Here is a 72,089-nt window from a genome sequence, read left to right on the forward strand (position 1 = left end):
ATCAGGCCAAAGAGCAGGCATATCCTACTAACTTTCGACCAGGAAGATTTGCTCCTAGCTGAAAACATTTTAGCCTCTCTCAAATGAAAAGATAGTTATTTCTTCTCCTGTCTATACAAAAAAATTACACATCCCTTTCAATAACACTATTTGTCAAACTTCAGTGCAACAAAACAAAAACAAAAACAAGTCCTATTCTTTATACTGCCTAACCTGATGTTTATGTAAGGAAAAAAATATGGAAAGCATGCATTCTTCTATAAAGTACTAATGTTTGACAGGGTTTGCTACATCTTTAACATTTAGTGTTTCCAACTTATCTTCCCTGAACTCTGCATCCAAATATAATATTCCTACCTGCCAAGATATAAAAAAGGCACAGATCATACAACTTTTTTTTTTTTTTTGCTAATGAAAATGACAAATGTCACATCACACATATTTCACAGTCCACTAAAATACTGGAAAAGTGGACCAGAACATAAACTGACACAGGACATGAAATGATATAGCATTTCATAGAGACTCCTAAATGAGATTGAAAACAGAAGTCCAGTATGATTACCATAAATGCTATTTATTTAGAAAGACTGAAATGTACTGGTGAGTTACCACCCAATGCAGGAAAATGGTCCAAATAAATAAAGATTATCATTGCTTAGTACTTTAAAAAATAAAACTAAAATCCTGCCCTGAAGTGCTAAGTTTACTTAATAACAAGGTTTCAAATTTTAAGATCTTTTTGTGCAAATCTGAAAAATTGTTGCTTATGGCCAATACCAAAAAAATAAAATTCTTAGCAGAATTTGTGTTCATTTCATGCCCTGTGCCATCTTGCCTACTATTTGTCTTTGGCCTAACAAAGTTTTCTAATATGGAATAAGAATTACGGAAATGGTATAGGAAATATAACTTCGGAATTATGCAGTTTAGGGTACTCCATTCACGAGTGGTTGTTGACCATCCACGCTGTCTGGCTTTTCCTTCTTCTGGTTACGATCTTTACCCGTGCGCAGCCGATTACCTTCACTGGAGGTATTCTGTAATGTTTTAGTGTGGACACTCCTTTCATTATTGCAGTCAACTCTGATCTAAAACAAGTTATAGTTGTTATATATAGACCATATCCTATTGTAGTCTGTAAATGGCCTGACAAGAAAAATAAGTCTGAAGTGTAATTCCACATGTTCAAAAGGGAAATGCAGATGAGAACAGAAGAACTGCAAAAAATTAAGGTAAGGCAGGCTCTTTATTTAGTTTATGATTTTAAAACACTCTTCTTTAACTGGAGCATTTTGGTTATCTCATTGCATCCAAAGTTAGAGAAAAACTAGAAACATATAATTAAAATGAATTACTATTACTGAACACCAGAAGATACAATGCTATATTTATATTTAGAGTATATAGCACAACATGAGTATGTGTGTATGCATGTGTAAAACATACTTCATGCTATGCTAATGTTAGAGTTAAAAAAGAATAAGTTATTCTCCAAAGATTGTGGAACCCAGGAGACAGACAAAACAATATCTCCTTATTCTGTCTTTACCGGGATAAAAACTCAGCTAATACATTTATCAAATAGCCTTTAGTTCATACCTTTATATCTACCATAGGTATGATTAAGTTTCTCTACACTGAAAGCTCCTGTTGACTTACGGTAGAAAACTATGACTATTGCTTTCTAGTAGCAAGTACTTCAGTAAGGCAATTCAGATGATCCTACAACTTGAACTGTGAAGAACTGAAGGGTAGAGGGAAATCTGAAGATGATAATTTGTGGGAGGACTAGCATCCTAGAACAGTATAAGGATTAACATAATTTTAGAATAACATTCTAAGAGTTACAAAATATTTTAAGTGCTAATTCTGAACACTGCTAACAGAAGTCCAGATGCTATACAGAAGATAGACCAATAGACCTAAAACAACTACAAATAGTTATGTGCTTCAAGTATATAAGCTAAAAACTTGTCCCAAATAGATTATTTCAAAGTGTGTTAAAATTTTAGGCCTGTGTTTTAAATGTTTGGTTGTCATGGGTGCTTTGTATTAATTTGCATACTTACACATAAAACAACCTTTTTATTTGGTATTCCATTAAAATTATAAATACACATACTTTTAACCAATATTTTTATATTGCCAAGTTCATAAAACTTGTCAGTTTAAGTGAGGAAGTACAAAACTAGTAGAGAAATAACCTGATGTCTTTGAAAAGTACATTATAATAATATTTTGCCAAACTTTTATCTAGATCCAAGGCCTTTTCTATGCTATTCCTTAGGAAAATGCCAAATTTACTTAGAGCTGCTATGAACTCTAAGGAATATTTTACCATAAAGTTCTTGTCTAAACATTTATCTCTCACTAATAATGGGTGTTGATTCTAAATGAATCAATAGTCAGAGGGAACTCTGATTATTGATATTAATAGTCAGAGGGAACTATTTTAGAAAATCTGCCACCAGGGTTGGAATATCACTCCACAACATGCTAGCTATGTGAATATGAGCAAAGGACTGTGGCTTCAGTTTCCTCATGTATAAAACAGAATAATAAAATGAATTATCTCTCTGGGCTGTAAGACTGGATGAGACAAAACACAAAGGAGACATTTAGCAAAAATGCCCGATGTGCTTGGGGGTAATTTAAAAATTATTTAACAACTGGGTTTACCACTGACAATGACCCTTTAAGAAGAGATCCTTAGAATAGACCGTCTTTGAATAAATGATTAATTCTGCATGAAGGCAAACTGAACATTATAAGCCTTATCTATCATAACTATTAGTTGTGAGTAGAGTCAGCTTCCCCAAAACTTTCCACTTGAGGAGAATACCTTAGTCTTGAAATTCAGGGGAGAAGGAGCCTACAGTACTCACTTATTGTCTCTTAGTATATTTCAGAATGTTCCTTTTCTTGGGGGTTTCGGGGTGCTCCTCAATGTGATATTAAAATCATAACGTGGCTGCTCAAGTCTTTCTAAATGCTGAGACTCCATCTTCTCTAGAGAAATCCTCTTACTTGTATACTTGTCACAAAGGATTAAGACTGCCCACAATTCTAATATTGAACGGAAAATACTTCACATGCCCCCAAATTTGAAATCTTTGAACACATTTAAAAAGAAAGTAAAATTCAAAACTCAAAACTGAAACTACTATATTCAAATAATTTATGGAAAGAGCCACGTAAGTTTTACCTGAAGGGATCCATCAGCTGTTCTTCCTTTTGCCTCTCTTGGATTACGTGGGCGATTATCTGTTCGGGAGTGATCGTCGTTTCCTATAGGAGGTTTTTCAAATGGTTCAATAGTTACTGATTCTAAAGTGCTTACTGGAAGTTCTAATACCACATCCTCTATATAGACCAATCATAGAAACTAAAATGTAATTGATAGCCTAGTGATTCCAGTTACATAATGGTTAATTATCTAGTCTGTTACCAAGAAACAGAAGGTATTATACACAACATAAACAGGTCAGTCTCAGTTAACAATCAGATGCTTTTTCTTCAGAGTACTTAATGAAGGTAAGTAGTTAACTAGTTATCAGTGTTTGTTCATATGTCCTACATAAACTAGGACTAATATTCTGTTAATATACAAAGGAAAGGCTAATCGTTTCCTATGATCAACACAAAAAACGAGACAGGATTTTGACAATATTTCATTGCATAATCAAGGTGTTTCATGAAACTTCAGATGGTTGTTACAGTTCACCATTATTTCTCAATATTGAAAACCTCTTTACCTTTGAAGCCTCCGCCTCGTCCTCTTCCTCCCTGTCCTCTTCCTCCCCCTCCACGCCGCCGTCCATCTCCTCTGCGCAGAAAGCTCTCCCTCTCTTCCTCTGTTGGAGCTAATGACCAATCACTGAGTTCGTCTCTGTGGTCAGATTCTGTTTCAGAAGCATTTGATGCTTCAGAATTAGTTCCTATCGAGAGTTAAAAGTTATATACCATTGTCCGACTTAAAAAAAAAAAGGTTAACAGAAGCTTCCAGAGACGTTTCAGGGGTAATCCAATACTCTTCCCAATTTAGAAGCCCACCAGAGTATCATCACCTTCCATTTTGTAAAACAAAGAATTGAAAATTTGAAATGTTTGGGCTTTGAAACATTTGAGGTAATTTTGGTTATAAACAGTTTGGGTTCTCAATTTTTAAGAAAGGCATTTTATTAGCTATCTAAGTTCAAACCTGAGTATGCCATATCTGTAAACAGCTGTTCTCCTTTAAACATCTGCTCTCTGGAGAAAAAGTTGTCTACAACAGTTCAGTGCAATACCTTAATGAACAAAAAATCTATAAAGAGAGCTTGTTATAAGATTTGGCCTGGGGACAGAGGAGAATGTACACATTTTGGTCATTTCTGAAAGGGCAGCAATGAAGGCCACCATGGCATCTGTCTCAGGGAAGGGTCTCTTGGGGGGGGGGGGTCAGGGATTATCCCCAATAAAGGGGGATATGTTTGTCTGATGCTTGGCCCACAACCTTCCCTCCCACTTAAATGACTGATCATTAATAAAGTAATACTTTGAAAACCTCGATATGCTTGAGGGGTTAATAATGGAGAGGATGGGAGTGTGGGAAAAGAGCTCCATGGTGAAGTGAAATTCATTGGTAAAAAGAATGGAGTGTTGGGAGAGGGGTTAGGGGTTAGGTTCAAGGTGGGCCTTAGGAGTAGGTATCTCTCCCCGACTCCAGAATATCAACTCTACTACCTCTCTCTCTCTCTCTCTTCCTCTGTTGGAGCTAATGACCAATTATAGCTTCACCATTATAGCTTCATTCCTGTGGATCTTGAAGGCTTTTTCCATCTTAAAGAGTTCCTTTTTGAAATGCAAATATTTGTGAGATGGATTATACCTTACACCATCATTAGCAAGTAACATAGTAGATACACAGTTGAGCAAGAAAGACAGTAGGCACTGGTAGGTAGGGACTGGGTTCACTGAAAGGTACTGGGAGAGAAGATAGAAGCACGGACAGAAGAGCTGGGAAGGCAAAGAGAAACTTCGCCTACTTCTTGACTGTGCCTAGGGCTGACATTGGCCATGCCACTCAAAATCACCTTATGAGTCACAGGATGCAGACCCCTGATTTACACAGTCCATCCAGCAAGTATGACCAGCACATGCCTGACAAAAAATGAGCCACAGTACACAAATGAAAAAAGTTTTGGCTATACAGTAATAAAATCAGGAGAGGTCTTAAGTCATCAACACACAAGGGCTTAAGTGGATTTATCCCCAATCAGAACATGGACAGAACTCACAACTGCCCTGTTGAACTGTGTGTGTCATTATTAGGTTTTATTCTATGTCTCCTGAAACACAATTTGACCCACTGTGAATTGGAAACCACGTAGTGAGAAGTTGTTATAATGGGGTTCTAATGAATATTAGAGATTAGCAGCTATTAGGTCTAGGAACAGATAAAGTTACTGAGTAAAATGCTTAGTTTGTACCTGAAGTATATCCAGGACCGCGTCTGCCGTGCCCCCTATTTCTGTAAGGTCTACTACCTCGACCCATTCCTTGACCATCCTCAGTCACATAGCCTTTTTCCTTATCTGTACGATTTGGTGGTGGTCTAGAACTAGCTCCAATCTGTCGCAACTGCTCATCAATTTGTAATCTCTCCAAACGCAACTGGTCTACTTCCTATTTAAAATATACAAGATAACAGTAAAAATAATTTGACATTTTTCTTAATAATATCTTTCTCCTTTTTATCAGATAAAAAGTATACTGGAAATATTTCAGTTCTAAATTTACAGAAAACACTGTTACACAAAATTAGCAGGAAATTGGTCTCCTTAAAAAAGTAAATTACTATAGATAACAGGTTATTGGTGTCCAGAATTAGAAATATAATAAAAATACTCAGCATTAAAACTAATACTGAATAAACTTGTTTGTTTGATTTGGCACGAGTATCCAATTATTGCTAAGGCACAGATATGCTATTTTTGGGACTTCTTGATGATAGGATATTGAATAAAACAATATTAAAATATATGAATACAGATAAATGACATTTTTAAGTATAGCCAGCTAATCTCAAAATTCACACACTGTAAATTATCTTAATTAAAATAGATCTGCCAGTTAAGACCTCAATTTACAAAGCACTAAGTTTGGGACATCTTTTGCTTTAAAAGAACATATACTATTTTTGGATGTGATAATATTGTTAGGAACGATTATTTTCCATGAAATGCTGATATTCCTTATATGAAAGGGGAAGAATAATTTAGTAGCTGAACAAAACAGTTCAGTCCTGCATTATGCCTTGAAAACCCCTTAAAGACTACAACCCTATTACAATAAATACAACAAACAGTAAAATTCAGTGATCAAAACATATAGCCAGGGTCTACTGATAGACCCTTAAAAACAGTGCTTCCAATAAGCTATGGTCTGTCAAATCCAGATAAAACCTAGTTTAAAACCCTTGCCCTTCTGATATACCCATGAATTATCTCATTTACTGGTCACAGGGAATCAGAACCGTAACTAAAGTAAGTACTGGGTGTCTCAGTCAAGTAGAAGTCATTGTTAGAGACTGTCTATATAAAAAGTCATTGGAGAAGCCCCTGAAAAGCTAAGTTCCTAGGATATGGAGTAGTATCTGGAAAAGAAAGGTCAGTTAAGGATCTAAGGTGAGTTTCACTTGTGCTCTAAACCACACAAGAGTAAAGGAGAGAATGCAGCTGAGTGAGTGGCTGCCTCCAAAGGTGCAATAATAGCTCATGGAATGGATATATAGATCTTGCAAAACAGAATGGTATTCCAGGGTTATACCACTGGGGCAAAACAATCACCTTTTGGTGAGAGATGCCAGGCCCAATCAAGGGAAGATCTGGTGATAGAATGGCAACAGGACAGCTGCTGGATAACCAACAAAATATGCAATTGTGAAGAATAAATCAAAAGATTTGAGAGAGAACATTAGTCAAAAGGACAAGGGATTTGATACAATCCAACCCTAACTGTCCAGGTCTTCATAATTATTTAAGCTATGGAAAAAAAAAAAAACACATACAACAGATCACACACAAAACACAGTTAATAACAAGAACAAGAACAACAACATAAAGCAAATCAAAAAAGATATCCTACCCATGCAAACCTTGCTGGATGAAACCTTCCCATTTTAAATTATTAACTGGTCATCATTAAGAATGAACAAAATGCCCAGCTCCTGCACTTTTTCTTCCTTTTACTCTTATTTACATATAATTGTTCACTTTTTATTTAAGTCAGCAAAATAAATCTTACTAGGACCGTGCCAAAAAAAGAAAAGTTGGATTACTTTTTAAAGACTAGTTAGTATTAGCTGTGTTATGATTTTGACAAAGATACAAAGAAGAAATTATAAAAATGAGACAGGTAAGAACCCATTTCATTAAATTGTAGGATATTTTGACCAAATGGAATTTCAAAAAGCATTTAGTTTAGGGAAGTAACTTGCCTAAAGTCATATAGCTACTTCTTAGCTAAAGAGAAACTAGAAGCCAATAGCTACATTGTCAATTCAGTGATTTTCCACTATACCTTGTAGCTTCTTGGTTCCTACCTCCCAACTTGTAATCTAGAGGCAGAACTATACAAACACTAACTAAAATGAGCAATTACAAGAAACACAAATAGTTCATATTTTTAAAAACAGAATATAGAGAAAATATGAAGAGCAAACATGTAAACACAGTAGTTCATGAAATGCTGGAATTTCCTTGATAAATGACATAAAAGGGACAACAAAGGAGAGTGTTATAGACACAAAATTTAGCCTGGGAAAAAGTCCACAAAAGCTAGAAAGGATCAATTGGATTAAATTGCTAGGTATAAGATTACCTAAATTTAGTGTAAGGGCTTAAGAGAAGAATAAACAGAATACAGGAATTTATTGAGAATGGGATATTAGTTCTTAAATTTACAATTTAAAAAGTAAGTTGTATTTTTAGAAGGAATATATTCAAGTTAAACAAATTAAGTATTTTCTCTATTATCTCTTACAAGGCCATACATTGTTATGCTCAGGCTAGAATGAATGCAAACTGCTGAAAGATTTACTATAAGTTTTTATATTTTAGTGCAAAAGGATTGAAAGTTAATTTTTTCTTGTTCTCACAGCATATTAACAATGTATATAGAGTTGAGGTTTAATACAAATTAACAGTACTTTCCAGAAAAATACAATTTTTTCCTGTCCTCACCTTTAAGTAGTTCAAGTGATAATCCAAAAGAACAGTTGCATTAGCTATGCTATCCTTTGTTCCCACAAAAACAAATGGTACCATGCCCTGAAAAAGAAATTGCAGCAATGAATGTATAAAATTCGTGATGAATGCTCCGAAAAAATATAAGGAATACTAAATTACTAGCAGAGTCTGGTGAACAACAAGTACAGAAATATTTGTTGAAAATACAAATCAATATATGAAACCAAAAGTAGTTGATATATTTTACACATCTACTTTGAGTAAGAACAGATCAATATAGCAACTATTAAATGTTGGCAAAATCATATATATAATTCAAACTTATGCAAACTTTAACATGAACAGCATAAACAAAATGAATTCTTTGAAATGTTCTAATTCATTTACTACAAATTTTATTAAATCAGGTTCTTTAAGAAAACAATACAAAACTAGATACCAGGGATTCAACTAAAAAATAAAACTAAATTTTGCTAAGGAATAAACAGTACAAGCAAAAAAGGAAGAAAAAGAATTAGGATATTGAAAAATGCACTGACAAATTAAGCTGTGAGACCAAAAAATATCTAGGTACACACATGACCATAACAGTAAGATCGTAGTACATTTTGATAACATGTTCTGAAAATTTTAGAAGGCTGAATTATAGAGAAAATTTGATTTTCTCTCTATAGATACCACTTTGATATTTATTAAATAAAATCATTAGCAGTTCCTTAGTTGTAGCATAGTTGAAAGAATGTTCCACTTTATTCTCCCTTTGCTTTCCTTTCTAGGTTGACTGGATGGGTGAAAATTCACAATTCCTTTTAATGCCTTCCTTAAATTATTAGTGAAAGTTATAATTTTTGCATACTTTATTCATCTGACTCATCACTATGAATGACAAAATAAACTCTCATCACAAGCAATAGGAAAGCCTAGGGAAGATTTGCAAAGAGCAGGCAATTATAACATACATTCAAAATTGAGAATATTTCAATATTTTGCTATTGAATATATATGGTTACTGATCTCTAGAAATGATTAAAGGGAAAGTATTATGGTAGTTTTGATGTGGATAGAACTCCTAGGCAAAGTTAAAAGGTGTGAGAAGTCAAGAGGTTGTCCCTTGTGCAAAGTATTGGTCTTTCATAAAGAACATTCATTTGATAGGTGTGACTAATGTTGGGATGATTTTACCTGCATGTATTCAGTAGACAGCATCTTAAAGGTATGAATAGGCTGGCACAGGTTTTTTTTTTCCCTGTACATGAGCGTGGCTCTTGATGGAGAACAAAACTGAACAATTACAAAACACTGCTTTCAGACTGACGTTCATCTAGTAGGCAGTGCTGCCTCCTGGGTAGCACTGACCACCTAAAAAGGTGCCAATGAAAACCCCTGTATTTCATATTGATTTGTTTTTGCATCATGTAATATGTGAAGTATGCAATGATCAGGTCCTATAAATCAGAACTCTTTTCTCAAAAACATCATTTTGATTACTGTGTTTTTTTGCTAGCTAACTTTGTCAGACAGCTGTTAACTGTGTTTTCTAAAATCCCATGCAAGAGAGTACTATACCCTTCCCAATCAACAAAACAAGCTTTAAAATTCTGTTACAGATTTGGTCAGATTGACCTTGATGAAAATCACTTGAAAATATTTTTCTCTTACACCATGTTCAAATTGTTCAACTAACCAAAGGCCACTCTAATTTAAGCACCTTTCCAGAGGACCTAAGTAAATTAAAAGAAAAAGTAAAGTAGAATGGGGGCCTTCAATAGAGATACCAGGAAAATGTGATCCCCTTTTCTAGTATGAGAACTAGGCTGCCCAACAGAGAATATCCAACCCACTTGCAGTTACAGTTCTATGTAAAAATGACACTTGGAATTTTAATCTCTTCTCAGTTGTAACATCTTTTCCAAAAACAGCTCTCCTAGGCCAGGTAGGGGACGCTCTCCTCAGGATCTTACAGTGGGTTGAGGAGATCAACAAGTAAACATATAAGTGATATGCTCTGGATGAACAGAATGAAGCACAAAGGGAAAGGTTCTTGATGCAGTGAGGGATGAGGAACCTGAAGCATGAACACAAGGAAAGCAATGAGTAAGGTCAAAATGAGGTGGCAAATGGAGAACGAGTGTTCCAGGCAGCATAAGCCCATAAAAAGTTTTCTACTGCATACACCTAGAAGCAAAAGAGTATGATAATGTTCAGAGAATTCCAAGTATTTCAGTGTGACTCAAGCTTCCCTAGAGTGCAAGGGAAAAGAATGGTGACAGATAACACTGGATAAGTAACTGGGAAAGGCCTTATAACTGGCATGAAGGCCCTGAGCTCTGTCTGCAGGAAAATGAATCCACATTCCCATGAACAATCCTCCACCAGCCCCCAACCAAGATGATTATTTGTAGTCTTTTTTAGCAAGGGGAATAAATATTACACTATAAACCTAAAATGTATTTTTCAAGGAATGTCTTCCTATTTGCCAAACCTTGAGTTCAGGTTTCCCTGCTACAACTGATCAAACCACTAACAACTAAAGTATAAGGACTACAAGTGATATTATAAACTATAGCACATTTTGAGCTTCAACATCTGCGCACTTTAAGGAGATATAGCATGGAAAAAATGAAGTCCAGCCTCAAAAGAAAAATGCAACCCTGCTACATTTATGGTGTTAAGATTTGTTGCTCTGAATAAACAGAAAAGTATGTATTACTTTGCTTTGTAGTATCTCATCAGCTTACTAGCAGATCTAAAAAAATAGAAAATGAGTAGTCCACAAGCCTAAGCAGAGAAAAAACACAAAACACCAATAATGACATTTAAATCAAAGAAATTACTTGCAGTGTTTTTTGAATTGAAAAAATAATTCTTACCCTCTGGACTTTTGTACTGTTTGGTTGAGTAAAATGGGTGCTGTTTTCCTTTATATCTAAATGTTTTTTTTCTTCAGAGGGATTAGGTCCAACCCTTGAATTATTGGAAGGTAGGGAATTTGGTGGCATAATTTCCTTGAAAACAAACACAAAACACAAAAGATATAAAGAACCATTTTGTAGACTTTGTTAACTCCATGATTGTATAAATGATAATTTTTTAAGAATGTGACTTATAAATGATTTTGGTATATCATAGTACAAAATACAAAGTTCATGCAGTAAAAAAACCCCAAAAGATTTAACTAAAAGAACCTTTTACAAAAAGTGGGTAGAAGATAAGGGAAAAATGACATTTTGAAGTGACAGTTTCTTAAAGAGTACTATTGCACAGAAGGGCACAAACTCATTTCCCTCATCCCATACAAACACTTCAAAGGTTGCTACCGAAAAGCATATATGCAGAAATATAAAAGTGAAGGTTATAAAATTTAAAGATGAGAATACTGAAGAATTGATACTATGTCCAGAAAAACCATAAAGTGCACAGAATAAACACAGCTATCACATAATCCTGAAAAACTAAAAAAGTCAAAGGTGGAAAGCCTGAAAATCCAACCAGCATCCCACTTTTGTTTTGGTCAACAACATTAACATTTGAAAGTGCTTTACAAAGCATTTTCACACGTTATCTTATTAAGCTGTCATTAATGCCAAACACACTGATGTATGTTTCATATTAGAAAATTTGTGACCAACCATTTCAAAGATCAGGACATGAGATTTACATAGGTTAAAGTGACAAATCTGAAGTCACAGCATTAGAGAACGATAGAAGTCATCATTTATAACTATACTATTAGCTATATCAGGCATGCTGGATCACTAAAATATCTATCGTCGCATTATACATATGTTACAGAGGGGTCTAAGTTACTATGTTAAATAAAAAATACAAGTCTCTTACTTTTATTAGACAAACCAGAAACATGAAGTATTACATACCTCTTCCGGTGGGACATTTTTCTCATTTTCAGCCTCAATTCTCACCCTCACAACTCCTGACTTGTCCACAATCTCCTGAATCAGTTTTCCATTTTTTCCTATTACTTTACCTAAAAATGAAATGAATAATTCATGTTTGGTTTTAAAAACACATACCTTAGTCCCTGTGAACACACACTCCTGTAAATCATCTTACACATTTATGTACACACACACACACACACAAATTATAAGATTCAAAACAGAGACCCCTGCCATGACAGTTAAATTAGTTTTCTCCTCAATTGTATCATCATACTTAAACTCCTTTGGTCAGGTACTACAGTTGATTAAGACTTGTGAATTGATTGGGTCATTTCGAATTTCTAAGAAAGTTCAAATATAGTCTATTACTTTGCATAAGAGGGTAGGTACAATTTAAACTTGCTGGTAGTGTGGTGCCAAAGTTCTACAAAGGAATTAAGGAAGAGGATAATAGTCAATATATATGCTCAATTCACAATTTCAATTCTTATTTATATGTGATTTAAATCTTCTTTCTGCATGATATTTTTAGAGTCGTGTATGGCACATTTGTACAACATCCTCTAAGTTTAAAAATGGCTTATGCAGGTATACGTAGATCTAAAAGGAATACAACCTCTCACACCAAACTGCTGACAAAATATTATTCCTATGTAGTAGTCAAAAATCATAGAATAAAAGATTAAGAAAACACAATGAAAATCACAATGAAAAGGCAAAGTTTAAAACCAGTGTAAATACTCTTTGCTAAAAACCAAAGAGTCCAAGTAATAGTAATAAGTAGGCACTTGATTTTTTCCCTTACTTTATAAACTTCAGCCATATACATCACTGGGACATGACTGCTTTCAGAGCCATCATCACACATTAGTATAAAGCAAGACATTACAAATATAATAATGACTACTTCTAGAAATCTATATGTGAGCTGTATCTTATTTCAAGGGCTCAGCCAGGATATCCATCATGTGCTTACCCCACTGCCTCCTCTGAGGCAGAATTGAGGGGAAAAGAAGTAAGCCAAAATTTGTTTTGAGCCAATTCTAGGTAAGAACCCAGTAAAGACCTCCTCACAGAAGAATCCTGTGGCTCTTGTATTAGAGCACAGCTTTGACACTCTTGTGTGTAGCTATCTCACACCCCCATGATTTCTTATGTCTAGTCAGTGGTCAGGAAACAGAACAGATGCCATTAAATTAGGACACCTGATCTAGGATCTTTTGACAATTACTTCTGTTCTTATTCATATGAAAAGGAGAAGAGTGGGGACTGTGAAGCTACCTAGACGGATTTTCCCATAGTTAATTTTGTTTAGGTACTAGGATTTGAATCCAGGAATGCTCTACCACTATATCCCCAGTCCTTTTTATATTTTTAAATTTTCAGACAGGGTCTTGTTAACTTGTCGAAGCTGGCCTTGAATTTGCAATCCTCCTGCCTTAGCCTTTGGAATCACTGGTATAACAGGTTGTGCCATTACACTCAGCCCACAGCTCTTTTTATTTATAATACTTTTATTTTCATGAATGCTGGTTTTAATAAAAGTCTAAATGAGTTAGCAAAAAAATGATATTTTAGCATGTTTCTATTAAGATACTATCTTGACTATCCTAAGTGTTGTAGGAGTTAAATATAGTTAGCTGAATAATTAAACAAATTCATCGTCAAAGCAAGTGAAGAACAAGCAAATTTTAAGAAAAGGAAATCATTATACACACCAAAGAGTTTCGGAAAAACATCATAAATCATACTGTGATACTCTAACAAAACTCTGTAATACTGATTATGACATCTCCCTAGAGATTTGCCTTGCCAAATCTTATATAAAAATGCTTTCTGAAAGTCCCCAACATTCCCAATTTTGTAGTAGACCTCTCAAAAACAGAATACTCTCACTTTACTAAATAGAAACACAACACAACAAAAACACAATGATTTACTTCAGAAGGCTTTCTGGTAAAATGTCCTTTCAGAGATCCTCTTCTTTCCAGTTATGACTATAGGTAAGAGCTACTTTTATTATCTAATAATAAATTATTTAATTCAATATTACACAATTATTTTTAAATCCAACAGACAATTGACTACAATTCTGCTCTACTGAAATGGGACTGTTTTGAATAAGGTAAAGGAAAATGAACTGAGTTCACAACTATGCCCAGAATTGTACTAGGTACTTTATATTTACACATATAAACAATTCTGTAAGGTGGATACTTCTATCACATTTGTTTGATAGGTGAGAAGACTCAAGGAGGCTAATGACTAAAATCTAGATCCAATCCCCATGCCCAAGCACCTTCCCCTACCATCATGCCATCTCTAAAACGATGTTTCATGAGACACATATGCATCCACCAATTTGATAATTTTTAAAAAACCCTCCTGGCTATATTTTCAAATGAATTCCTAAATTTACAATAATATTTCTTATTTAAAATTGTATGTACTTGTTTGACAAGCTATAAAGAAGAAAATAAATATCATTTATAATCCCACCATCCTGAAATAATCACTTCAACCTGTACTATACATACATTTTCTACACAACTGGTATTTGAGTTACCTCAATAATATTACACAGTCATGTTCTTTAGTTGTCTGTAGTATACAACTGAGCTATTAATTCTGCATTATTTCACTAGTATTTGTACTTTATCTTCAAGCTGATTTTCTGTGGGAGAAAAATACCATTACTAGTGTTTTTTAATGACACTATAAGATGTTAATGATTCTATGCTGACAAAAAGCAGCTATATGGTTCTGAAACTATATACACAGAATGCATAAATTCTTCTTTTCTTCTTTTAACTTTCCCAAAAATTTGCATCACTTTTTAACATCAGTCATGATTTCAAGTTTAAAAGAGTAAACGCACAGGCAATAGGTTGCAATCTTACTTACAAATTAAAAGCACATTTAATTTTCTTGATAGAATTACACCTAGTTTTGATATGTTGTACTAAAGGTACCTGCATCACTTGGGAGGGTTTGGTGAAATGTTCTTAGATATCTGCTGACACTAATTATGGTGATGGTCATGGAACAGTATTCAAGTCAAAATAAGAAGTTACCACTGACTGCAGAAAGTCCCAGAGACATACAGTTACTTCTAGCTTAAAATGTACTAGATTTAAGTAACCTGCATTCAATTATCAACTTGAGATAATTAAAATTAATGCTATCATTTTATAGCCCCCTTAGGGAAATCAAATACCAATCTACTCCAAATTATAAAGATCCCAACTATCATTCCTTTTGAAGAAGCCAGTCAATTTTAAGATAGAGAAACTATACAGTGAGGAACCTGGGTTTTAACTACCTAAGTGATCTCCTTTGCAAATATTCTAAAATGTAATCTGAGTATCATACCCAGTCAACACTTTCTCAACACGGTAGCAACAGACTGTATTTCAAAGATTACAACTCAATTAAATGATACCCTTGAGTGAGGAAAAACTGGATTCTATTGGTATAAAAATTGTTTACCTGAATTTAGGTTTTGTGGTGTTGTAAATGGTTATTTCTGACTCACCTACTAAGTTTCTTGGAACTTGTATGACATCTTCAGCAAATTCAAGAAAGCTTCTAGCCTTTTTCACTGCATCCTGATCCTAATAAAAAGGGGGACAGTTTCAAGACAAAAAGATCAGTCAGCAGCAATACTGATTTTGGGCAGGGGGATATTTAGTAAATTATTTACCTCTCCATAAATATGAAATGTGCAGGTATCTTCATCTAGATCAATAGCAGTGACCCCAGGTACTTTTCTAGCTTGCTGAATATTAGCACCATGAGTACCAATAGCTAGACCCATCAGATCTTCTCGTACAATAAACTGTTCATGAAACCTTGAGGCAAGCTGCCTTGAACTCTGAAGAGAAATACACATCTGATGAATATGCTTTATCAACTATTAAGACAACTGTATTTAGGTCAGCCATGTAAATTATCTTGACCCTGTATACCAGGGGCCTATAAATTAGTTTCAGTTGAAAACTAATTTTAGAAAAGATGTCCCACAGCATAAGTACTTTTTAGGTTATTACTGAAGGTCTATGCTATTTGGTCTTTTGTTAATAGGAAAGAGCTTGTTGACAATTTTCCAAGGTAACTTTTGAAAACCTATTTGTAAGGCTCCCTTAGTTAACCAATACCAACAAATTCAGTAATTAAGAAGCAGATCAAACGTTCCCAAATAAACACCAGCTCACTGGATCTGACAGACTCAATATTGTTTAACCAAAACCACTAAAAATGCTATCTCTGTAGAAAATTTTATTTCATATTTATTAAAGGATATTTTTTTCTGGAAATAGTGCCTTTTTATAACTTATCACTATGTACTGTAGTCTAAATATCCTTCTGTTTAAATGATGACATCAAAAGAACACACTCCCTCTTCCCCAAACCTAAGAAAAGGAACTTTAAGACTTGCTGATACAGAAGTTAAATTGAATGATTACAGCATGCCAAAGACTTAAAACTTATGTACGCATCTGAAACCTAAAATGAGAGCAGAGTCTGTAAGACCTTGTGATCTGGATCCACAAGTATAATGAGCTCTTTCAAATATTCAGTAATGACAAAACTAAATTACACTGATACCCCAAACTTGTGGATAATCACTGTGTTTTAAATAGCATATAAAATTTTAATGTTTAGTTCTAGCATGCCATTAATGCAAACCAAACGTATTAGTGGCTCATGTTGAAAATGGGAATTTCTTATAGGGATATGTGAATCTCTTTAATATTAGTAGTGAAGAAAGACAGGCATGCACACTAGTTTCTCATTATTCAACACACCTGATAATTTGAATGAATATACCTAATGTAAATAATTTTGCAAGTGCAATTTCCATTTTTTAGATTAGAGTAGTAATAAAATTCATTAAGTATTCCTAGGACTTTCCAAGAAGTCATGCTTTTTGAGTCCTGGTTCATTAACTTGGTTCATTGATGATTTACTGACAAATGGTAAGCCAAAGACATGGTAATAGAGCATTTAAGAAGAATTAGATGTTTAAGAAGAGGCATATGAGTGTATTTTATAATACTCACAATGAAAGTAAGGAAGCTGCTCTGGCCTATAAGTTATAAGACAATCACTAAAGAAACCACAAAATTGTGAACACAGGCACATCAAGAAAGAATGAGAGAAAAAAACAGAACAAAAAACAACCAATCAAACAGACCTCCATGGCCATAAGGAAAACAGTCAAATTTTCCTCTTTTAAAAGTTCACTAATCACACATCAAGTTGGAATGTGGCAAATTTCATAGCATTTTAAAGAATATAGCCTTGACTACCTTCTCTCTAAAAATGCAGTTTGGAACTTCTTTTTTTTAACTATTTCAACTGATGCTTTCCCCCTGATGAAATGAATAATGATAAGGAACTCTGGATTTTGACAGTAATCTACTTGAGTTGGCGTATTGAACCATAATCCATTTAGTTTCTATGGTAATGGATGGAAATACTAGATAGTTATCAATGAAAACAAATGTATGATGATGGAAATTATAGGAGGATTAATAAAAGTAGATAAAATGCACCTTAAGAGACGAAAGAGTAAGTTAGGGAAATAGCCTCTGGCAGGAATCTGAAGACAGGAGTTTTAAAGAGTGACAACCAATTAGAATGAAGAAGTTCTATACCCTTTTAAACAGAGATAAACATACATAATGAAAGGAATATGATTAGATATTTTAATACTCTCTAGTACTTTAATGATAATATGTTATATGGAAGAAGCATTACCTCATTTTATTAGCAGCTTTGACAAACTTTATAGTAAAAAATGAATTGACCAGAAGTCCCATCAAATACATGAACTGCTTAATTTTGAACCCTCAGGCAACAAAACTTTACTATGATTATGAATTTGTACAATTTAATTTTCTAAGCTACATGGAATTATTAAGAAAAAGTAAATGAATGATAAGCTGCCCATATTCAAGTTTTAGAACTGTATAGTTAATTCTAGGTAGCCTTAACAAGCAGTGCTAGGGAAAGTGACATACCTCCAGCTGCTTACTAGCTTCTTCATTTCTCAGTATCAGAGACAACTTAGTGCGCAGACTTCGAAAGTGCATGTCAATCAACATATGTGCTCGCTTTGAAGTGACTTCATTGATGGACTAAATAATTTAAGTTAACAACGTTATTATCAAAGCAAATTGCCCAAATGAAACAAACCAAAAATAGACAACTTGAAAACACTCACCAAAATAACAAGCTGATAATTTTCTGGATCGTAAGTTACAGAGAAGGCACCAACTGCCTTTTTAAAGTCCTTATGTGCCGATTCTTTGGCACACCTAGAAATAAAAAGAAAACCATTGTTGAGTAATTACCAACTACTGGCAAAAATATATTCAGACACAGATTTACACTTAGAAGAATCATGGATTCATATTAAATTTCATTTATGCAAAATACATTATGCCCATTTAAAAAGGTTAGGTCTGGGCTGGGGAGATAGCTCAGTTGGTAGAGTGCTTGCCTTGCAAGCACAAGGCCCTGGGTTCAATCCCCAGCACCACACAAAAAAAAAAAGGTTAGGTACTTTGTTGTATATTTTTGAAATAGTCAAATCAAGCACTTGATTTTTATAAAGAAAGGGAAAAAGAAATAGTTGTGCTCTACAGGGATTACTTGTGGGTTTAGATTACCAAAGGAAACATATTTAGGGGAACCACTCTCCTCTGCAGGCTTCCCAAATTTGGTTACATTATAAGTTAGTAGACTCTTTGAGTCAATATTTGAAAACTTATAGGAATAGCTACTGGGTATCTAATTTTGCTTTGTTTTTCCCTTCAAAACAGCTGACCAACTTGAAGGAAAGAATAAGTATGAATGAGAACACAGAAAAATTTACATATATACACAACCTATAGGATAAAAAAGGATTTCTATGTATTCTGACCTGCAATTTATCTGAGTTGTAGTACATCCAAATCAGATTTACTATATCCCCTTGATGAAATTTTTAAAAAGGAATCCCTTATCTAAAGTCTTTTGTCATCACTCTACATCAAAGATTATAAAGATCATTTCAATCTTCTTTAACCCTGATTAATGCACATTTCAAAATATTTTAGCTAAAAGGGAAAAATCTGGAGAAACTTTTGTAGTCTAGAATTTGACTTGACAAAATTATCTGTTTTTATCAGTTCTGAAATCTTAAAATCCACAAAATGTTAAGTTTATTTTACAAAACATGTACATTATGTACATTAATAATGTATCTAGTCAACTAAGTTTACACAGGCACCAAATCTGGCTGTGATTATATAATAACTAGGAAAAGCTAAATAAGTTTTTTCCCATTACTTTTTAAACCAAACCATTTTTTGCCAAAGCTCACTGAATATAAAACTGACTTGTACTATTTTAAAGTTTATATTCTTTTAAATTCACTGTGCATCATCTGTATGTTTTCAGCATTTCTTGTGTACAAACTTACATTTGTCTTAAGTCTTCTGGCACCTCAAGTTTGATCTTATGAAAAGTATCTTTTGTAGCAGGTTTGTTTGGATTAACCGATCGTAGACGCTCAATCGTGACAATTTCATTGTATGTAGCATCACATGCTGCATATTCTATCACATAAAACTGAGAAATAAATAAAATCATTCCTGCTCACAGTTTCATAGCTTTTAAATCAAGAGTAAAACCTATACCTACTGGATTATTTTCAAAATAAATTGTTTACAGGAAAAAAATCAATCAACTAAAACATATGAAATATACTGAACATACGGTGAAAACATTTTAGGAAAGTAACTCAAATTTGATATTAATTCAAACAGAAATCCCAACTTAAATGCAGTGTCTAGGTTTACAGAAGGCAACAGTATAAGAAAAAAATTTAAATATGCATTTTCCTACCTCACCCTTTATCATCCTCACTTTAGCTAACCACCAACAGCAAGGCTCTTTTTCATTTGCTCTGGAATAAACCTACACAAAAATTGCAACACAGAATATTTATGATTAACATAATATAAAAACTTATACATTATCAGACATTGAGGAAATTTTCTTAAAATGCCCCTGTCTTTCAAATCATATACCATATGCTTTCAAATTATAGCCCTGTCTCTACCCTGAGCTAGACAAAGACATATAATCAGAAACTACCTAAGATTGCCTGGGAGCTCCCTGTTAAAAACAGTTTACCTAGTGCTTTGTTCTACTTCAATAATACTCAGTACTATGAACATGCATGCTTAAGAAAGGATGATTGTTCATAAACATGGGCACTTTCCTTAGCTTCTTAGTGAACTACAAAAATGTGTCTAAAATGTATAAACTTGCTTTTTTGTTTTACTCAAATAATTAATAAACTAATCAGAAGTTACTGACACTGTTCTACTGCCTGGTTACTAAAGGGGTAAGATCACCGACCAACCCACCACTCAGCCCACTAGGGATACCACCCTGGCTTTCTTGCTTCCTGGGGACTAAAGGGACAGATCCTTGGTTACTGTTGGGACTCCTGCCTCCTTTCCACTAAAAAGGACAAATCCACGCTGGCAATCTTCTGGATATCACATTCCTGCTCTCTCACATACTGTGGACCAATTCTTCTAACCGATCTCTGGTGATCACTTCAAAGTTCACTTACGATGTGCTGCATGGAACCTTTTGTGAAGACACTTGCAAATCATAGTTAATAGGAAAAGAAACAATACAATATATATGTTGATAGACAGAAGTACTCAGAAGCAGAAAGTAGAAGCATGGAAGACAAGAGGTGTAGAGAGGAGAGGCCCACTGAGGAGAGAAGGGTACTGAATCTAAGGTTGACAAGTGGTCCAAAGGCTCAAACTTGTCTCCCTTTTACAACTGAAGTTAATGGTTATACAACTTAACGTACCTTTCCTTCTGGCTTCCACTGCTCTCTAGACTCTGCTCTAGCCAAAGAAATAACCTGAACTGTTATGTAATACAGTGAGGTTATCCTAGCAACAGCATCTCAATGATTTCCACATGTCATGTGACTACAGAGAAAAACAAAAAGGTCCGCTTTTACCTCTCCAGCAAACACTATTATGAATACTACTGATATAGACAGACCAAAAGACTTGTCCCCTGCTTTCGGAGAGCTTGCAGTCTTCTGGATAAGTATACAGCAAAAGGTCTTGAAATATAGATAACATTTCTGATCCTTATTAGGATCCCTTGCAAAACCAAGTCCCACTGCTTACATCTAGTAGGTATTCGGAACATGTTTGTTCAGTAAATAATATTTTATTTCCATTTTTAAATTACAGAGAACAATACAGACCTGGACATTGAGACCTTCCCTAACTACTATCTAAAGGAGCACTCCTGCCCCTATATTACCTTCCATCTTGATTTTTTTTTTCCCTCATGACTTTCACTTGCCATGATACTAGCTATCCTCACTAGAATGTGACCTTATCAAAGGCAGGAGAGACTCTCCTGTTTTGTTGCATCTCTGGTACCTAGAGCAGAAAATAAGAATTCAAGGACAAGGACCTAGCACCATTTTGCCTTACCTCTACATATGTGTATTTACTTGCTTTCTTCACATTTTAAATATACATAAAGTTACAATTATGAATAAGGCATTATGCTAATTGTTGAGAAAAAAGAGAAGCAGCTCACAATGAAATATGAAGGGGTAGGAAGGACAGGGATGATACTATACAAATTAACACAAAGGAGATTTTAAGTGCCTTAAATACAAAACCAATTTCCACTCAACAGAAAATCACAAACTACAAATCTGATAATGTGCTAAATCTCCATAGAAAATTTTGGTCAAATAGCTCAATGGCAGATGACCAAGTTGTTCACAGTATATTCTATGAAAAAGAGATTTTATCCATATATATCAACTGAAAGCTGCAGGTTTTAAAAAATACACCAGGAAAATTCACTGCTAGAGAAATAAATTTCAGGTCATGGCTCTATTAAATAGAATGATCTGTTTTCTTTGTAAAATAAATTTTCCTAATCCATTTTGCTTAAAATGGGGACACACTTATAAACAATATATTAGTCAAATAAAAATTCTTATACTAAAGGAAAGGGAAGAGTACTAAGGGGCAAAAGAACTTGGGGAAATGACTTTTAAAGATATTCACTGAGATGGGGTGGAGATATTGGGTCAGTGCTAGAGCACTGACCTAGCATGTATGAAGCCTTGAGTTCAATCTCCAGTACTTAAAAAAAGATATTCCTTGAGTCCTGCTGAAATAGACAAGACAACCTTAAACATTGTATAATTAATTGTACATCACTTAAAACCATTATTAAGATGGGCCAGTCAAAAGCACATATCCATCTCAGTAATGAAAATCAAGGCAGCTTAAATAGTGCTAAAAGCAAAGTAGAGACAGATAAATATAAAGCCAAAGCAAATTAAACACACAACTCCTTCTGTACTTAATGTTATGGCAGGGGGGACTCACCTCAACTTCATCACTTTCATTTATATCTTTATTATAACCTACAGGTGGTGGGAATCTCACATCATGGAATGGAATCTGTCTCTCTGGCTGCCAGCTGCAAATAAGCAAATACGTAATTATTTAACATGCTCTTGGTGTTTAAATGTAACAGTGAACTCACTGCCATTAACTTTGGGTTAAGTGTAACCCTCTTTTTCTAGTTAAAAGAAGCAAATACTTTAAAAATAGCCAATCTTTGCTGAGTGGAGCATAATGGCAATATAGACACATTTCAACAAAGTCTGCATGCAGCACAGCAGCCTTGTACTTCCACTTGGAATATTTCTATAAACACAGTAGATCAACAATGGATTTTCAAAAACATCTTTCTTCAATAACTTCAACTACTATAAGTTTTAAATATTAAGGCCATAACATAATTTCCTTTGATGCTTAAATTAAATGTTAGTATCAATAACTGTTAGTAATATCAACAAACTTGTACTTGCAAAGGAATTTTAACCACATTCCAATAATCAAAGAAACTGCCCTCTAATTCCCAAGCAAATGGGGCAGTCAGCACATTAGCAATTCACAACTCACTTTTCCCCCTTTAAATTTTAGATCCCACGAGGCGGTCAATTCCATGGGTAGCTGGCTGCTGATCAGAATGACGTATCAGCATGCACTGGGTTGGTGGGGGTCTCCTAAACCACAGAAACCCGATGGAGACAGCCTATAGGAGTTCAATTAAGTTGTCTATGTTTTGTAATTTAAAATGATAAGGAAAACTTTGAAAGATACCAACTTATTCTTTCATACCCACAAAGATATAAATTATTAAAAGAAATTTTGCAAAACACTAGAGGATTCAACTGCTGGAGCAGTCACTTCTGGATTCTTTCTGGGGTGTTTCATGAGCAAATATTACAATCTGTTCTTTCTAATGTCTAAGTTATGTTAAAGGGCTTTCTTAGCAATATCCTATTGAGGAAAGTACTGATTTTTATTTTCTAAAGGGATATAAGAAGACAAGTGATTTAAGTCAGAATTTGTGGAAAACTAAATAGTACTGAGATCAGACTGAACCCTTCCCCTGACTTATTACACACACTTGAAAACTAAAGAAACTTTTTTAAAAAAAGTCCTAACTTGAGAAAAGCCTTTTTATACTAACTGAAAATTAGTGGCTTTAATATGTTATAAAATCATTAGTAAATTTGTAAGGCATGTAATAATGCAAAATATAATTTTCTTGGTTCCAATGAATGAAAATGATTTTAATTCTTAAGTGTATAGAGATAAAAATTCAAATTCAATATTTAAAAACGTGAAATATGGAAAGTAAAAATAAAGCACCTAAAACAATCTGGTGGTATTGTAACAGGAGTTTCCTCATGGTTGACAGGAAAGGAAGAATAAATATCAACTAAAGTTCTATGAAACACTGTTTTTTATTTTTTAGACAGAAAACCAAAACTGACGCACAAAAGGAAAGGCAAAGAGACTACTCTGGTAGGGACCTTTCAAATCCTACTGATGTGCTCAAAGTCAGTATTCTAACTCAAACATTCTCCAAGAAGACAAGGAAAAACTGATGGTCTATTTCAAATTCACAGGACAATAGACACAGCTTGAAGAGATACTTTTATGCAGATATGATAGATATGATACAGGAGATAAATAATTAGGTGAAGAGAATAATTTTATATTTACAGTAGAAATCTGGCTGAAAATCAAAGGGAATTGATCTGATAAATCAATGTATCAGCTAGACACAATTTTATATAAATAGAGGAATGAGTGCTTCCTTAGTACTTCATATTACCAACTACAGGAGAAACTAACTCTCCTATTATGGCAAACAGTGTTAACCTAGTAAAGGGTTAAGAGTGTAACTGCAAGAAAAAAATTACTCTCCAAGTTATCAAAAATTCCTCCATTAGAATTTGCCTACTGTATAACCACAGATACTCAAAAGAGGAAGTGGCAAATGCTAAAACTTTGGGGGTTAGGTATTCAAAGAAAGACTTCTATTATTCAAACTCACATTGTGGACTGCGATTACCAGGGGACAGGTTTGGATATTCTCAATCCTTTTATCTCCATCCCTCCAAATGTGTCTCAGGCATCTAAGGATACTACTACTTTGTCCTACTGCCAGCTAAAAGAACCTACTTACAATCTAATTACAAGAGTTACTGGACATTAAATGCAGGCCTGCACTTAATTTTTTAGAGCATGTTTTTATTTATTACTCAGTACATCTGGGTCATGTACTACATTTTAGCAGATTGAGATAAAAGTCACAAACCACATGATTCACCAATTTCAATGTACAATTCAGTGGCTTACTATATGTTCACAGATATGTGCAATCATTACTAGTCATTTTAGAATACATTCATTGACCCAAACCAATACTAAGCAGCCACTAATCGACTTTGTCTCCACAGATTTGCAGCCTGCTTTTGATATACTATTAATTCTCTTAATACATAAAACCCTGACTTATCTATTGGCCATTTATCAGAGTTCAGCAAAATCCTAATGGATTGTGGCCCCATTTACACTTTAGTTTATATGTACTTTAGTATTTTGAATGATTATTATGAAAATAGTTGCTTAGTATTCAAAAAATGTGTCAAAAGCTTGTCTCCCCCAATAAAATGTTAATATCTATACTTTCATACAACTAATATTTCCAGATACAGTATTTTTATTTCTGATCTAGCTAAAGAAAGCATAAAAGAACTTATTATTGATTATAACTATATGAAGGTAATGGGTAAATATGATTGTTTCTCATAAAATATACTAGAGAACATTTTCAATAATCAGTTTTAGATTTAGTGTTACAAAACCCAGATGTTTTTGTTGCCAATATCCATGAATCCCTTCATTTTCATCTTTTATAAAAATCACAAATATTCCTATTTACAATGTCAGTCACTAATACAGAAGATTCTGGTTTCTTTTTCACAAAGGGACTAAAGTAAGGATCAAGATTATACAATAGGGACCTATGAAGTCATTAACGAGAACAGTAATCCCACTGATTTAACAGTTTTTCAGGAACTTCTTGGTCAGTTATATGAAAAAAATTCAGACTAGATTTGAATTTTAAAAATAAAGAGGAATTAGCATGAAATATTACATGAACCTGAACATTAAAATTAAGACACTTACTTGTTTTCAAATGCAACTGTTATTGAATCTTCATGAACATCCTTTACAAATGCCTATAAGAAAAATACAATTAACTTTTGAGCTTAAAGACCATTTTTAGTTAAATTTTAGAAACATTCTATGCATAAGAATAAAATGGAGTTTTGAGAAAAAGCCCATTTTTGAAGTTTATTCATCCATTTGTCACATCTATATTGCCACCTATTATACGCTGGGCTTTAGGAAAAGAGACAGTTCAAACACTAAACAAGAAAAATTGCTCCACAGAGGTCAGCATCTCATAAAAGAGGTAAGTATACTGAAAATTACAATGTAACGGTGACTATAAAGCTGGAGGTACACTTTGGGCTAGTATTATTCAAAATTAAGAAACTTGCTCCAGAGCCACACGTCAGCCAGCATAGATCTGTTGTAATCCATTAACAAATGTTATTATTTCCTTCCTATTATCTTCCCCTCTTTTTACCTAGTTATCTTCTATTGATTTTGCAGGTTTCAGGACAGATGTCCCCATTCTACGGGAAAACCCAGAAGACTAGATTACATTCCTATCTTCTGGTTTCTCAGCATTCTGTGCTTATCCCTACTATAAGCTTATTCCATTTCTCACTGACAGTAATATTGCACAGGGTAATGTTGGATCTTATTTATTTACTTGTACTAGGTATTGAACCCAGGGATGATATACCAATGAATACATCCCATTTCTTCTTCTTTTTTTTTTTTTTTTTTCCAGACAGGATCTTGCTAAGTTGCTGAGGCTGGCTTCCAACTTGTCATCCTCCTGCCTCAGCCTCCCAGAGTTGCTGAGATTGCAGGTGTGTATCACCATGCCCAGCAGGTCTTATTTTATTTAGTTGTCTTTCAGAGTGCCTAGTATTAACCTAATGAATACTTACTAGGTACTAGGCAGATCACCTGCCTAAGAAGTTGCTCTCCCAGCCCTGGGGAAAAAATATTGTGTTGTTGTTGGTGGTGGTGGTAGGTAGATAAGGGAAACTTACTGAAAGAGGTCAGGTTTCTATGGAACCTCAAAAGATAAGGAAGATTTAGCTAACCAAGAAAATGTAGGATGCAGTAGCATTCTATCAGGTCAAAGGGGGCAGCAAAAACAAAGGATCAGACTATGAGAAACAGCTTTAAGTGTGATAGAAATCAATCCTTTATCAACAAGGAAGTGAAGAAAAGTCAATGGGAAAGAATAAGTGTAACAAATGGTGTCAGGACAATTAGATATCCATGCAAAACAATAAACTTTGATCTTTACCTCATATCACATACAAATATCAACTAAAATGCATGAGACCTAAATGTAAGGAATAATGCTATGAAATTTTCAGGGGAAAACAGTAAACAGTTGTGATTTAGGATATTAGATAATTACTGGAAAAGAAATTAGTTTGGATTAAGACCATTCTTTGATGTCTGTATCCTCAGTAACTGGAACAATTTCTAGGATATAGTGGGCATCTGATGAATGTCTTGATAAACAAATATGTCTTCAAAAGTCTGATGCAAACACATTCTTTAAAACATGAAACTCCCCATAATATCAAATTAAAGCATGTGAGTCAAGCATTAACTAAGGACTACTAAAAAAAAAAAAAAGTCAGGGCTTTGGAAAATACTGATATGAAAACAATTTAAACAGAGACACTAAACCTTGGCAATATCAGAATGAATAAAAATAAAGCTATGCTTAAAAGAAAGTTTCCTTGTAAGAAAGTTCACGGTGGACTATAATGGCCTCTCTGTGTTCTACAATACCTAAGGTGGCTAAATTATTGAATTATTATTTTTATGTTAAGTGTGGGTATATCTGCATTTTCTTCCCCTCATTTTGATCTTGCCTTTCTTTTTTTTTGGTACCCGAAATTGAAGCCAGGGGTGCTTAACCACTGAGGCACATCCTTTTTTATATTTTATTTAGAGACAGGATCTTGCTGAGTTGCCAAGGCTGGCTTTGAACTCCTGATCCTCCTGCCTCAGCCTCCTGACCTGCTGGGATTACAGGCATGCACCACTGTGCCCAGCTGATCTTGCTTATTTTTACTCAGCTATATTTAAATTACCAACATTTTCTACAGCATATTTTGAGAAATATGGCCAGATTTCATAATGGTACATGTCCCATTGCTTAAAGAGGTTGTTTGCCTATTATTTCAGCAACAAAGGGGCCAGATATTAAGTTAGAGATGTAGGAGTTAGTCACTCTGGCTCTAATATTTTATAAAGTACTTCATAAAAATTATGGAGAAAGGGGAAGATCCCTCTAGCCCCCATTTCTCCCTTGTCTTTACACGACAGCTAACACCAAATTAACAATGTATATTTGGGAGATGGGATTAGAAAATTAAGACAGCTGGGTATGGTGGCACATGACTATAATCCCAGCTACTCAGAAGGTAGAGGCAGGAGGATCACAAGTTCAAGGCCAGCTGTGTGAACTTACTGAGACCCTATCTCAAAATAAAATGAAAAGGTTTGAGGATGTAGCTCAGGGGTAAAGAGCCCCTGGGTTCAGTTAAGACTACTATTAAATGACTGATCCCATATTTCCTAAGAAGGGCCACTGCTTCTGTCTCCATCCTTGTCTAAAGTTTTATGTTTGCATGTTCTGGCAGTAATTAACATTTGTTCTTTACTGTAAATTATATGCTACAAATGGTAAATCCTGTTGTCAGCTAACAGAACCTTGTTACAGCTGGGTGAGGAATTATTCTCAGTAAATCAAGTGACTTTCAAATACTGTAGTCCTTATCTAAATCTGTGCTATCATGATAGTTACAGGTTATGTGTTATTTACATTAAGATTAATAAAAATTTAAATCTTTCTCCCATTCACTTTTGGCACATATCAAGTGCTCAATAGCACCATAAGGCTCAGTGGCTATTATATTAAAAAGTGATGATTTAAAACATTTTAAAATGTTGATTTTTAAGACCCACCAAAGAAGTTCTCTAGTCAGATTTAGATTTATTACTACATTGCTACTTTCTTATTTTTCCTTATTTGCCTAAAAGTTATTGCCCAGTTTAATCACACTTATTCATGACACTGCCTATTTCCTAAAATCAAACATTCTCTCAAAGGAGAATGATCTGCAAGTGTTGACTATTAAAAAAAAAAAAAAAAAGCTTTCACAGACTCTGAAGGCAATTCCGGATGTAGAGTGTCAGAAATGGTTTGAGTAATCATCACAGCCAACAGGCCTGCTGCCTTTGAGTTAATGAGGCTTATCTGTATATAGATATTTGCATGATTGTTTCAAAATCAGTCATTTCTAGTCATCGTTTGCATATTAAATGAATACAGAAGGCACGTAATACCCTCTGGTTGCTGCTTTAATAAGTAGAATAAAAGAAACTATCAGTAGCCTTTAGCCTGCGCGCGCGCGCGCGCACACACGCCAAGGACAAACATATCCTGTGAGTTTAAGATGTTTCACTAAAGTATCACTCCAAGGGTTCCATATCTTTCTACATCTCCTCATTCTCCAATAACTCTCCTTTTGCCCCTGCCCTTCCTTCTTATACCCCCTCCAACATTCACACTCATACCCTTGTTCTCTAGCTGCCTCCAGAGCACTATCATCCCACCTTATCAACGTGAAAATTACATTTTACTATGGTCACTACCTATCAAGCAAAGTTGGTGTTTGTGGAGAAGATAAGCTAAGGAGATTCCTGTGAGGTTTCCAAAAGGTGGCAGCTTTCATGAAAGCACAAAGGGACTTTGACTATATTGGATGAAAGCTAGGGTTGTAACTGGGGGTTGTTGAATTTAGAAGTTGTACTTTGGTCTGAATCAAATCTAGGTTCAAAATCTTAGCTGCACCACATAATAGCTGTGGTAATCTCCGATAGGTAATCTCCAATAATGAGCAGATGTCTCATTTGCAAGTTAGGAACTGGACCAGCCTAAACCTGTTGTGAATAATAACGTTATACACATAGGTGACAATAAATGATAACAGGAAGAGAGACACATTTCATAAAAGATGCAGAACCATAAATGTTCTGCATTTTGGAAAGTAACATTCCAACAAAACTGCATATTTTTAAAAAGGCTTTAATGGGGCTGCAAAACCAGGCGCCCCTGTCGATGATCAAAGACTGAAGTCTACAGATGTCATAGTCACTCAACAGTTTTCCTTGGAAGATATAAGAGTTAGTCACTCATAATCATAGCATAAACCATGATTGCTGATGTGGGAAGTAAATAAGTAAAAGTCTAAAAAGGAAAGATTTAAAAAATTGGATAGAAACAGAAAAGGATATTTCCACAAAGATACTAAACACTAAAAGTTTAGACTCTGGGGGAAAAAGTAATGAAAATCTTTGGGATTTGAGAAAGGTGATAAAATACCAGTTAAGAAGAGTTATAGGGTGCCTGGGGTTGTAGCACAGCAGTAGAGCACTTGCCCGACATGTGCGGCACTGGGTTTGATTCTCAGCACCACATATAACTAAGTAAAATAAAGGTTCATTGACAATACACACACACACACACACACACACACACACACACACACACACACACACACACAAAGAGATACAGGTTCCTGACCAAAGGAATAAGCAGAAAATTTAAATCACCATGGGAGCCCTGATTTACTGGCAACTTGGGTCAAAGAAGCAATCACAGAACCATACTTACAAAAGTGTGTAATGACTAGAGCTATCCAAATCAAACATTACATTACTGGGACTGAAGAATGGAAGTGAGAAAACCCATCCATATTTAAGTAAACTCTCATTCTCCTATGATACCTCAAACCACTTAGCTTAGTAAACTATCTTACAAATAGGAGTCATAAGAGAGATTAATGTGTAGAGAAGTTTCAATGTAAATCCCACCACTGAACACAATTACTACATTATCAGTAGGTTTCTACCGATGACAGCACATGCAGTATTAAAATTAATTTTTTAGAGAAAGCAAGATTGTAAAATATCCCTACTAGAGATAGAGGATGAGGACACATGAAATGTGACAAAATAAGATTCCAACCCAAGGCTTCAAAGATAAAGTGGGCTATCACTTTGTGCCCCTTTGTAGATTGGCACTAACATTGTAAAGAAACTAAATAGAAAGGAAAAAGTACAATAAACCTCATCAGCAGTCCTTCCAACCACAGCACATGCCCAGAACATTAGACTTTGTATGGGCAATTCCCATAAATTCTGAGCAAAATACAATTCTTTCTTGTTCTCCCTGACCAAAAGATAACATAGGTACAGAGAAAACAGTATTAAATGAATTATTAACTTTCCTTTTTTGTGCATTAATTTTTGTATGCTTCAGTTTTATAAGCTCCCGGTGTAAGTAACAAAAGCAAATGTCCTGGCAGGGCCAAAGAATTCTAACTTTATCTTTCCTGAATAGGCATTCAAATGAAGAATAATAGTATAATATGTACAGGTGCAAGAGTAATTAAAAAAAAGCTGATTTAGAGACAAAACATTTTATAACATCTTGTATCAACAGTAAAAAAAAGGCAACATAACTATACAACTATAGGTATAGGATGCCAAAGCAATGTTACAGTAACAAATACAAAGATTACAATGAAACTGAGAACTGGGTAGGAAATCAAATCCAATTAATATCTTCAAGATAAATTTCTTTAAGAAGTGACTGATTTCAAATCCTAAGTCTGAGCCCGAACAGCTCTAACACTTATAAGTAAATTACTTATATAACCTCTATCTACACCATTATCTAAACAATGAGATGAACAACAGTATATCTTAGGATTGTGGGGAAAGAATTAATAAACAGAGGTAGAGCACCTAGAACAGTGCCTGGTGCCTTGCAAGCACTCAGCACCTGTTACGTATGATCATAATATGATACTAATCATCTCAGGAAACAGATTCCCATATTGGGCAAGAATGAGAACTTCAAGTCCTAGGCCATGGAATTTTGCATTTAATTAATAATTTTGAGGTTATCAAGATACAAGAGTGTGGAATTGGAAAATGTGCCATTCGGGGGGGGGGGGGGGGAGGATGATGTATCCATGGATATAAAACACTGAAAAAGAGTACATGAATTTAGAAGGACAAAATGTGGTTCACTTAATAATTCACTTCCTCAAAGTGCAGAATTACACTTGTACACAAAGTTAACTGGAAAGACATCAGAGAAAATGTGAATGCAAGTTTATCTGCATTTTATGGAAGTTTGTAAATTTATAAACTTTGTGCAAGTTTATGTGTAATAAAACTGATTTATAGCAGGCAATGTAGCTAAAATAACATGTAAGGCCACCAATGTCTTTATTTTAAACATTTCCTCTTAATTGTACATTTTATATTAATGAATTGCTAGCTATAGTAATAATTCTCAGGAAATTAAAGTGTCTTCAGATACCAGACTTAAAAATAAGATATATTAAAATACAATCTGACAATACTATTACAAATGAGCATAATGACACCATATTACAGTAATGAATTTGATACCAGCCACTCTATTTTGAGAAAACAAGGTTTTGCATCTTAACTTTTGATTTATCCACCTTTAGTAATTTTCATACTAATGCAGAAAACCTAGAAATCTTAAGAGGATACATGCAGTGTCTTCATATTGTAATGACATGCATCCTACATCTAAAATGGAGTTAATTCACTCTGCACATATCAAAACTCTTAGTCCAAAGAAAACCACATTTGGGGCAGATGCCCTTAGAAGAAAGACTGTATTTCAACATTATTATTTGCTTAGGAAATGCTTTGTCAAGATTTTATGAGGTTCAAGTCAATGTTTCTTCCTAATTTAAATAAAATGCTCATAGGGTTCTATAATTGGTACATGTGACCAAAGCTTTCTAAGTCAAATAAATATATAAGGATTAAAGTAGTGATGCTGGTTATTACGAAGTCTAACTTTTAAGTTTTTAATAAACACCAAAGGCAAAACTAAACTGTGAACAGCACTGTTTCAATCTTAGGATTTAGGCTTCTTGATTTTGTTAATTCTGAATTTTGAGCTTTAGTCATTTTTACAGAAAGAAATCATTCCTTGCATATATTTTATATAGTTTATAAATTGCAAACTTGGACAATGTGCTCAAGAGAGAGAAAGCATTATCCTTTGGAATACGATAGTTTTGTCATCTGCTTGTCAAAGTCTGAATTCAATTATAATGAAGTTGTTTGACTTGTTTGGATTTTGAAGACTTTTCTATCAATTTGATGAACAAGGTTCCCATTTTCCTCCATAATTGTAATATTTCTCCCTAGTAATTCATTTTTTAAAAATTGGTCTTTACTTCCCGTTTTTCCCATCCACCTCACCAGAAAGGAAACTCAATACTTTTCTAACAGCAATTTTCTAAGTCAGATAAATATTTAAACCTTTTTCATTATTCAAAATATTCTTCTGTCAATACAGATGTTTGGAGGTTTTCTTAAAAATCAACCTTAGTTACATAAACATAAAAGCAAGTTTTCTACATATATTTGTTCAAGAATTACATTTTCCCTCATGGAACCAAAGGGCAACCATTCTTTTTTTATCCACCTTCAAGTTAAGCAACTTGCTTTAAGAAAGTGGGAGATAAAAAGCAAAGAGAGAGGCCATTTATGTTCCAGTATCTTTGCAAGCACAATCACTGGAGCCAGTAAATCCTTCAAGACTAGGTGTGTTACTCATCCTCCATGGCAAGCCAACTTCACCAAAAGATAGTAAGATTAGCATCTAAACTATAACAGATTAGAACAGTGCTTAAATTTTAGCCCCTGCACATAAGTTATAGTTAGTTCCACATCCCTAGTGACCTAAACTACCAATCTAGGGCCCAGACCGGTTCTACACAAAGTCACTCTAATAAATTGCAATGAAAATATTGACTGCAGAGTCAAATGAAACAATTCTGTACTGGTAAGTTTAAGAACATACTATGTAAAAAAAAGAGGCAAAAAAAAAAAAAAAAACTCCACAAGAAAAGGCTTTATCTTTTTGTTGAAAGTATGGATCTGTTTGTATACTTTACTCATTCATGAAATATTTTTCTCCAATGTTCCCATAAAATTGGCAAGCACAAAATATATATTCAAGTCGCATATTTTCCTATAGCAAAACATGCTCCGTTTGAAACGTTTTTCTGTAAGTTTTTAAATTGTTTGACAATGGAAATAGCTATTTTTCATGATTCCTTCCACGTGCACCTTCTGTTGCCAACGAACTGTAGTAAGGTGGGATATTACTTACAGAAGTTACGGACATTCAAGAGGAGATGAGAATTTGTAGATTTCTAGATCTGCAGGAAGTAGGTACGAATGCACACTATGGTGCATCTAATATTTTTAAGTATTTAAAAATGTAAGACATTAGCTGATACTCAATGAACTACAACAAATGCAGTAAACCCACCAATGCCTATTTAAAACAGCAACTAATACAGGCCACAGCAACACTACAAAGAGAATAAAATCAAGTTCTTAAGAACACAAAAATATTTCCAAACATTCCCTAGTAAAATTTCCTAGTACTTATGCACTCCCAGTTAATTTCCTGAAGTTTCGTGGCGTTTATTCAGGTCTTCGAGGACTTAAACACAAAGAATACTTATAAGTAGCAGAGCTGCTAACGTTTTTAGGAGCTGAAGCATCTATATTCCCGAATTTATAGATAGGGAGGGGGCCAGGAATAATCCCAACTTCTTTAATGCATCGCTCAGATATCCTAAGGTCTTCCTGAAACTTTTGGGTCTAAAATTGCGTCTGAAATTCACAAAGGCAGGCCAGCCAAAAACAGATGCCATTGTGATACGGTGCTGACTCCTGCTTCTTACTACTCTATCTCCACACCCCTCGCCCAGAACAGGGGCGCTCTCCCAAGTCCCAATGCTGGGCCGGAACACAGGAGCCAAAGGAGACCTGAAACCGTCTTGGCGAGGCTGCAGGCAACCCCGCCGGGGCGCCCCCTGCTCATCCACACCGACCCACACGTCAGGCCCGGACACCACCAAGAGAGTATATTTGGGAAAGAAGAAACAAGCCTTCGCGGTCACTTAGAACCGAATCTGGCCCTTCCCGCCCGGATCTCGTTTCTACCTGTCGCCGGCCCTCGCCCATCTCTCTCCCTGGCGGGGCTTGGCCTCAGAAGGGCTCCCTCTTCTTCTTGCTCCTTTCTCATCCCGGTAGGCTCCGGGGCCTCTAGTCGGAGACCTAGCGGGGCTCCAGGAGCTTCCTACAGGCCCCAAGTCCGGTCCTTCCCTCCCAAACAACATCCCGCCGAGCGCGCCCTGGACACCGGGAGCAGCGCTCTGAAAGAGGGCCCCAGGCCTGCCTTTCTGCAGACACCGAGAAGAAAAGGGAGGGAAGGTAGGACGAAGATGGGGCCTGCCCTGGAGCCAAGTACCTTGTAGAAAGCGCCATTGGAGCCCCGCACTTCCACCACCAGCTCCTCCATCTTCTCTACAGCCTTGTTCGCGCCGGGAGCCCGCCCCCGAGAGGTGGGCAGCGGGCGCTCGAGGCCCAGCCGCCGCCGCCGCCGCCGCCGCCGCGCTGCCGCACGCCCCCCGGCAGCGGCGCCGCCGTCACCGCCGCCGCCCGCGCTCGCCGTCGGCTCGCCGCCCGCTCTAAGGCGGCCCCTCACCGGAAGTGAAACCGAAACGGAGCCGAGCGCCTGACTGAGGCCGAACGCTGGGCCCGCTCCTCGTGTAAACAGTGAAACCGCGTCACGTGATTGATGCCGCCCCTCCCCCCGCGGGTTCGGCCCCTTCGGCCCCGCCCTCTTCTTCCTCACGGGCTGGGAAGCGCGCGCGTGCGCGCTGCTGGGAACCAGCTGGGAGCCGGGTCCAGCGTAGGGCGCGCGGGTTGGGCGTGCGCGGGCTCGGGGGAGGGCGGGAAGGCGCGAAGGGCGGTGACAGGTCGCGCGGCCTAGCATCTCCTGGGGAGGGCCAGAGCGCTGGTTTGTGTAGAGCCGCAAGCGGGGCCGTGGGAAAGGGCCTCCTGTGGAGAGCAACTGCGTCCTGTTATCGGAGTGCGGCCGGCCTGGCAAGGATTAGAGGGGGCTTTGATTCGGTTCACTGTTTTGTTTTGTTTTCCCCAAAGTAGCTCTGAGCCTAATGAATTGGAGGTGGAGTTGGGAGGTGGGGACAAGAAAGGTGATGAATTAGATTTGAGAAGACTTTGAACTGTAATGGTGGCAGCCCCAGTGACCCTTCGAGGTACAGGGCAGAGAATAACACCCTTCCCCACTAAGAGAATTGGGGCTGCCATGTGGGAACATGCTGTGCCTTCCCAGGAGCAAGGCATGTGTCAGGAAGTGTGGAAATGTTAGCCCTTTCTCAGGCCCAGCCCCGGACCACATACTCCCCTTTCCTCGATTCAGTTTCATATTTTTCTTGACCTTGGTGCAAAAAGAGTGTGTTATGTGCTTGTTAATTCCTTTACGGTGCATTTCTATTCTTACTCAGTACCTGCCCTGCACCAGAGGGTGGACATATACGGAGCAGTCTTACAGCCAGTCTACAGGGGCAGTTGCACCTTTTCCTTACAGTTTTCCTCCTTTACCCTCTACAGTAGAGCCAACCATAACTTTCCCATTCCTGACTCTTCACTGGGCTCATGTCCACCTTGACCCACATTCCCTTTGTCTACAAGGCTTGCATTCAATTAAGAAGTTTATTGAGCGCATACCATGTGCCAAGCACTGTGTTCAGTGCTAGCTACACATTGGTAACCAAAATGACAGCCAATATTGAACCTGGAACCTATAGGTGTAGATGGACATAAATCAAATTATCACAAAGTAAATTTGGAATTGCAACTGTGATAAGAGCTATGAAGAATAGGTACACTTATTATAGTGAAACCTGACCCAGACTGTGGAGCAGGAGGGGTACTAGGGAAGGGGAATGACTCCAGCTGGAATGTGAGAGGTAAGAGTTAACTGGCAGCACTGGGCTGGGGGAGGTGGAGTGAACTGCCTCAGGCAGGTGTCCTAGAATGAGAGGCATGTTGAGCCTCCAGTTCCCCTCCCACCCAACTCCCAGACAGAATAGCAATGTCCTTGCTGGTGGAACTCCAGCCTTAAAGCAGTAGATCAAAGGTCACAACCCTTGAGGCTACAGGAAACAGAAATGCTCCATTTTACTAGGGGCTTTGGCGTAGTCCCAATATATGAAGACCCCAATTGGGTTGAAAAAGAATCTCACCATGGAGTGAAGGGTAGCAGAGAGTTATCTTTAACTCCAATGTAATAGAAGTGAAAATATTGATTGGAAAGATTATACCTTTCTGCGTAAGATGTTGTGCAATTTGCCCAGAGCTTTCAAACATGTCAGCTCTTCACAACTGATGCTGTTCCCTGAACCTAAGATGTACTGTCATGCCTTCATGTGCCTGCACATGCTTTCAGGCCCCATAAATACCCTTCCCCTTAAGGTTATCAACTGAATTCTTATTTGGTAGTTATTCTGCTTCAGGTACAAAAAGTTAATTACCTTTGCTCTTCAATTCTCAGCACATTGTCATCATCAGTCCCTACCTGGCTCCTCTTATTTATTTTATTTTTATTTACATTATTTTTCCTCATCATATTTTCCCCCACTGTCTTCTAGACATAAACTGCAACATGTTTGATACAGATCTTTGATAATTTCGGGCAAGTAGTGTTTTGTATGTGTCTTCTGCATTTATGGAAATTGTTTCAACACTATTTTTGAGCTATATCCACACTGCTGTGTGTACAACTAGTTTGTAATTTCTAATTGCTGCTGCATGTTCCATAGATTTTACTGATATGTATCCCTGGTGATACAGCATCTAGGTTACTACCAACTCCCTGATGCCGTATTATGGTGAAAATCCTTGTGAATGAATTATGAACTTTTGCAAACATTTCTTTTGTGCTCTTATAGAACATTGTGTATACCTGCTATTTCCTCATTTTACTGCATATATAGCAGGGACTAGATATTGAATGCTTCTATTATGATGCATAATGTACTACATTCATTTACTTACATTTCTGTTTCCTTCGTTGGACTGTCCATTTCTTTCAGGCAAGGAAGATGTCTTATCTTTGGGCTCTAGGCACATTAAAAGTGGTTGATTTCAAGATATGTTCAACCTTTACATACTTTGACTTAGTCTTTCCTTCTTCACTCCATGTCTCAGTCTTGCTCTGATTACTAGCTTTTTAATTTCCCCTCTTCAAGATAGACCATCTGAATTCAGACACGGTTCAGCCTTGCTCATAAACCTGCCTTTTCACCCGAAGTCTTCCCACTTTGTTACTGGCAGCACCTTCCTTTGCATTAGTTGCTCAAACTGTTTAAAATGGAGTCATTTTGACTCTCTTTCTCTCAGACACCTAATCCAATAACAAATCCTTTCAGAGTCCAGAATTGATTTGTTACCACCTGCACTGCTAAACCTGTTATCCAAGCCTCCATCCTCTCTTACTTGGAAAATAGCTACAGCTTCTTACTAGTCTCACTGCAGGCACTCTTGTCATTTCTCTGTCAACTCTCAAAAATCAGAATGACCCTCATCAGGTGTCAGTCAAGTCACTCATCACTCAGAACCTCCCAAGGGTTCCCTCAATTTCTCAGGCAAAAGCCACAATCATTATGTATTCTAGCCTCAGTTCCCTACACAGAATTTCTGACTTCTGTTAGCTCCTCTGTCTTACCTTCTACTTTCCTCCTTCACTTCATTCCATCCACAGTGGTTTCTTTGCTGTTTCTTGAAAATACTGGGCAGGTTCTGTCTGTCTCCCCTCACTAGAATGTAAGCTCAGTGAGAAAAGAGATTTTCATTATTTCATTTACAGCTGATCCCCAGTGCCTACCACACTAACTGCAACATAGTAGGTGTTTACTAAATATTTATTAAATGGGTGAATGAGTAAATTGATGACTAGGTAGTGAGGACTTAGCCAAGGTCAAGTCTGCTCCTGTGCCTGTATTTATCTAATATTAGAAAGATGCTTCAGTGCTTCTAGTCCTACCATGGCCACTGCCTTCCATTAAATAGCTGCCTGTTGTCTTTGCATTGATTTATTCTGTGTTATTTCCTGCTCCTTTGCAACTTGAGCCCTCTGAGTCTTTTTTCATGCCCCAATCCCAGCTGAAATGCCTTCTGCCCTTTCCAACTCTGCTAAGTCTTTCTTCTTCCATGACACTTTCTCTGACAATTTCACCTCACCTTGATTTCTCCTTTGAACTAGATATTAGAAAAAATGTAATGAGATCGTTTAGATTTACAGAACATTTGTGTAGGTAGCACAGTTCCTATTCTTCTCACATCCTGTCCCATGCAGTTTCCCCTATTATTAAAATCTTGTGTTAGTGTAATACATTTAGTACACTGTTACACCATGATTAACTAAAAGTCTATAGTTTACATTAAGGTTAACTATTAGTTCTGTGCTGTTCTATGACTTTTGCCTGATGTATTGTCATTATAATATCGCACAGAATAGTTCCACTGCATCAAAAATTCCCTGTGCTCTACATACTTATCTACACTACCTTCTAACCATTGGCAATCACTTCCTTTTTTGTTGTCAGCATAGTTTTACTTTACTCAGAATGTTCCATATTGGGAATTATGTAGAATATCATTTATATTGTGTTTTATTTTTACTTATCAATATTGATTTAATATTCCTCTAAGTCTTCTTATGGATTGATAGCTTTTTTTCTTCTTATTTGAGAAATAATATTCTATTGTATGGATATACCAGAGTTTGGTTTTCCACTCACCTATCAAAAGGACATCTTGGCTGCTTCCAGTTTGATTATAAGTAAACCTGCTGTAAACATTTTTGTGTAGTTATTTGTGTTGGGGGGGGCGGGCATTAGCTTTTAGCTCATTAAGGTAAATACCAAGGAACATGATTGCTGGATCATAAAGTAAAACTAGATTTGGATTTTTTTAAATGTCAAATGCATTTCCAAAGTGGCTGCATTCCCACCAGCAATGAACGAGAGTTCCTGTTGCTCTACATCCTTACCAGCTTTTGGTGTTTTAGTGTTTTGAATTTTGGCCATTGTAAGTAGTATGTAGTAGAATCTCATTGTTGATTTAATTTATCACTAGCTAATGCATATGATATTGGGTATCTTTTTACGTGCTTATTTCCATCTGCATATCTTCTTTGATAAGGTATGTATTCAGATCTTCTGCTCATTTTTAGGTTAGATTGTCTTTTATGAGTTTTAATAATTCTTTGTATATTTTAGATACCAGCCCTTTACCAGGTATGTGTTTTGCAAGTATTTTCTCTTAGTCATTTGATTATTTTTTCTTCTAAATAATAGTATATTTTACAGAGCAGAAGTATTTAATTAGAAAACATTTAATTTATTTTTGCTTTCATGGATCGTATTTTTGGTATTGTCCCCCAAAAGTCATCATCAAATGCATTTTCACATAGAATTTGTTGTCTTCTAGAAGTTTTGTAGTTATGTGTGTTGCACTTAGGCCTATAATTTATTTTGAGTAAATTTTTGTGAAATGTATAAAGTCTGTGTCTAGACTTTTTTTTTTTAAGTGTATGTCCAAGTATACCAGCACTATTTGCTGGAAAGAGCATAGTTTCTCCATTGAATTGTCTGCTCTTTTGTCAGTTATCAGTTGACTATATTTATATGGGTCTAAGTTGGCCTCTCTGTTTTGTTTCATTGATCTATTTGTTCTTTCATCAGTACCACATTGTCTTGATTGCTATAGCTTTATACTAAATCTTGAAATCAGTCTTTGTCTTCCATCTGTGTTATTTGAAATATTATGTGGACTTTTCTGGGATGTTTGTCTTTCTATATAAACTACAATTTAGTCAGTCAATATCTACTAAATAACTTCCTGGAATTTTGGTTGGGAGCGCATTGAATCTATAGGTGAAATTGCAAAGAAGCAATATCTTAGCAATACAGAGTCTTATTTGTGAGAATAGTATATTTCTCAATTTGTTTATATATTTTATTCTTCCATCAAAACTTTATAGTTTTTCTCATATAGATATCAAACTTTGTGAGATGTAAGCGCAAATGTTTTGGGGTTTGGTGCTGATGTAAATGGCATTGTGTTTTTAACCTCCAATTCCAATCACTGATATATGAATCTCCCTCTAATCGCTGCATTTGCTATATCTCACAAATTTTGTATTTTTTTCATTTAGTTCAAAACGTGTTTAACATATCTTGAAACTTCTTTGACCCATCTATTATTTAGTGTTCTGTTTAATCTCCAACTATTTGGGGGAGAGTTTCCAGTTATATTTCTGTGTTTTTAAATTTCACAATTTATTTGTGGTCTCTGAAAATACACTGTTGGATTACTATTCTTCTAATTTTTAAGTTGTGTTTTATGAAACAAAATGGGGTCTATGTTAGTGAATGTTTTGTATGAACTTTGGAAATTGTGTTTTCTATCATTGCTGGATGAAATAATTCAATTAGATTCAGTCAATTGATGGAGGTTCTTTTCAGTTCAACTATATCTTCTGTTTTTATTTTATTGGTTCTTTTTAGTTATACATTTTCTGCAGTTAGATCTCTCAATTACTAACAGAGGGGTATTGAAGTCTTCAAACCTAAGAATGAATTTGAGCCAGATGTGGTGGCACACACCTATCATCCCATGGCTCAAGAGGCTGAAGTAGGAAGATCACAAATTCAATGCCAGCCTTAGCAACTTAGCATGGCCCTAAGCAACTTAGTGAGATGTCTCAAAATTTGAAAAAATACAAAAAGGCTGGAGATGTTGCTCAGTGGTTAAGGACCTCTGGGTTTAATCCCTGATACCCCCCAAAAAATAAAAGAATGAAATCGTTGGGCCTTTCTTTTTAATCCATTCTTATAGTCTCCATCTTTTAATTCATGTATTTAGATTACCCTCATTTATAGAAATAATAAATAAAGTTATATTAATATCTACCATGTATGTAACTGTTTTATTCATCTCCTTGGTTTCCTATTATCTTCCTTTTTCTGCCTTTTCTGCTTTTAATTGACTATATTAAATGATTCTATTTTTATCTTCTATGTATGTCCAGATAATAGAAGTTTCTCTAGATTTTGCACTGTATATTTTGTATTTAGTTTAATTCCACCTTGAAATAACATTATCGTTAGTACAAATACCTTATTACAGAGTATTTCCAATTCTCACCTCCTGTCCCTCCCTCCTCCTGTAATATAATCACAAAATACATCGTTGTCATTAGTTTGATATGGTTTCTGTGCTTCTATTGGGTTAAAGAAATAGAATTTTTTTATGTTCACTTATTCCTTATTGAAAATTCTTCCTTCCTTTAGGTAGATTTGAGTTTTTTCCTGTCATTTTCCTTCTCTCTGAAGAATTTCTTTTAACTTTTCTTTTGAGGCAGATCTACTGATGATAAATTCTCTTAGTCTTCATCAGAGAAAGTACTTTCTTACTTTTGAAAGGTAATTTCACAGGATTGAGAATTTTAGCTTTTTTTTTTCTTTCTCCAAGTATCACTTTCAGTATTTCATTCTTCTCTCCTCCTGCTTACTAGGTTCCTGATGAGATATCTTTGTTCCTCTATACATAAATTTCTCCTCTCTTCTGGCTTCTTTCAACTTTTTTTCTTTGTTTTCAGTTTTATTCATTTTAAACATGATGTCACTGGGTATGGAACTTTTTACTTTTTTTGGTTTTTATCTGCTGAGATTCGTGGGTTTATGGTTTGCTGTCTATCATTAATTTTGGAAAACTGTCAGACTTAATTTCTCCAAGTATTTCTTCTGCTTCTTTCTCTCCTGGTATTTTCATTGTGCATATTATATACCCTTTGTAAATATGCCATGGTTATTGGGCATTTTTCCCATTATTTTTAATTTTTGCATTTCAGTTTGGGAAGCTTCGATTGACATGTCTTAACAGAGGGGTACATGTCTTTCCTTAGCCATGTACAATCTACTAATTAGCCCAACAAAGAAATTCTTCATTTTTGTTATGGTGTGTGTTTATTTGTATCATTTATTTTTATATCTTTATTTTATTTGTTTATTTATATGTGATGCTGAGGATTGAACCCAGTGCCCCACATATGCTAGGCAAGTGCTCTACCACTGAGCCACAACCCCAGCCCTAAATTATTTCTTTTTGATTCTTTCTTAGAGAGTCCCTCTCTCTGTTAGCATTACCCATTTGTTCTGACAGATTGTCAATTTTTTTCCATTAGAATCCCTAACATAATAATTATAGTTATTTTAAATTCCCTATCCAATAATTTCAAAATCAATGTCATATTTAATTCTGGAGTAATGTATGCTTGCTTTGTCTCACCAGACTTTGTTTTTTTCTTGCTCTTTAGCACGCAACTTTTTCTTGAAAGTCAGGCATGATATATTGGGTAATAGGAACTGAGGTGATTAAGCTTTTAGTTTGAGGTTGTATGTTAATTTGGCTAGGAGCTGGGCTGTGTTTAATGTTTGCAGCATCTGTGGGCACCAGATGCTTCAGTTTCATTTAATGTCCTTATTTTTGTCGCCTTTGCTATCCTTGAGTTTCCTTCTCACATGGTTGTTTCCCCTCCTCCTCTGGGAAACATAAGGGAAATTCTTCTCCAGTCTTCACTGTGAGAATCTGGTAGGGTTCCTGGAGGCAAAACCCATGAAAATGCAGCCCTATCACCCAGCCTCCCTCAGAAAGAATTTCCAACTCTCAAACCAGTCCACAGTCAATCTCACACAATTCCTCAAACTACTGTTTAAGTTTTCCTACCACTAATTGGCTCCAGCAGCTTCTGCTTCAGGTAATCTGATTTCTGTTCTGATTCTCTATATTCATCTATCTCTAGATTTTGGGCTGGTGGTTTGTACTGTGAAAAAAATCTCTGGGTCTAAGAAAATACATTGATTTTTTAAAATGTTTTCCTTGTTATGAGCATGGAGAAACAACTTATAAGCTCTCCACATGTCAGAGCTTGATATTCGACATTTGAGTTGGAATTTCCTTTGTAGCTTAGGGTTGAGTGCCAGGGCTCATATTCATAGCCCCAACATCACCAGTGAGTTTCATTTTACCAAAGAGTAAAATTATTAATCCTAAAGGCATCTAAGTATCTATTTCATTATAAGATAATTTATTATTTTCTCTTTATTCATTGAGAACAGATAATCATGCAATGAGTGGCAGACACTGAGTTGCCTGAGTCAACTCCCACACCCAGCCTCATTTTATTTTACCTAAGAGACTAGAAAACGTAACTGAGCATGATTCCAACCAACTCTGCAGTAAGAATGACCAAATAACTTTTTTCTTCCAATCTGATATAATTAAAAATCTGCAAAGTTTCTAGAAAAGTTTTTGCTTTTTTCTTTGATAAATGGATCAACCTTGGCTTACGGTGTGTCTTCCCCTGTAATGCTTCTTTTTGTCATGGAAATTATGCCTAAAGGTAGGGAAATATTGAGGATAGGGCCAAGAGAATTACCGTAGCATCATTGAACTTTTGCCAACAGCCATTTACCAACAGACTTCTTGTGTGAAAAAATAAACTTCTATTTGATTAAGCCTTCCTAAATCACCTCTCCTGTAACCTACAGCCCATGTGCATTTCTGACTGATGAATACCTAATCTATATGGAATCTGAAGTACAAAACCAAGAAATCAGACCAATACTAGGAAAAGCAGAAGTAAACTTGGCTACAATGGAAGAGTCATGCTGAGGTCCACCTAGTCAAAGAAGTAAAACAGATTAGTCTCAATGTTGTTGAAATCCCAAGGACTAGAGGTTTGCTTATTGCTACTGTTATGTCACATGAGATGTGGAGGGATTACTGACTTTAAATTCAAATTTACCAGCAGCTTCACCTTTCTGGAATTCACTTTCCATATCCATATAATGGGGATAAAAGTGTGCTCCTCAATGGAGGTGTTGTATCAGATGAGATAACCTATGTAGTGAGATTAACTAGTGCCTACACACAACAAGCGCATCTTTCTCATCCTTCTTGGTCTCTCAGAGATTATTTAAAGTGGTTATTAATTTAATGAGTATATTGGCCAGGACATGTTTCATGTATGACTTGTTTATCAATATTATTACATTTGATTGCATACCACTTAAACCTGACAAATATTGACTTACGTAGAGTTTATTTCATTTATCATTCTCACGTAACAAGAACTCTGGAGACAGGAAGTGAGGAGCTGGTATGGCCACTCCTTCTTCTTCCCACTCACATTCTTTGCTGTTCCCATGCTCTCAAGTTGATCGTTCCTTCTCCAGGCCTTGGAGTTACAATTTATGCATGAAAACTGGTGAAAAACAGGGTTTAAAAGGTACATGCCCACTACTGCTTTTTGTAAATGGGGAGAATAATGACTGTCAGAAATCTATACAGTAGACTTTGTTTACATTTCATTGGCTAGAATGATGTTACCTGGTCACACATGATGGCAAGAAAGACTGAAGATGGTAGCCAGATATGTTGCTGTCCTAAATGAATTGAATTTCTTTTGGAAGAAGTTAAGAAAAGATGTTGGATATATAGTTAGCTGTAAGTACTGCATTCTACATCTCCAGTGACTCAAAATGGTGAACTACTCAATAGAGTAGGGTGTGGGTTTAAAGTGGTTTGCTCTTGGTCTCTAGGAAAATTTGCCTGTTTTGAGGTAAGAAAGTCTAATTTCAGTAGCATAATCTGTGACTATCATATGATGACATATTGTAAAGCTTTCTTGTTCCCCTTGATATTGACAAATAAAACTTTTCAGAATTAATGAGGAGAAATAGTTTCTGTAACTCATAGTACCTAGCCAGAGCAGGCCTCAGACCCTTTTTATAACTGGTATAAAACTATTTCAACCATTTAAAAATTAAGGGATCAAGGAAATACAAAGAAATAATAACAGAATAGAGGAAACTATAAAGATATGATGACAAAATGTAATGTGGTATTCTGGATTGAATATTGTAAGACAAAAAGGAAGGTGAAGTGGAAGCTAGTGAAGTATGAATAACATCGGTAGTTTAGTTAATAGGTTTTTAGTTGTGAAAAATGTAACATGATCATGTGAAATGTTAACATTAGGGGAAAATAGGTGAGGGTTATACAAGAACTCTATATTATTTTTGTATCTTTTTTGTCAGTTGAAAATCATACCAAAACATGAAATTTACTGAAAATTAAGGAAATGTTTGAGGAAATAATTTATTCTATGACAATATAAGTTTTCAGATTTAAATAATAGTGACTAGGCTAGGGATGTAGCTCAGTGGTAGAGTGCTTTCCTAACATAAGAAAGGCCCTAGGTTCCATTCCCACCACCACAAATAAATAATGACATCTGAAAGTAGAATGAATGGGATACAAATGTACTGGCCTAGGGTATTTTCGTAGCTGGAATTTAGGCATGTCTAAGAGTCTGATGGGAAAAAGAACTACCATAAAACTATTTTTCATAAGAAAGGAGAAGTCTTTTAGGAAATAATATTTAGAGTAGAGAGATGGAACATGCATGATTCAAGTATAGAGGCCAGCCTGGGAAAGAAGGACTAATTCTAAGTATACTGTAATATCAGTCATTCAGATTTTGTTCTGGATTCAGCACTTATGACCTCATGTTGAAGTTCTAGATATAAGAAAACCAAAAAAAAAAAAATCATAAATCTGAAATACTCAGGAATATAAGGCACCAAATGCACTGGTCCTAAGATCTGCAAAAAAACACCAGCTGTTGAGTGTGCATCTCTCGTTTGTTCATGGCATACTTCAGCAACAGGTCTGAGCATCTACATAGGTATTTGTGGACACTAGTAGCAGCAATGGTCTAATTGAAGAGCAGAAACATTTGTTGTGGTGCTTCTGGTTGGAAGTAGTAATAGTATTAGAGATAGGGGAAATCAGTACAGGAAAAAGGAAATAGAAAATGTCACAGGATCTGAGAAGACTGGTTCTGGCAGAACAAATGAAGCATTTTCAGGAGACACATCAGAATTATTTTTAAGAAAAAAAAAGAAACTAGCATTTCCTTGGACCTATACAGGAACATGATCAGAAAAACACTAATATTTAACTAATATTATGACTTTTTGCATCTAGGTTGGTACACCCTGATAATCAGTTTATACAAAAATGTATTTTGTAATAGAATTGATTTCTATTTGTTGGATTATTTTAGTACTGAAGCCTGACTTCTAAATGCTGACCAAAGTACAATATAGTAAAAAAGGAAATGAAAGTCAGTTTGGCTTTAAATGTGTTTTGATAATGCTACTTTCTTCAAATAAATGGTGAATTTGTCTTATAAATAAGAAAATAAAAAAGTAAATTTGGATCAGTCCATTCTTATTCATGGAAACAGATCAGTTAATTATTCAGAAAAAAAATCTTCAAAATTAAGTTTTGGAACTAGTATTGATCTGATCACTGACCCTTAAGTCTTCTAACAAGAAGACTATATAAGCACGAACAATGATGCAAATCTTGTAGCTTTTTAAAATCAGAAACTTCTTAGCCAGGTGCAGTGGTGCACACCTGTAATTCCAGCAACTGGCAGGCTAAGGCAGGAAGATCACAAGTTTGAGGCCAGCCTTAGCAATTTAAGGAGGCCCTAAATCAACTCAGTGAGATCCTGTCTCAAAATTAAAAAAAAATAAAAAATGAATTGGGTTGTGGCTCAGTGGTAAAGTCCCTCTTTGTTCATTCTCCAGTACCAAATCATCATCATCATCAATTTCTCCACCAAAATAAATTTCTGAAAATGTTTGTAATAAACTAGAGGGAAATCAGGAAAAGTTTTAAAATTAAGTCAACTTGTGGATTGAAATTTAAAAAATGTTAATGTTAGAGCATTACAAAGTTTTGAAGTAAAGAGAGGGACTTTGGACATATAGATTCCAATTCCATTTTCTTTAAATTTCTTGAGTCAAACAGATGCTAGGGCTCCAACCATTGGATACATAGGAAACCTTGGACATTCGTAGGATTTTCTCCTCCAAGGACTGCAGGAACACCTGGAAATCAACATCCAGGAGCCCTTGGTTGAGTGAGAGAACACTGTGTACATATCCCTGGAAAAGCTTGGTGGTTATAATAAAAGGGAGAAATGTTCAGTGACTGCTCACAAGAGAACAACTGTTTCCATATTCTTAACCTGCCAAAAATCTTCTTCACCTGTCTCACCCTATAGATAGACCTTAAATTAGGGCTTCCTAAAATCCAGAACTGAACCCCAAAGGATAAACTATTGTATCAAAATTAATTCCAACTCAGGGACCCCACATCCAGAGGAAAGAAGGTCCTACACATCCAGGTAAACAGACCTTCTAGAAGCACAGGACATCTTGAATAGAAAATAACAAAAACATTTAAGGGAATCTAAGAGCAGTATAAATGAGAATTGTGCAACTATATAACTTGTGAACGAAATAAGATAGTGAATGAATTTAAGGACAGAACTGTTACTGTGGAGATCCAAATATGTAACTTGAAACATAACTCAAAGCACAAAAGATAGAGATGGTAGTCATAAGAGAAAAGAAAAGGTGTTTGGAAGACCGATACAGGAAATGCAGTATTCAAATTGATGGGAATTTCAGGAGAAAAAGGAAGTGATGGAGGAAAGTCAATAGTAAAGAAATAATAGAAGAAAATCTCCCTCAGATGAATCAATACCTGAGTCTATTGATCGAAGAAGCTTATTAAGTGCCTAGTGGGTTGGTGAGAAGAGTCATTAAGGAGATATGGGCTTTCCAGGACACCAGAAAGTTGGGGTACAAGGTGCTACCTACAACACTGACTCTGCTCCCTGCCATCACTGATGCTAGTTAGAGAACCAGGAGTGGGCTATATTTGTAAATATTGCCTTAAAGATAAAACACCCATACTATTCAAATTGTCCATGCCATGATGTAAGCCTGAGAATTAGAGGGGTAGTAGAGTATGTAGCCACAACTCAAGGTTCTTTTTCTGCATGTAAAATACCACTGATATCTGCACCCCCAGGATCTGCTTCCATGCTGTAATAACCATTACTGCTCTTTAGCAAGTATTTCCAGTTCTCCCCAGTTCTAGAAACATGGTAGTATCTTATTTTCTTGTCCTCTTTAGAGTCTATTTCATATTTTATTATTTCTATTTTTTAACAGCAAAAGACAGTTGGAACCCCAAAGGGGTGTCTTAAATAAATGCCTCATAGCCTGATACCATAGGTGGTAGAAAGGAAATTATGGAGGTCTTGAGTACCTCCTCAGGACCCCAACAAATGAGCATTTGCTAACTTTTGCAGCAGAGGTTTGATAGTGGCTAGGGCTTTAAGAAGTGGGAAGTGGTGACAGTAGAGATGAAAAAGCTTTAAATTTTACACAGCTGACTCTCCTTGTAGAAATGGTGTAAAACACAAGATTACAAAACCCAGGGATTTAAATAGATAGCCAAAGTTTTAAATGCAGGAAAGTATAATAGTAATACTAATAAAATTTAAAAACCTTTTTTTAAAACTTTCCCTGAAAAAGTGACTGAGGAAGAAATTGAAGTTAAATTCAAGTTAAAAGATTTTTTATATATGTTTTACAATTTTCCCCTTAAAAAATATTGAGGGCTGGGGTTGTGGGTCAGTGGTAGAGCACTTGCCTCACATGTGTGAGGCACCGAGTTCAATTCTCAGCACCGCATATAAATAAGTGAATAAAATAAAGGTTCATCAACAAGTAAAAAATATTTTTTTAAAAAAGAAGCTTGAATCTTTGAGCTCTTTGATTCATATAAATGATTTTTTGTTTATAAATGATAGAGAACAAGAATTCAGAAATGATTTTCTTCGTAGAATAGGACCCTCCAAAAATGTAAATGAGATATGAAATTCCCCCCTGGCTAATGGTAAAAAATAATTTCTGCCTGAAAATTTGATTAAAAGATGAATAAATGTATGCAGTGTTCTGGGCAGGTAGATCAGACAATGTTTGGATTTTTAATGGGCCTGAGAAATTAATCTCTATGTTGCAGCATTTCCAGAATGATCTATGCTTCCCCGGTGTAATGAACTGAAATGGCTTTGAGGCAATTTAACTAAAGAATTAAAATACTCCTTTATTTTATAACTTGAGAAAATTAAATACTTCATTTATTTTAATTCACACATGATTTTATTTAAGGGAGAAGATGACCTTGCTGGATTGAGATGCATCTGAGATTGTGGATGGGGGTGCTGTGTAAAAGTCCAAAAAGTTGTTGCAGAATAGTTCCTCCCCAAGATCACAGTCTTGGAGAAGGAATAGTTTACTTTTCTTTTGTTTTCTTCCTGATAGAATAATTTAAAATATTGACTTTAGGCTGTAGTATCTGAGTCAGGAAATGGAGAATTTGTGCTGCCCCTTTAATAAAAGTTTAATAAAATTTTGGGAAATGCAGATCGTAAAAGATGGGAGAGTGGTACATGGAGAGTATTGAGCAGGAGGTAGATCTATTGTATTGATAGTGCATTAGTGTTCTGGCATTGGGCACACAAGAGAGGAGTAAACTCAGCAAGGCATGCCCTCCTCCTCTTACCATGTCGCAATGGGCTCCTCCTGCATGCACAGCTAGAGCCAGCTGCAATGAAGGATGCTGTGAGTCACATAGGCTAAAGTAGTCAGATAAAAACTGGTGGAGGCAAAGCTGTACTGCCCAGCTCACAAGCACAGAGATTTATAATTAGGAAAAATAAAAACAAAACAAAAACCTTTTCAGAAAATGAACTCTGAGTGACAGACTTGACTGAGCCCTACCCCCAAGTCAGATTGCAACTGAAAAACAGGTGCTGATTGGACATGCAAGATGAGAACTGCTAGTATTACCAACCTCAAGAAAAGGGTTTTTCTGAAACAGTGAAATTCCTGAAGAATACATTAATGACCTGGGTCCCATCCAAGACTGAGTAGGAATGTCAACTTCTGTTTGACCTCTTATCTTCTGGTAAAACAGTGTTCCACATTTGAGGGGTTTATGGAGCCTATTCACCAGATTACTTAAAAGGAATAGGCTTTGTGCTTTACCACTGTATTGATCATGAGGCAACCAGAGTGCAAAATTGGGTTACTTTGTCTTTTTTTTTAGGGAGGTATAGTTTACATAAAGCATTTTTTTTTCTGTTTTTGATATATGGTTTTTTGAATTTTGAATGGTCACCATAGTACAACCACAATCCTTTTCTCTCACACCCATCCCCTGGCAACCACTAATCTGTTTTCTTTCCCCACAGTTTTGCCTTTTCCAGAGTGTCATATTACTGGAATATACAATATGTAGCTTTATTGCACTTAGCAAAGTATGTTTGAGCTTCATCCAAGTGGTTGCACGTATCAGTAGTTTGCCAATTTGTATTGCTCAGTATTAGTGCATTCCCTATATGTGTGTGTATCACAGTTTATCCATTTCATTCACTATTTGAGGGACATTGTGTTGTTTCCTGTTTGGAGAGATTATAAATAAACTTAGGATAGACAATTGTGAAATATATGTGGGCACATATGAGTCTTTTTTATCTCATGAGCAAATGCCCAGGGGTGGGATTGCTTTTTTGTGTGTGAGAGAAAAACATAAACCTTTATCTTGTTTAGGCAACTGTTTTGTTTGTTCTCTTTCAAGCAGCTGAAAACAATTCCTGTCTGATACATAGAAAACTTGAATAACATAATTGATAAACTTGAGTTAATAGCTATATGTGAATTGGCAAACATCCCATTTTGTGAGAAGGAAGGAAGTAATGGAACATTTAAAATATCACTTCTGAGTTGGCCCCAAAAGAAAGTTGAAACTGAATTTTAAGTTTAGTTACATTATAGATTATATTCACTTATCACTATGTACATTTTAATTTTTTTATTCTATTAGTTATACTTGACAGCAGAATGCATTTTAATTCATTGTATACAAATCAAGTATTGTTGGGAGAAATCCTAAGTCTTGTCTAGCAGCTGTGAACATCTCAAGTGTGTAAAAGGAAAACCTTCACACATTCACGACCGTCAGGAATACCTATGGAGAGGAGCATTCTGCTCTGGCCACTTAGGACTTAGGAAAGTAAACAACTGCCCCAAATTGACCTAGTGTTACCGAGGGAACCTATATAGGGGCCTGGTGGTCTGATCCCCCATGGCACATTGTGATTGGGCAAAAAGTCTATAAAATGTATGGTTTTTCCTGCAAAAACGAGTTTGCAGGCTTCTCATCACAAGCCTGCTTCTATCCAACTCCTGGGGTCTGGGTCTTTACTCCGGCTCTTACCTGCACTAGCCTGGAACCCCTACAGAGTATGACCTTTCATTTCCCTTGTTGTACAAGATGATGTCAGTCTCATTCCACCATCTTTCCCACCCCTTTGCTCCTCCCCTCCCTTTATTCTCCTCTGTCCAAAGTTCTTCCAGTGTTCCCTTATCCCTGTTCCTTATGTATCAGCATCCACTTATCAGAGAAAACATTTGGCCTTTGGTTTTCTGGGATTGGCTTATTTTGCTTAGCATGATATTCTATAACTCTATCCATTTACCTGCAAATGCCATAATTTTATTCTTTAATGCTGAGTAATATTCCATTGTGTATATGTACCACATTTTCTTTATCCATTCATCTGTTGAAGGACATCTAGGTGGGTCCAAATCTTATGAACATTTTTCTACATTCACCTGCTTTTGGACTTCTTTAAATCTTTATTTTTTGCTACTGTGAACCATATGGCTATGAGCATGACACACATACACACACACATTCTCAGGTTATATTCCTAGGAGTGGAAATTGCTGGATCACAGAATATGTGAATGTTAAACTTCACAACATTGTACCAAATTGTTGTCCAAATTGTTTGTACCAGTTCATGCTTTAACTAGCAGTTGCCAGTGATCTGTGTCCTAAAAATACATATGGTATTATCAGACTTCTTAGTTTTTGACAAGTTAGTGGATACAAAATTTATATGTAATTATGATATGATTTTTATTTCTCTTATTACTGATGAGGTTGAACATCTTTTTACGTGTTATATGCCATTCATTTTTCCTTATCCGTGAAATGTTTGTTTATGCATTTTGCCAAGTTTTCTATTCAGTTGTGTGTTTTATTGGTTCATAAATGTTCTTTATGTATTCTAGATATTAGTATTTTTTCCAGATATTTTTCTTCCATATATTGTATCATTTCTCATTTTATGAATTTTTTTTTGTTTTTGTTTTATCTTTCTTTCTCTTTTGTATATACTGGGGGTTAAACTCAGAGACATTTAACCACTGGATCACATCCCCAGCCCTTTTTATTTTTTATTATGAGACAGGGTCTTAAGGCTGGTTTTGAACTTAGTATCCTCCTGCCTCAGCCTCCTGAGCCTCTGGGATTACAGGCATGCACCACCGTGCCCAGTGGATGATATTTTTGTTTTTGTTTTTCATGAATAGTACTTAAGTTTTTTTAACATAATTCTTTATTTCATTTATTTATTTTTATGTGGTGCTGAAGATCAAACCCAGTGCCTCACACATGCGCCAGAGAAGCATTCCACCACTGAGCTACAGCCCCAGCTCAGTACTCATGTTTTAATGGAGTAAAATTTATTGATATTTTATTGTCATTGTTTTCATGTGTCTAATCTAAGAAAGACTTTCTTTGAGTTTATAAAAACATCTTCCCATATTGTATTTTGAATATTTTTAAATTTCGCTTATTCATGTTGAAGTTTTAATCCTGGGGAATTGGCAGTCATGCTAATTTTTGTTTTAGAGGGGTATATTATTAAGTACATAATGCATTAGAAATAGTAAGTCCTCCTAGTGAATTAAAATTTATCATACATGAAAAAAATAAAGTTCTAATTCATCAGCAACTGAATTTTGAATAGAGCATATGAAGGATATCTAATTGTCCCAGTGACATTTATTGAATAATATATCTCTGCAAACCATTCATATATCATTTCTATATATTCATAGGTCTGATTTTCTGCATTCAATTTTGTGTCATTTTTCTGTTCTTTACCTGTCTACCAACACCACATTAGTGTTGTTTATAATAATGTTTCACATTTGATAAAGCAAAGGCAAACCTTAGATATTCTTGAGTATATAAATTTAAGAATGTACCCATTGAGTTTCTTAAAAAAGTCTGTTGGGATTTTAGTTGGAATTACATTGAAATTAGGGATTACTTGACCATTAACAAGGCATACCTTTCTATTTTTGAGATTTTTAAAAATGTGTTAAGGATGTCAAGACAACAGCATTAATCTATGCTAACCCTTCCGAGTGCAGGGCTCTGTAACTGCACAGGTAATATACCTAAGAAACTGGTCTTGTTCACATCCCTCCACTCTTCTATGTTGTCAGTGTTGCTGCTGTTTACAATCTGTCCAAGAGATACTATCAAAAGTTGATAGAACTAGAAATAGAGGTTTAAGTACAGTATTTAAGTTGCCTAGGTAACTAGAGGAGACTAAAAATAACAAAGATCAAGAATCAGTCAGATGAAAGAGAGATCATGTGAATTATCTTTCACATCAGGGCTATTGAGGCAACAACAGACACAAATCAAGAAATAGAGGTCTAAATATATTATCTATACTTTCACAGAGGACAAAAAGAGAACCAAACATGAGAAAAAGATTGTTTTTCAGTAGTGTTTTCAGGGTTGAGGAAAGGTGAAGTGAGACACAATCTGTGGCCTTTTGACATAGGATTTTCTGTGCCTTCTGGCTTTTACCACTAGCATTCATTACTTTGATAAAATAAAAAATAAACAGGAAAAGCTGTTTGTGTTATATGTTGTGATAAGCCAATATGCCTGAATTATCATAATTCACTCTTAGCTGATTGTGGGCAGAGTTAATATGATTGCTTTTTAAAGAAGAAGATACAAATGATTTTAACAGATATTACTTTGTAATTGAACCCAGATGTGTTCTCATTCTCATAGACTGGATACTATAACAGAGAAATATCCTTGTATTTTATATTCTTAAAATAGTTTTATCCAAATAGATGTTTGCTAATTAAAGGTTTTTATTTAATTATGTGGCTGTATTTGTAGGCTTTATGTTAAATAAATGTGACTCTCAGGCATGATAAACTAATATTTTTTAAGACTTCTACTGCCAGAGGGTTGTATTCTGATTCTCCTACTTGTTAGTTCTGGGGCCTCTGGCAAGTTACTTAACTGTACCTCTCTTTTTGTCTTTCTAAAATGAAAATAATAATAGTACTTACTACAGATGATTATCTGACAATTGAATGTGGTAAAATACAAAAAGCACTTGAGTGGTGCCTGAGACAAAACAATTGCCTAGTTCCCATAGATAAAAGGGAAAATACACTTTAAATGACTTTTCTTTTTATCTAACAAATTATGACAGGAACCAATATTTTTATGTATTTTAATTTCTTCAAAAGTCAATTCCAAAGAATCATAGTTTGGTGATTAGAATATTGTTTGGTTTTTAACTCTCCCCAAACATCTAGTTGACTCTGTCCTCAATGGTGAATAATACAGATAAAGAAGGCCATATAAGATAAAGTGTTTTGATGATTCTAAATCAATTTAAACTGACTTAAACCATGCCAAGTAATGTACTGTTTGTTAGATTCATTTTTCTGGAAATACTATAACATTAAACTGCAAAACTAAAGCTAACTGATTTTTCACCACTTTCTTAGGAGGTACTTTAGTGGGAAAATACACATCACTGAGTTATTGTTTGTTTATATCAAGCTTAGAAATCACCTATTTGGGAGATACACTTGGTAAATTCATAATTACACAAAAATCTTCTGCCTTCTATTTTCTTTTTTTAATTCCAATTTTATTTTATTTTTTAAATTTTTAAAAATTCATTTTTATTGTAAACAAATGGGATACATCTTGTTTCTCTGTACATGAAGTAGAGGCATACCATTTGTGTAATCATACATTAATCTAGGGTAATAGTTTTTGATTCATTCTGTTATTTTTTTCTCCCCCCCACCCCTCCCACCCCTCTTATCCTTCTATACAGTCCCTCCTTCCTCCATTCTTGCCCCCCTCCCACCCTACTTTCTACTTTCATACCTGAAAAATGGAATTGTTTATAACTAACAAAAATTTCATGTCCTAGCTATTTTTTTCTTTTTCCTCTCTCTCCCTCCCTTCTTTCATTCCTTATGTAAGGATGCATCTATATAAACGACCGCATATTTGTTTTCAATTTCAGTTTCTTTTCTTTTGGTCTTGGGGATTGAACACAGGGCCTTGTGCATTCAATTTCTAAGAAACAAAACAATAAAGTAGAAACTCACACTATTCTAAATTTCACATAAACCTTTTAACAACAGTGTTTGAAATTTCTTTTCTTTTTTTTAAATTCTGAAAATATACTCTGAGCAAAATGCATATTAAAAATTATAATTTTTATAAAATGTTTGAAAAATTGAAGGGATTCCAATTGATTTTTGAAATTTAGTGGATGAGAATTATAAACTTCCTTGATCATGTCTTCAGCTGTATAATACATCTTAGAGCTCAAATTTAGGGTATATGCCATTTCTGGAAATAATATTGCTTTTTAAAAATTGACCTTTGTACCCACATTACTAATGTTGAATCACAGAGATTATTTGATGGATCAATAGTATCTCTAGTCCCTTAAAAAAATCTACGTGAAATGTTAGTAAATCCCAGGGGCAGAAGACTTGACAGTTGTTTACTTGAATGTTTTACATGACCTAGGAATGATTGCTACTATTGGAATCTGCCTTTGAACAACTGACCAAGTTAGCATATTCTGGTAGATTGCTGTATCATGCTTATTCTCTGAAGTATGTATGCCATTAATTACTGAAATAGATTGCTTGGTTTTAGGTGACAGAAATGTTCCTCAAATGAATGTAAGCTAAAGGGCAATCGGTTGGCACATATAAACTTGGATAGCCAAGGGTGGAGCTAATTCCAAGCATTTGAACAGTATTCCAATTGTCTTTCTCTGTCATCTCTTGGATCTGTTTCCCTCAATGTTGACTTCATTCTCAAGCAGTCCTCTTGCACATGGCTGAAATGAAAGCCTCCGGCAACCCCAGGTGTAACTTGTTCTTGGTGCTTACAGTCTCAGAAGAAGACTTCCATAACCGATGTTTATATCAATCCCTGAAAAAGAGACAGACTTTTCTTTATTTGTGAAATGTGAACTAACCTGTGTGCTCGGGAGTATGGGGTACATGGATCAAATTGAGGCAAACATACTCCTGAGGTAGGAGAAGCAAAGTTGTATGATGAAGGATTATCTCCCTGGTGTGGCAGTAGAAAGTTTGAAGAGCAAAGATGTGGACAGTAGAAAACTAGTAGAAGCTTGTAAGATCTTCACTTGGCCTCAGTGTTCTAAAATTTCTCAATGAGGTTACTTTTGTAGTTGTATTTTCATCTATTGGATTGAACACTCAATGACCCTTTTAATTTGGAAACTCACATCCTTCAGCTCTGAAAATTTTCTTTTGTATTAACATTTCTTTGAAATTTTCCTTCTGTGGGAGATTGTATTTTCTAAAAATGATGATGCCATTATACATCCCATACCTTATTCTCTTCTTACAATGTGGCTTTGACATCTCTCCATGGAAAAGTAGTCTTTATGTCCATCACTTGAGCATGGGTGGACCTTTGCAATTGCCTCAACCAATACCATGTGGCAGAAGTAACAGTTGTCCTTTCCGAGGTTAAATCATAAAAGAAAATATGATTGCTCTCTCTCTCTCTCTCTCTCACACACACACACACACACACACACACACACACACACTCCTCATTCTTGTAATCCAGCTGCTACATTATAAGAAAACCCAGGCCACATGGATATATCTTGATTGACCCCACAAGATCTTCAGAAGACAGACAGCATCAACCACTGTACACATGAATGATCCTTGAGATGATTCTAGTACCCAAATTGTGGAACCTTCCAGCTGAGGCCTCAGACATTGTGTAGCACAGACAAAGCATTTCCACTGTCCACATAAATCAGAAGAAATAATAAATGATTATTGTTGTTCAAGCCACTAAGACTCTGAATAATTTGTTACACAGCAATGCATCTAATGTACTTCTACTGCTTTCTCTCTTCTCTCAATTGTACTGCCATTATTTGAGGGTTGTATCTTTTGGATTATTTCTCTGATTTTTTTATCTTATCTTTCTATTGTTTCTTCCTCTCTTTGCTCCATTTTCTAGGATATTTTCATCAAATTTATATTTTAATTCTTCTATTGATTTTATGGGTTTTTTTTGCTCTAATGTGGTTTAATTTCAAGGTGCTCTTTGTTGTTGTTTGTGCTTTGCTTAATAGCAGTTTGTATTTTATATGTAAATACCTTCTCATATTTCTCTGAGGATATTATTATACCATTTTAAAAAGCTGCATAAGACATAATTCATGTGCCATGAAATTTATCTTTACAAAGTATAAAATTCAATGGTTTCTAGTATATTCTAGTATACTCATTATCTAATTCCAGAATATTTTCATCACCCCCCCATATGCCCTATGCCCATTCATACTCCTCCTTCTCCCAATCTATTAGCAATCACTAGTCTATTTTCTGTTTTTTATGAATTTGCCTATTATGGACATTTCATAAAAATGGAATTATACATTATATGTTCTTTTGTATCTGGTTCCTTTCACTTAGTATAATATTTTCATCCATGGTGTAGTATGATCAGTACTTCAGAAGTTTTTTCTTTGTGAATAATATGTGCATTCCCTGAGTCTTTTTTGTTTGTTTCTTGTTTGTTTGCTTTGGTATATTTCATGTTAGAAATGTTTCCCAGATGTCTGATAAGCTCTAGAAGTCCCCTAATATTTGAGTAGGGTACTAGCTGGGTGTGGTGACAAATACCTGTAATCCCAGAGGCTCAGGAGGCTGAGACAGGAGGATTGCAAGTTCAAAGACAGCCTCAGCAATCTAGTGAGACCCTGCCTTGAAATGAAAAATAAAAAAAGCTGGGTGTATACCTCAGTGGTAAATTGCCCCTGGGTTCAATCCCCAGTACCCTTCCCAAAATAGTGGTGTACCAAAGTCAATGGAAGTTCTTAGGGTGTGAGGGCCTTGTCAACTTAAGAGTTTCACTGCAGGGTGGAATGGGCCATTTTGTGGGGAATTTTGGTATTCTATTAATATGCTAGAGTGGCCATAACAAAGTATCACAGTCTGGGTGGCTAAAACAACAGAAATTTATTCTCACAATTTAGGACATTTTAACCCCAAAACAAGGAGTAGGTGGGGTTCGTTTCTTCTGAATACTCTCTCCTTGTCTTGGAGATAGATGTCCATCTTCTTCCGGAATTTACACATGGTCTTCTTTCTCTATGTAGGTGTGTTGGAATTTATTGATAAAGAAATGAGTCATATTGAATGAGGTCCCATACTAATGATTTAATTTTACCTTAATTATTTTAAGAACCTTTCTCAAAATACAGTCCCATTCTGAGGTATTGGTTCTATATATTTCAGGATATGAATTTGGGGGATGGGACAGGGACCAACAAGCTCATAACAAGTACTTTGAGGTCTTTTTCTTGGCCTATTCAGATTCCTTCCAAACTTGCCTTCCTGGAAGGTATAATGTTGGCTGCCACAGCTCTGGGAGCTGAATAGGGGCAGGCAGCTGAGCAGGGAGAGGAGCTTCAGCATTAACTGTATCCATCTGCTCTCAGTACTCTTCCCTCTGCCCACAACTGTGTCTGATGACTCCTTGTCTAGAGATCCTGTTTTAAGCTCTCCAGAAAATAAACCTCCAACTCCTGCTGGGGTTGGGGAAAAAATCTGGAGTTTTAAATGTCTCCTATGTAAAATTTCATGTGTCCTTTCTTTTCTCCCTTCCAGAGGTACCTGCTCCCACTGATGAGGAGGTAGGGGTTCTGCATAATAAATTGGGTTATTTCTCAGCTTTCTCTTCTACAGTTTAGGATTCAGTCTTCTTTGCTCTCTGTTACCACTGAAATGCTTTCTAGTTTCCAAAATTGTGTTGCTGTTTTTTCGCCTTCAGTTATTTTTTCCTTGTAAGCTTGCATCTTTAACAAAACCTTTTTATTGGTGTTTTAGTGCAGTTTCAGGAGGAAGTAAAAGCCAATATGGGTGTTCAATCCATCATCTTTACTCAAAAGTCCCACACATTTATATTTTTAAATAAGCTCCTGTTATAAAGACTGTTCTATAATCTGCTTTTATCATCAAATTCTGGTGAATATTTATATTTTTCCATGTCAATAAATAGAAATCTACACAAGTGGTTCTTAAACTTGGCTGCACATTGGAATCAGTAGGTGGTGGGGGTGGGGGTAGCTTTAAAAAGTACTGATGCCTGAGCCCCACCTCCAGAAGTCCTAATTTAACAGATTTTAGGTATGGCTGGCACTGGAAATTGCAAAATTTCCTTAGGTGATTCAAATATGCAGCAAAGTTTAAGAGTTAATGATCTCCCCACTGCTCATCATAATGACATAGTATTCCACAGAAAGGATGGACAGCATTTGAACCAAACCTTTTCTGTACACATTACTTTGAATTGTGTGATATTAAAAACAATGCTGTCATCAAGATTTTTGGACATAAAATATTGTCTACATTTTGATTGTGTGTACTTGTAGAAGTAAAATAACTTTGTTAAGTGTATGAATATTGATAAGACTTGGGTACAATTTATTGTATTTCCTTCTAAAGTGGTTTGGACAATTTAGATTCCTTCTGTGGCAGGTAAGATTTCCTGTTTTCCCATGCTCAGAAACACTGCACCATGATATAGCAAAATTAATAAAATATTTAAAATGCAATCAGTTTTAAATTTGAATAAAGTATTGCAATACTATTTTTTTTTCTGATTTTACTTTATTTTTTATTATGGCAAAATACATGACACAAAATTAGCCATCATAACAATTTTAACTGTACAGGTCAGTGGCATTAGGGACATTCACCTTGTTGTGTAACCATTACCACCTTCCATTTCCATAACTTTTTCATTTTCCTCATCTGAAATTTTGTACCCCTTAAACAATAACTTCCCATTACTCTCTCTTCCCTCAGACCATGTCTACCACTATTATTCTTTCTGTCTCTATAAATTGGACTATTTAGTGACTTCATGTGTATAATGTTTATACTTCATGTATATCAAATACTATTTGTCCATTTGTGACTAACTTCCCACTTAGCATAAAGTCTTTAATGTTGCTATTTTATTTTTAATATATAGGATATGTGCATATATTCCATATCAGTAAATATAAATCACTATCGTTATTATTTGAGGGAATTTACTATAGGATTTGGCTCATGGATGCCAGATATTATGGAGGCGCGTAAGTCTCATGATCTTCTTTCTACAAACTGGAAGCTTAGGAAAGTCAGTGGTATCATTCAGTCCAAGTCCAAAGGCCTGAGAAGCAGGATAAGTGCATTGTGTAAATCCAAGTCTAAGTCTCAAGGTCTGAGTGGAGTGCCAATGTCCTAGGGTATAAGATGAAAGTTCCAGCTCAAATAGAAGCAGATTCACCCTATTCTACCTTTTGTTGTTGTTCTATTCAGGACTTCAATGGAATTGGATCATGTGACGTATTGGTGAAGGCAATCCTCATTCACTCAGTCTACCTACCAAATGCTAATATCTTCCAGAATAAAACCTTATGGGAACACCTAGAAATAATGTTTTACCAATTATCAGGGAATCCCTAAGCTCAGTCAAGTTGACACATACAATTAACCATTAGATAAGAGAAATGATATTTATATGTATTGTCCATCTATATCTCACTTTTTGTGTGTGAATTGCTAAATTGAGGGAGAACAATCTGTATGAAATGTTTTTGTTTAAAGTATCTGAAAATCTTATTAACAGTCATTTAAACTAGTAAAAGTTTACTTTTTTAAAAACAGAAATGGTTATCTTAAAGTAAGCAGCTCCTGGTATTGGTTTAGTGGCTCATTGATATTATTTTTGCAACCCAGCTGCTCCAGCTATGGGCATTCCACCCTTATTCAAATCAGGAAGAATGAGGGAAGCAAGATGTGGACATCTACATACTTTTAGTTAATTTTTTATTTGTTCTAATTAGTTGTACATGATAGTAGAATGCATTTATACATTCGATAAATCATACATAAATGGAGTGTAATTCTACATTTTTCTGATTGTACAAACTGTAGAATCACATTGGTCATGCAGTTATGTATGTATTTTAGTCAAGTAAAAATGGATATCTAGAAATGTCCATTTCCCATCACACTGTAACATAAATATTTATAATTATTATGAGTTAATCAAAAAGTTTTAAAAATACTTTGATTTGATCATTACACACCATACATATATAACAAAGGATCACACTGCACCTTATAAATTTGTAAAATTAAAATAGTACTTAATAAAAAAGAATTTCCCTACTCCTCCAGCAAATACTTGCTACTCCTATCCCTGTATTTAATTTTGTTAATATACAAAGAAATTTTACAAATCAATAAAAAAGACATTCTAATACTTACATAGGCCTGATGCCTTGTAAATCTTGGAAGATACTGTTGAAGATCTTACATGCAGGAAGCATTTTCTCTTGTGGGGCTTTGTACTTTGTTGGATCAAATGGAACTTCATCCAACTGAGTACATCTGCACAGTAAGTGCACATTTCCTAAGCACAGCATCTCTAATGAACCTCCATCTTACAAAAACTCTTAACATTACATTCATTACATATGCAAGCTTCCAACCTATCTGGCTTTTGTGGGCTGGGAACTGGAATGGATGGAGTTTCTGTTTTCTGATGCTAATTTAAACAGGCTCCACAATTCTTATCAATGCATTTTTTATCATTGGCTTTTAAAACACATTTGGTTTAGAATGATCTTACATTATTAACATAATGACCTAACATAGAGAAACAACCTTCCACTTTGCAGAGAACTGGTCACCCTGTGTGATTAAGAACATTAAAGAGGTCATCTTTGGAGAAGATCACAAGAGCATAGTAGATCTGTGAGATGGTAAGGGAATCAAACGCTTGATTGGAAAAGAGCTGAGTCTCCTTAAAGTCTCAGTTTATGTTCATGACCTTTGCAAAGATCAAATTGAACTGTTGCTGACTATCGATTCATTCTATGTAACCTGGGGAGAGATAATAGTAAGCTTCATGGTGATGGATGGATACTTTAAGATGATGGACACTTTGAGCATTGTTTGCTAACTTTTCTTTCTAATGACTTCATTGTCTTCAGGCTCAGTTGGTGATGGTTCTGAGCTCCAGGGAAAGGAAGAGGGAAGGAAAGAGAAAGCTTAAGAGACAGATGAGTGTCCAAGTTTTACTAGGTTCATTCTTCAACCAATAATGAAAGTAGATAGTGGCTAAATGCTGAAGTACACCATGTGATCACAATTATGTGAAAATACGTGCATTGCAAAACAAGGGAAAATACACCAAAATGTTAACAGTCTCTATCATGGGTGGGAGTAGAGTTGAGTGACTTTTTTCCCCTTGTCTTTTTTGCATTTTCCCCCATTTTCTATGCTCATTTTACATTATTTTATAATGGGGAAACATTATAGCTTAAAATTTTAAAGGAAAAACTTCACCTGCCAAGATAGAGTTACCTTTTACCTTAATTTATATTATATACTGTGAAATATAGTTACCAAATATTTTTTCCTGTTGCTGGGAGTAAGTAACTACATCAACTCTTTGCTTTATCTAGCACATCACTGATCCTAACTCCAAACGCAAGAGTGTTTCATAAGCAATTTAAAAAATTCAGAATTTAGTAAACTGAATGTTAAGGCTCTTTCAAATATGCTGGTTGAGGCAAAATCATATCTTCATGTGACTTCAAAAATCTGCATTTTTTCCAGAATGCCATACTGCTTCTTTGATGTAGGGATTGCTTTGAATTTTATAGATCTGGCCCACAGCTTAGTTGTACAGTCAGAACTGGTAAACAGTGGGGCAAGAAATTACCACTAATTTTTAAAAAATAAATTATACTTATGAATGGATATTAATTGTGCAAGTAAATGGATTTTACTGTATATGTATAAGTTTTTGCATGGATACTCTGTTTTGTTCCTATCCAGTAGGAGTGGAAATGATGAGTCATATGGTGATTCTGTGTTTAATGTTTCATAGAACTTCTAGTCTGTTCTACGAAACAACTACATCCTTTTATATTCTTATAGTTTATGAAAGGTCCATTTTCTCCACGTCATCATCAATACTTGTTATTATCTTTCTTTTTTCTTATGCTCATACCACTCTCAGGGTTACATAGAATGAATCAGTACCAAAGCAACAGTTCATTTTCATCTTTAGAAAGGAGGCCATGAATACAGATCAGGCCCTATGGTTGGTGTTACGTGTTATCTCCATTTGTTTTAATTTGTATTTTGTAATGGTTAATGATGTTGAGCATCTTTTCATTTGCCACTTGCCCATTTCTAGATCTTTGGACAAATGTCTAATCAAATCCTTCCCATTTTTAACCATATGTTCTCCTTATTGAGTTGTTTAATAATGGAAATGATTTGCAGCCTGACAATCTGGGATTTGAAGTTAAGCTCAGGCACTATCTGAGTGAAATGCTCAATAAGTGGAGACCATTCTTACTGTTTATTGTTGAGCTCTAAGGGTAAGGCATTCTCTGAGAAGAATGGAGCATTCTCTGTGAAGGAACAGGGTATTTTTCATGAAGTAAAGGGATATTCTCAATGAAGGAATGGGATATTCTTTGTCATTACATTTCCCCCTGACTGTAATATATCTCTTTGCTTGTAGAGAAGCTGGAAAATTTCCCAAAATGCCTTATATACTTTCTGTACTTTATTCAACAGAGCACACTGGACTTGATTTAACATTTTCTTGATGGCTCCTAGAAACAACCTAGATTATATCATATTTGTATCATTGCCAGGCCACTCAGGGGATATCTGAGGTCTGGAAGGTTGTTTGCATAGGCTTCTGTGGCTCTGCCAGCAAGTTTTTCCTCTGTTTGGGGTTCAGTTTTCAGTGAACCTACATCTCACAGTGTTCTTCCTCCACCAGCTCAGTGTTTCTGATTTGACTGCAATTTTAGGAAGAATATAGGGTTACCAGGGGAAACCAGATAAGGAAACTGCTTAAATACCACATATGACTCAAAAATAATAATTCTTAGTTCAGAGGCCAGAGGTTAGTTTCCTCACCTACTACTTAAGAAAGTGCATGATGTTTGTTACAGCTGTCTCATTGGAAGTTAAAGGACATTTCAATTTACTTTCAAGATCCAGTTTGAATTTCTGGAGGTTGAAGTTATGGGAAGTTATACTTCAAGACAAATAGAATATTATATTCATTCTACATTTAATAAGAGCTTTTGTTGTAAATATTCTTTCAGGGAATATTTGAACTCTCAATATTCAAAACCACTAGGATCAAATTTTAAGTAGCATTTCATTAATAAAAAAAAACTTGAATAGATCCCCAAATTGTCTATTAGTTGGGAGCGCTTTTTGGAAAAACAGATCTTTGTACTCAAGTTTTAATTATCCAAAGGTGATACATTAGGCCAATAGTACCTTCCAGGTATCTTGTTTAGGCACTTGGGTCAACCAGCATCCTACTTTGTTGAAAATGAACACTTGTTCCATTCAACACTATTAATTTATTCTGTTTGCATTCAACCTGTACCCTAGCAGAAAATATTTAAAATATTATAGTTCCAAGGGATGATTGGCATGAAAGTGTTCATTGCACTGAAAGAGACACACTGACCAGACTGACCTGATGTGGGAGGCTTGTGTTTTGAGGGATGGGCACTGGCCTGTAGGTGCCTGGTTGTCAGATACTATAGTGTATGGGCTATCTATTCAAACTAATTTTCAAGGATTATAGGATTACATTTTTTGTGTATGTTCATGAGAAACCAGCTTGAAAATTTTCTGACAGGTTTTGTAGATGTGGGCCTTGCTCAACAAGTCTATGGAATGCAAGGGAACTCAGCCTGGGATCTTGCTAAAACTGCACAACCAGGTGTCACATCCCTTGGGGGAAACTGTGACCTGTAGGGTCAATTGCTGGCACCAGCTTGCCTAGAGTAGGCTTAGTGCAGGCAGGAGATGGCTGAAGTAGCCCCGCAGCTGACATCATGACCTGCCCAAGAGCCAGTTGGGCTGGGGATGGCTTAAGGGAACAGTTTCTATTGGGAGGGCATTCTAACTGCAAAGGTCTTGGGAACCTGCTTTGTCAAGAAATCTATGTCCCTCTACAATTGGCACAGCTTTTTCTAGGCCCTAATTCTATCTTGCTTGATCTGGACTTAATTCTTTCATGTCTTGCCATATCATAAAATATTAAAATGGTATGCTAGGTCTCAATTCTGTTTGTTTTTGTTCTCTTTTCCCCTGTTGCCAACGCATGCTATCCCTATTTAGGTTATCTCACTGGTGGGTATCTAGGGCTTGTGGATTCCCTCTGCATTCTTCCAGTGTCTGTGATCCAGATGTGAAATCATATGCTCTGTGTGCTGGTTCTCTGTCTCTGCTGCTGCTGTTACTGATGTTCTTGTGGCTACTGCCATTTGCATTGTTTTCTCTTGTCCTCCCACATTTGTGCCTTGTGTTGTCTTTTGGGTTTAGGTTCCCTTGTATCTCCATCATCTCTTAATAGTGTACTGTTCTCTAAAAGGTAAGCTGTAGGTTTCATAATACTCCAGAGATACTCCATCCTTGGTTGCTTGAAAACAGGGACCCATATTCCCTGGGACCATTGCCTTCTAGGCAACATATTTTATTTTCTTTGTGATTCTGGGGACTGAACCCAGGGCATCATGCACACTAGGTAAGCACTCTACCACTGAGCTACACCCCCAACTTGAGAATACTACTTTCTGCTCTCAGTAAAATCCCTGAATGCCAGGCTGTCCTGTCCAGGGTGCCATTGGCCACGCTCTGTAACCTCCTGACCTGTTTTGCTCTCATACCGGAAATCCAAGCCCTGTAAACTGCTGACTTCCACAAAGCTGTTTCCCACCACAATTCACCTCTGTTTGTTGGACTCCACTTTTCATCTTCCCTGTGGCATTAGCCAGGAAGGAATAGCAGGTTCTGGGCAGCATGCCAAGAGAGAGACAATTCTCTCAGGAGCACCTCTTTTTCTGCTCATTTTCAAATATTCCTGCTTTAAATCTCCTTTCTCTTCCTAACTGCTGCATACAGGTTATGTTGAGGTCTCCTTTTCTTCCTATGAAATACAAGGGAAACTTGGTAGTACATAATGACTTCAAAGGGAACATTCCTAAGAGATAGTTAAGATTAAGCATGACAAACAAATCAACAAATGAAGAACAAAGAGGATTTTGTAAGAGTTTCTGAGAGCCTTGACCTAAAAGGAGTTATACCAAATTGTACTCATGGAAATATCACCAGAAAGTAATTTGCAATTGTGAATAAAATACACTGGTCCTATGATGAGTTGAGCAATTATTAAATACAACTAACTTTAGATTCCCCTCACCCTGTTGTGTGAAATTTCTGTGGTGTTTACTGGAACATTTCCAATGGGGAGATTTTGCTTTTCATTTTTTCAAAGTGAGTTTTTAGTGCACATAAAATTAAAATGAAAATGGTGCAGCTTAAAATTGGTAAGTACTAAATACAGAGGAACCTCACTTTATAAAATGTGTTTTCTTGAAAAGCCTTGTGTAGATACAATTTTGGAAAACCCAGTCACATCTTAAGGGCACCGAGGGAGCAAGCTTAAAGGGAACTCTGCGTGCAGTGAACTTTTTTTTTATAATGTGAATAATCTCTATAGATCTATTTTATGAGTTTCATTTTTCTTCAGGCATGGGGCCCATGTACTTTTCTTTTACCTCAATAATTTTATAGTTGGACATTTAACGAATGGAGATTCAAGTTTTAATTATTTGTTGATTGATCCAGAAGCAAACAAATGTACATGAGAATGTTTTAATAAGCCTGTGTACAGCCCAAAGGCACAGGTACTTAATTGAATCCATCAACAGCAGAACCTGACATGTAAATTTCTCTTAAGTATTTACACTCAACTTTTTTTACAGCCTCAAGTCACGTTTGACTGATCCCCAAAATCTGTTACTCTGGCATCTAACCTGGAGTTTTTGCTACAGAAAATTCTTTATTGAAAGCTTTAAATGGCAACAGTGTTTTTTTTTTCCACTTGAGCAAAAGAATTCAGACAGGAATGCAACATAGATTTAAACACACATGTACAGACAGGTGGATACACACACACACAAAGACTCCACACACCCTTGGCCAAAATTCCACTTCTCTGGATACAGAACTGCTATAGCACGATTTCTAATAAATGAAGGCTGGATGGTTTCTTTTCATTAATTAATTCATTTAACAAGTATTTGTTGAACATTACTAAGATCTTGACACTATAGTTATTCAACATTTCCCACCTTTTAAAGGGGCAACGAAAGAAATTAGGCAATAGAACTCGAAAAGATTGAAGGAGGAGAAAGAAAGGACAGAAGGTCAGTTTTACCCACCTCCTCACCATGTTAGGTCCATGGCTAATGATAGTTTATCACTACTACCACAGCTCATAAAATGTTAAGGTTGAAAGGAACATGAAAAATCCTTAGCTGAAAGCCTCCATTTTACAGATGATCAAAGGAAGGAAAATACAGAATGGGAAACAACATGGTCAAGATCACATAGTAAAAAAGTAATAGATCCAGAGGAAAAACCCATACTAATCCTATTCATCTCATCTATGACTGTTAAGAGGGTTAAATGATGTAAAATTCATAAAGTGCTTAAAGGAGTGCTTGGTACTTAGTGAACACCACATTACTATCAATTTAATAGTAATTATTATAAACAATATGCCATACCATACCACAAAAATATCTAATCTTACCCTCTCCCTTTCATGGAAAATTGCCAATGTGTATAAGAATAGAATAGTATAATTCTTCTTTGTGAAGTTATGCCATCAACCCAGTAAATAGTTATGCTCACTTGCCTTGTTTTGCTTTAGAACTTTATGGATGGCTTTTTACAATTTAATTTTGCCTTGTAATTATATAAAGTATTACTCTAGTTGCAAAGTAAAATCTACAATAGAAGGTATATTCAGAGAACTATAGCTTCTATTCTTGTCTCCATCTTGTTCCCTCTCTCTCCCAATACATAACCACATTGCTTTCAGTTTTTGCTCTATTCTTCCATTTAAAAATACATTGTGATCCTAACAGCTCAGGAGGCCTAGACAGGAGGATTGTGAGTTCAAGGTCAGCCTCAGCAACTTAGCAAGGCCCCAAGCAATTCAGTGAGATGTCGTATCTAAATAAAATACTAAAAAGGACTGGTCATGTGGCTCAGTGGTTAAAGGCTCCTGGGTTTTTATACCTGGACTCCCCCCCCCCCCAATACATTGTATTTATTCAGGTCTTAGTTCATATTTACATCTGTGTTTAAGTCTTCTTTTGTACTCCCACATCCATGTAAGATGCTCAAGTCATACTGAATTATTTCAAGTTGCACTATATATACATATATGTATAAGTGCACCTCTTTTGCCTAATTTTTTTGCCTTTAGTCCCATCTCTACATCTGTTTGCTTCTGTATTCCTGTCCCTCCCATTATACTACAAATATATTGAATAATTTGAAGAGCTTCAATATATTATATTTCCTATGATCTCCGTGCCTTCTTAAATCATGTTGTTTCACAAGAAATCCTGATTACAAAGAGTTTAGGGGAGAAAAAGCTGTAGGGAAAGACACTGTCATACATTGTGAATGGGATGAATAATAGTACAATCCCTGTAAAATACTGTCCCTACCAAATTTTAATACTCAGTACTATTTATCCATTATACCCACTTGGTGTGTACAGTTAATAGTAGAACAGTCCAAGAGTTCTGTGCTTGTAGGCTCTCTAAATAAACTATGGAACATCTACTAAATAGAACAGGATGCAACTAAAGAAATTATGAGGGTGAACTGTATGTAGTGATCTTAAGAGATTTCAGATCTCTAGGACATTTTGCTGAGTGTATAAAGCAATATACAGGACTATGTCTGATACCTTTTTTGTAGGCAGGGGTGGAGGAAGATAAAGTTGCATATTTGTAAGTGCTTACTTTTTATAAAGAAACTCTGAATGATTTAAAAAGGAAATAATATTCATAGCTACCTATAGGAAGTAGGTGAAGGTGCTGGGAAAAATGTGGGTGGGACAGGGATAGTTTTTTAAAAAGCTAAGGAAATAAGCAGGAGTAATTACATCAAGAGGAGAGAAACTGGAGAGAGTATTGACAATTCTTGGCAAATTTTGCTGCAAAACAGATGTAAAGTTGAATTCATGGGAGGGAGCTGCAAGTTCTCATTATTTTCCTCAAATTCAATATTTTATTCCCACCATAATGCTTGGTGTTTTATTTTCTTAATGTATTTTTCATAATTATATGGCATAAGCAGTGTGTTTTTAACCACTTTCTTTTTATACCCCCACTGCTCTCCATTTTACCCCAGGGTGTTGTGTAAATATTACTTCCTGTATGTGGGCTCCTATGCAAAAATTTGAAATTACTGCTTTCATCAAGCTGGGGGTGAGGGTTATTCATGTACGGGTAACATAACTAATTGCATGGTCTTTGAAAGGTTTGGGCAAGCACTGGAGACATTTGTAGAAAAACCTCTGGGCCTCATAGAAAGAATTGTAGAGGGGAACATAAAAGCTGTAGTTACATTCCACCCGTATTCTGACTCCCAATGCACATAGAGAAGGTGAAAGCAGAAAATCCTTTAGAAAAGAGTGACCCAAAAAGACAGAAAACACACCATTATGACCTGAGGATTACAGGCAGACTTAAACGTTTTGAGATTTTATAAAAGGATTTTTATATAAATATACACAGTATAGCTTTTTTCCTTAAAAATATATAATTGCAAGAAAATCTTTGGTTTTCCTTATTATAGGGTAGATAAACCCTAGTCTAATGAGGTTTAGTCCCATTCTCTGTGAATGAGAATTTATTATTCTCTGTTGAAGGATAGGGGAGGGGCGTGGAAAAAGAAACAGATCCCTGGGTAGAGATGTGAAAGAATGACATAAACATGCTAATTTTAGAAAATATTAAAGCATGAAAGAACTAATACCACTCAATGATATATAGAACTTATTCTGTTCTCTTCCTTTAAAAAGAAATAGATAGTCCCATATGGAATAACAAAGTAAATTTTCTTTTTAGAAGTGTATTTACAATAGAGGTGGCCAATAGTTCTTGTGCATACTTCAACCTCTGGCATTTTGAGGGCAGGGTTTTTGTTTATTTTGTTCACTGATAGATTCCATGCATTAGATCAGCTCTGAGCGAAGAATAGGAACACTATAACTGTTTGTTAAAGGAAGGAATAAGGAAAGGCTTTATGCATGAAAGGCTGTACACAATTCCTGATCAATGTTTTCAATGAATCATCTCTAAGTTCTTGAGAGTCATCATTAATGAGAAACTTTGTTGAAAATGTTAAATCATTGTTTCCAGTTCCAAATGTACAAAGTGAAGCAATATAAAGATTTCAACAGTTCTTTCATTTCACTGACATATTCAGTACTGACTTTTTTGTAGTAAGTATATTTTGACATGCAGTTTAGTATTTTAATACCAAGTTATTCAAACTAATACAAACATCTATACATTCTTACAGTAATCAACAAGCATCTAACTTGGACACCACTAAAGGATCATGTCAGACACAAATGGACCAAAATGCCTCAATACATATGGTGACAGAGATTGGAGATAATGTTTGGAGATGTGGCAGCCATAAGCCTCTGTGTGGATGCTGCTCTGCTCCCAGGCTCTACCACCCTAGGTATAGGAATGAGGGTGACAATCTATGTCATTCCATACTGTGTCCTATTACTGCAAACCAATTGAGATTCTTGACTGTAAGAAATATTGCTTGGAATAAAATGAAGATTAGGCCTGACTACCATCATTGCTATAGGTATAATAAACTATATATAGACTGTCTCTGTAAACATGGTCTCTGATGCAGCTCATTAACATTTGAATGTTCTACAGCAACACTGTCCAGTAAAAATGTGGGAACCAGATGTATAATTTTAAATTATCTACTACCTACCTTAACAACAGTAAAAGAAACAAGTGAAATTAATTTTAATACTAGACTTCATTTGAAGAAGAGCTGAAATATATTACCAGGTATTTAACATAAAATTATTTCCTTGGTTCTTTTTAAATATACATGATAGTAGAGTCCAAAAATATACACATGAATTATATCTTTTTCTAATTAGGGCCTCATTCTTTTGGATGTACACAATGGTGGGATTCACTGTGGTGTATTTATATATCTATATAGGAAA

General features: G+C 35.6%; 1 protein-coding gene across 7 annotated transcripts; it reads right to left on the bottom strand.

Moving 5' to 3' along the window:
* Positions 1-330: 330 nt before the first annotated feature.
* FMR1 (fragile X messenger ribonucleoprotein 1) lies at positions 331-35,430 on the bottom strand. 7 transcript variants are annotated; one of them, XM_079124342.1, is made up of 16 exons: positions 35,126-35,428; positions 25,753-25,805; positions 22,585-22,678; positions 20,030-20,101; positions 19,605-19,753; positions 18,363-18,456; positions 18,160-18,276; positions 15,837-16,007; positions 15,669-15,747; positions 12,110-12,219; positions 11,105-11,239; positions 8,229-8,315; positions 5,475-5,670; positions 3,759-3,866; positions 3,209-3,291; positions 331-1,040 (listed from the first exon to the last, which is right to left on the bottom strand). In XM_079124342.1, the coding sequence occupies exons 1-16, from the start codon at positions 35,174-35,176 to the stop codon at positions 930-932; spliced, it is 1,710 nt and encodes a 569-aa protein (XP_078980468.1). In that variant the 5' UTR covers positions 35,177-35,428; the 3' UTR covers positions 331-929. The 7 variants fall into 7 exon arrangements, with proteins under 7 accessions (XP_078980468.1, XP_078980466.1, XP_078980467.1 ...); XM_079124340.1 differs by having other exon boundaries at positions 331-1,091; XM_079124341.1 differs by having other exon boundaries at positions 3,759-3,905.
* Between the last annotated feature and the right edge of the window lie 36,659 nt (positions 35,431-72,089).

Source organism: Sciurus vulgaris (assembly GCF_902686455.1).
Source record: "Sciurus vulgaris genome assembly, chromosome: X".
Classification (NCBI taxonomy): Eukaryota; Metazoa; Chordata; class Mammalia; order Rodentia; family Sciuridae; genus Sciurus; species Sciurus vulgaris.

Excerpts from the sequence above, each read along its gene's own strand:
- FMR1 (XM_079124337.1), bottom strand. The coding sequence starts at position 35,176 with ATGGAGGAGCTGGTGGTGGAAGTGCGGGGCTCCAATGGCGCTTTCTAC. Across the intron at positions 15,748-15,836 it reads CATTTCATATTTATGGAGAG|GATCAGGATGCAGTGAAAAA; the intron begins GTAAATAATTTA and ends CCTTTTTATTAG. Across the intron at positions 5,671-8,228 it reads ATCACTTGAACTACTTAAAG|GAAGTAGACCAGTTGCGTTT; the intron begins GTGAGGACAGGA and ends TATTTTAAATAG.